The sequence below is a fragment of the Pseudopipra pipra genome, chromosome 4 (assembly GCF_036250125.1).
Source record: "Pseudopipra pipra isolate bDixPip1 chromosome 4, bDixPip1.hap1, whole genome shotgun sequence".
Taxonomy (NCBI): domain Eukaryota; kingdom Metazoa; phylum Chordata; class Aves; order Passeriformes; family Pipridae; genus Pseudopipra; species Pseudopipra pipra.
The window spans coordinates 8,855,080-8,916,027 of record NC_087552.1 but is presented as its reverse complement, the minus strand read 5'-3'; the positions used below and the strand labels follow the sequence as shown (position 1 = coordinate 8,916,027).

The 60,948-nt window shown below is 43.8% G+C and overlaps 2 protein-coding genes across 2 annotated transcripts; both read left to right on the top strand.

The window, feature by feature from the left end:
- The first annotated feature begins 4,590 nt into the window (after positions 1–4,590).
- Positions 4,591–20,701, top strand: LOC135412726 (coiled-coil domain-containing protein 81-like). The gene is made up of 11 exons (XM_064651532.1): positions 4,591–5,019; positions 6,204–6,265; positions 16,985–17,138; positions 17,512–17,768; positions 18,084–18,169; positions 18,512–18,606; positions 19,043–19,148; positions 19,405–19,513; positions 19,666–19,803; positions 20,157–20,314; positions 20,478–20,701. Exons 1-11 carry the CDS (start codon positions 4,947–4,949, stop codon positions 20,551–20,553), a joined length of 1,314 nt encoding a protein of 437 aa, XP_064507602.1. The 5' UTR covers positions 4,591–4,946; the 3' UTR covers positions 20,554–20,701.
- A 4,104-nt stretch (positions 20,702–24,805) lies between these two features.
- Positions 24,806–29,648, top strand: LOC135412727 (coiled-coil domain-containing protein 81-like). The gene is made up of 11 exons (XM_064651534.1): positions 24,806–25,261; positions 25,708–25,769; positions 25,924–26,077; positions 26,462–26,718; positions 27,034–27,119; positions 27,462–27,556; positions 27,993–28,098; positions 28,352–28,460; positions 28,613–28,750; positions 29,104–29,261; positions 29,425–29,648. Exons 1-11 carry the CDS (start codon positions 25,192–25,194, stop codon positions 29,498–29,500), a joined length of 1,311 nt encoding a protein of 436 aa, XP_064507604.1. The 5' UTR covers positions 24,806–25,191; the 3' UTR covers positions 29,501–29,648.
- The last annotated feature ends 31,300 nt before the right edge of the window (positions 29,649–60,948 follow it).

Here is a 60,948-nt window from a genome sequence, read left to right as displayed (position 1 = left end):
AAAATGCTGGGAATTTCCTTTTTAAAAAATATGGAAAGTAAAGTAAATAGAAAGCAAGCATTTGTTCCTTTTTACCGTGTTTTTATGGAGGTTATAACCAGAGTTGTTTTCCTCCAGCTTATGAACAGTTATGGAGTCAGTATGGACCAGATCCAAAGTTGTTCAAGCAAATAGCGAGATTTCCAGTGATTTCAGAAATCGTTGCTCTTTTGGTCAGAGCCTTAATCTTTTAGACAATCATGAGCTTAATAGGACTATTGTATACACAGTTCTTATGGAGTTCTCCTTTGTGATGAAAGGAGAAGAAGGTGGAGATTTACTAAGTGGTTGTCTGTAAGTATTGTTTTACTTCATTGTCATTCTGTTCCCTCTCCAGCTGTTTTTGAATATAAAACGTTTAAGTAAATCCCCTTTAAAAGGTCTGTTGTTGTGTTAAGGTACTTAAAGTTTAATGTCTTTGTGTCAAAGAGCTTTTATGAAAGAAGATTTGTCCAGGCATATCCTGTAATAAACATCTGGAAACTGCAGGGGCTGGCTAATAGTGGCTATGTAGCTAGAATACAGTTTGACTAGCTGGCTTTACTTCAGGATTCATTTTCCCCCTTGGTTTGTTTGTTTTGTTGCTTTTTTTTTTATTATTTTTTGTCAATTCACCTATTTATTTTGTAATCTGAATATTTATGTCCTGTTGTGGTTAAATGGTCTTAAATAGTCTTCTGGTTGGTAGGTAGCACAAAACACCTCATCCTGGATTGATGCAGGGAGGGCTTTGTGAAAGCAGATTACATCTCTGCATGATTAACACTGACTAAGTGTTTGAAGAGCAAAGTTTCTCATCTTTAAAGACAACTTCCTCTGGTACAAAATATATAGGAAAATGAGTATTTCTAGATTAGTCAAAAGAAAGAGCTGCCACAGAGGTAATAGGCATCATTTGTATGTGGGCCAGAAGTTTAATTAGGATTTAACGAAAGAGAAAACTAGAGCTTGAGCCTATCTGATATAAACCAGAAGTGAAAGCCCTTAAATAGTTTGGAGTGGGGAGAGAATTCAAGGTTTTTACAAAATTGAAAGGGAAAGACAGCGAATAGTTTCAGTAGAAATAATGGAGATGAGGAAGAATTGCAGAAAATACCATAAAAGAATAAAGAAATAGAAGTTTGCAAAAGCCTCAGAGGGAAAATTATGTAAGGAAAGTTCTAGCAAATAAGAAGTAGAATATGAAGTAGTAATTCCTTCATTGCATTTATAGTGCTGAGAATGAACAAGAAAAACCAAAATCCATATTTTGGATGTGATGATGCTGAAGGGTAATGAGCTATAATGGCAAGAGTCACCATCAAGGTTCTCATATGACAATACGAGGCTTTAGAAAATAATTTTAAGTGTATGACTTAATCAGTAATTCTTGGAGAATTATTATCAATGACAGTCCAGAAGCAGATTAATTGAGTGGACGTGCAGAAATAAAGTTATCATCTCCCAAATTTAGTTGCACTTACCTAAAGCACAGCTTGAGTCTTACAGACAAAATGGGGCTAGGTCAGTCAGAGTGGACGGGAGTGGAGTGAGTCAGCCCTTGGGCAGAGGCACAAACCTAGATTCAGTCTCTTGAGCAATGGAAACAGCATTTCCACATGCCACCAGAGCTTGCTGGAGTGACACCTAGAAAGGTTTACCAGGAGCACTGCACTGTCAGTGGTACCATGGAGATGGTGCTAACTGAGGACCCAGAGGAAGATGGTTCACCTCAGGACCTCATTGTCTCTCAGAACTCCCCTCTGGTTATTCCCTGCAGGCCTTCCAGCAAAAGGAAGATTTTAATTGCTTTGAGGAAGAAGGAGAAAAATAGAGATGGAAATGAGAACAACTAATTTTGTTCTCATTTGTGTGAGAAGATAAATTGTGATACTTATGAAATTATTTCATTGTAAATGTGTATGCTAAAATATGTTTAGTATACAGCACGGTCTAGATTTTAGTCCTTGAAAGTTTAAAGTTTTTTGCTCTGTGCATTTCATTTGTACTTCCAGTCTGGAAAAAAAAAAGCGGTTTATGAAACTGCAGGCAATGTCTCGTATTTCTCTGCTGTGTTACCTCTGTTTTTACTGAAGAGGCCTGCCTTAAGAGGCCACACTTCCTAAGCCCATAGACTGTCTTGTATCTCAAACTGCTAATAAATGCCAACTAATATTAGTTACGGTGTCGGTGTGTGGTTCACATTAAGAACTGCAGGATTCCTTTTAGAACTGGAGTGGGTGCAGTCTGTTGCAGCACTGTGAGCAGGTAGCACGTCTTCTCAAATAATGGTCAGCCATAAATAAACTTTCTCGGACCAGAACGGTGCAGACTTGTGCATTTTGAGGTTAATCAGTGCTCACAAGGTGCCTCTCCTTCCATCATCAAGCTTTTAACAGAAAAGAGCGCAGGGAAGAGCCATGCACAGGCATCATCTAAGTTTGGGTTTTGTTTACCCTGTGCAACCTGTGGACTCATACTTTTACCTGTGTCCTGAGTCCGTAGTGAGAGAAGACTGCAGGAGACATTAGCACTACCCTTCTCCCTTCCACCCAGCATAATTTGGTGGGATTATGGAAGTGCTCAGGTGAGTTCACTGCCCTGAGCATGTGGGGAGCTGGGATCCCTTGTCTGTTCTCTCCCCCTTCTGTTTTACTGATGTCCTCATAAGACATTTTCTCTTTTTACTCCTGCTTTCCAAATGTGATTGTACCATCATTTTATTATGTATGGAGGTGACTTCAGACCTACATGGTTTGTGTTTTTCTCTCTTTGCTGGCTTGACAAGTTGTATGGAGCCTACTTGTCCACAGAAACACTTAAATGCCCAAGGTTAGCCAGTGGGGAATGTGCCTTGAGCCCTCTACCGCAGATTTCCATGTGCTAGACCAGACATAATACATGCCTCAGATTTGATAACTCCAAGTATTTTAATTACATGGATGTATGCTGCTAATGAAGGAATGTAGTAAAATTTAATTTTACTATTGTAATATGCAGCATGATTTGGTTTTTAAGTTGAAATGGTTATACGTAGGATCAAATCGTTCAGAGAATTCCATACTTAAAATCAATCGATTCAGACAGTTTTTTTCATTCATGAAAAAAAATCTAAAATACTTTTTTAAAACTGGCAGAAATAAAGTTTAGTTCTGGTTTTCACGGTTCCTGCGATGATGTGAAATAGTGGAGTTCGGTTTAATTGACCGTGCACAATGTGTTTGCACGTTACTAATTTTCAAATCCAAGGCTTAATGTCAAAGTTAGAGTTTGAATAAGATAAGTAGACAAATACAAATTTTTTATATACACTCACTCGCTATGATGCTCATGCTTAGATACCTTATTTAATGATAGTTAATACAGTGATACTGATTTTGTCCCTGCTGTGTTCATTATTAACCTCAGAAGGTAATGGAAATTTTATTAGACTTGGTACTGGATATTAATACTGTTCCTGACTATGTTATGAAAAAAATGAAGAAAGAGCCTGCAAACATTTGTAAGTTAATTGCCTGACTTGGAAACCACTAATGTACATGAGCAACATTTACTCACAGAGATTGTCTTATTCAAAATCTCTCCGATGAGTGGTTGTACATAAAGGCCATAAATCACACCTTCATGGGAAGTCTAAGAAATGTTAATGGGAAGGCACCCATAAAGTATTATGGAAACTTAATAAGTTTTCATGAACAGTATTTTAAAGTCATATATAATTAAGTAAAGGAACTGGTCAATGTTTAAAAATAAAGAACTAGAAGTTGAGCTTAGTTTGCGTATATTAAAAAAATAAAAATAGAATCTGGAGCCGCTGTCACCTCATGGTAGCTACTTATATTCTACCTGACAATAGCAGCCACCACGTCCATGTTCCTTCACACGGGTTTTTCATTTCAGCTGTGCCTTGTGTACCTGAACAGTGTAGTGATACCTAATGGACACAATGACAAGCTCATGGCCAAACACAATTCTTGTCTCAGGGAAGGTGACTTCTTATACCACCTGCACATGGTTATCAGTCCCCATCTGGGCTGGTTTATTTGGGTGTCTGTAGCCAAGTGCAAAGAATCTCTGCAAGCTGGGTAGAGGATTTTGGAAGCTGACAATCATGTCAAGGGAGACTTCGAGGAAGGTGACTGTGCATGGGAGGATGCAACATGTGCAGTTGTAGTCCTTCTTTGTGGATCCTGGTGTAGGGAAAAAGGTCCATCCCTGTGGCCCTAGGGGATAGGAGGGGCTGAGGGTTGCCCTGGGAACCAAAATGTGGGGTTGCTTTCCCTCGTGACCTGGGGGAGACCTCTCCAGCTTTATTCTGAGTGCATGAAGCCCCTTCAGCACTAATGCCTATTCCTCCCCAGGTTCCAGGAGTTCCTGTGTGCCCAGCTGGGGAGGACGAGTTGAGCTGTGCAGGCAGGAGGGTCAGTGCAGCAGCCTGAGGTGAGCAGTGGAGCTGCCCTGCTCATGCTGGAGATAAATGTAGGTGAGATTGTGTGGTGGCAGGTTGTGCGCAGCCCTGTGACCCATGGCATGACATCACAGTGGGACACTTACATCCCAGGGACAGTGTCCTTGGACCACACTCTTTGGAGAGGCCTGGACACCACTGGAACTGCCCTCACCAGCACCCTGCTGTGCAGGAGCTGCCCTGCTGCTAGGAGGCAAAGGAAAGCTGTGGGAGAGCGTTGGAGATACCACTTGGAGAAGTGTTGAGAGGGAGAAGAGGAGCAGAGGGATTTTGAGCAGGGCAGACACCTTTTCTGCTCTATATTGCAGGATCTGCCCTGCTGCCAGGAGACAAGGAGATAATTTAGGAGAGCATTGGAGACGCTACCTGGGGAGAAGCGTCAAAGAAAGGAGAGGAGCAGAGGGGTTTTGTAGCAGGACAAGCACCTCTTCCTCAGCTGCTGCACTGCAGGGGGGTAGAGATGCAGAACTACCTGGTCTCTAGTTCTGTAGGGCCGGAGGAGCTCCCAACTCTCAAGGAGCTCAGCAACAGTGGTAAGGCCATAGGTGTCCCTTTGCAGCAGCACTGTCAGGGCCAAGATTACATGGAGATGAGCTGTGGAAAGCCCCCCTGAGACTGGGGCCATAGAGGGGGCTCTTTTAGTCAGCACAGGCTGCAGTAAGGAGAGCCCTGCCTTGTGGTGCCTTACGGCTCTGGGATGGCTTTGGTAGCTGTGACATCCCACCCTTAAGGGGAAGGGTGATGCTCATGGTAGAAAGGAACAACAAAAGTCCACAAGAACTCATGATGTTTTATTAGTAAATTACATGCTTGGCATGGAAATTGTGAGTTTCTGACCTACTATATAGGAACGTGGCAGTGGGTTTTGGATAAATGGGTAAGATGAAAAGGGAAAGAAAGGAAGAGATGAATTAAAGAGGAAGAGAGTGAGGGAAAGAAAAAGAAAGAAGGAAGGACAGAAGGATGGAAGGAAGGAAGGAATCAATCACTGCTTCTGGTTCCAGTATCAGCCCAGCCAATGGGATGTCCTGGGGGCACCACCTGGGCTTGGTGGGGGTACTTTTTTATAGACACATTTCTATACCCCAAAGAGGTTTCTCACTTTCTACGCAAATTAGTTATCATCTGCAGTTTGTTCTTTCACACCTTTCTGGAAATGGGTTGAAAGGCTTCAGGGGTCTTTGGTGTTCTTCATCCCCCCTACAGTCCATGGTCACTTCTCTATCTCATTCCTGCACTTGCACTGTACTGTGTTGTGCTTCTCTCTAGGATTAATAACAAGGATGTTTGTCCCAGAAAAGTGCTCCTCTACTTCCTCATCGCCCCCTTCTCCAGCCTTATTTTTTCCTTTCCCATGGTGTGTTCATACCAACAATCCTTGTATGTTATCAACAAGCTTTGGTTGGCTCCACAGCCATCTGGCTATGGGTGTTTGAGACACACACATGATAATCACCTTCTGGGAACTGGCAGTGTCTAGGAGTGGAAATTCTCTTCCCAAAACTACTGCCTGCCTTTCCTCCCCAGGCCTATCATGGATGCAGGGTGGGTTGCTTTGAGCCTTACCGCAGTCAGGAATGGAACTGGGCAGCCCCAGAGATGAGACTGGGCAAGGGGGGCTAAAGGGCACTCCACTGTCACCTGGGTGGGTAGGGGCACAGGGGATGGTGGCTGTCACTGAATCAGAGAATGGCAGGGCTTTTCCTTTGCTTTCCAGAAATCTGGAAAATCTGGTCTGGAGCATCTCGCTACATCCACAGACAGCTCTTGCAGAAGAGGGTGAGTCCTGCCTCCTGTACATGCCTCACTGCCGCGGTCCGGTGGGTGAGGGAATGGGACTGCAACACTGCACAAAGGGGTCTGGCTAGGTAGAAGGTCGGGGTGCAATGTCTACTTTATTGAGGTAGAGCAGGGACTTATATAGGGTCTGGTATAGGAGGGTTTGGTAACAGGGGAGGAGCATGGGATTGACATTCCAGGGCATAACAGGATAGGAGAACGCAGGAAGGGAGGAGGAACTTGGGAGGAGTTGGGCATTAGGGACCAATGGGGACTCACTCCACACTTGGCACTCCCCAGCCAGTCAGTGCAGGATGAGCGGGAAAATGAAGGAGTAAACAACTTATGGTGGGAAAACAGCTCTGGGCAAGCCTGGGCAAGCCCTGGCTATACAGGAAAATGGGGTTAATACAATCATATGAGGAAAACATTTTAAACTGTTTAAAACTGGGTATAAATGAGCAAGTGCATAAGATGGAGTCCCTTCACGCACCATAAATTTCTCTCCAGGCTTTAAAACATTCCCAGTCAGACTCTGGCTCCTCAGCATCTCCCCCTTTTTTGTTTTCTTGATAGAAGGACAAAAATATTTTACTCGGAATGAGGCTTTTGCAGGCAGCTATGACACAAGAAAACGTTAGTAACAACATAAAAAGGATCATCAAGACTCCGAAACACATTAAAAGTATTTGTTTAGACCAGTTGGGTAAACTAGGGGAACCCAATTTATCAAATAGATCATCTGTGGATATCTTAGGGGAAAATTTAATTTCATTGTTACGGTCACGCAAGATTTTAATGCTTTGGAAAATTGATTCAGAGTGATCGGAAAAATTTAGGCAACACATCTCCTCAAAATCCTGGCACCCGTGGCCGTGTACCAGTAACAGGAAGTCTATGGTGGCCCTGTTTTGAAGGGACACTTCTTTCAGTTTTTGAGTGGCTTTAACCAGGCCTTCTAGGGTGATGCTGGTTGCGTTGGCCTCTTTCGTGAGCCAGCACCCCATGTGCGTCAGGGTGTTGAGGGCATGCGAGGTTCTGATCCCTGCAATGATAAAAGAGCTGAAATAATTTCCCATGGTTGACCACAACTCAATATTAGGATCACAATCCTCCGGAATTTTGGAGATTGGAAGAACTCCCATTGGAGGATGCAAAGCATCAGGTGGAATAACAGCAACCTTGGATGAGGCTGGAGAATCTCCTTTCACCCACTTAAGGGGAGACTGGAGGGTAGGGTAACTGAGGGTGTCTTTTCCATATGACTCGATAACTTGTCTGCTACCTAGCCTCCAGTCTCTTTTTGGAGGAGAATGTGTTATCGTGGGCCTTTTAGTAGTGGTTAATCTTTTAGGGGTCGTGTAAAGACTTGGTGGCTGGGGGGTAAGAGGTCTTGCCTCCGGCCCCACTGCCGGGTACTTCACTCTCAGTGTATCATTAAGGATGGGGTTTTGCATACAAAGCATTCCGAAGTCTCTCTTGTGGTGAATCAATGAGGTGGGTTTTTCATTGATTAACCCAATTTGTGTAGGTGGAATAGGGTGACCTGGCCGATGGCACAGGGTCCTCCAATAGGATAGATGGGATACCAGCCCACACTCTCTCGCCACAGATTAGGAATCTTCCCTGGGGCAGGGCACTGGGTTTGAAGCCTACTGACTCTGTTGTGATTATTTCAAGCGCAGTGCCATTGCACCACAGGGAGGCATCCTGATATATTTTCTTAAAGGGAGTAACATTGTTCTTCTTTATGCAAGATGTAGACCGAGATACAAACTTAAAACACTGATCGGTAATAACAGAACCTAAGACCTCAAATTCAGCGGGGTCATCCTCAACATAAGAAGGTGATTCAAAATAATTTCTGAAATAGTCACTAAGGGGTAAACCAACTAAACACGTCTGAAATAAATTATTAATATTATTAACTGAAAGACAGATAGTGTCATTATTTGTTTCTTGCGCCAACTTCACCCAAACGTTTTCGGGCTGTTGGTACATCCAGATGGGAATGGCTGACGCGGTCTCCAATGTTGAAAGGATCACTCCGAAACTGAGGAAGGTGGTGAAGGCGTAGATGGTTCGCATGATGTTTCTCTGAAGACCTTCATGCACTTTGCAGGGACCCACCTCGGTCCTGTATCAGTGGAGATACAGGTGTGTCCCTTCCCCAAAGTGATGAGGGGAAAGGGACCCGTCCACTTGTCAGTTAGTAGGTCTTTGTAAAGTATTTTGGCTTTCCTTATGTTCTGTTGGTTTTCTGATCGGAAGTGCCTCTTTATAGGGCTTCTACTTGTGGGCATGTCAGGTCCCTGGAATTATTTTAGAAATTTAGTACATACATGACTTTCTCTAGTCTTTCTTGGGGAGCCAGACCCATACTCACCCTTTTTTGTTTTCTTAGTAGATTTTTTATGTTTTGATGGGCCCTTTCCACTATACCCTGCCCTGTGGGGTTATGAGGAATTCCAGTGGTATGGTGGATACCCCAGCTATTATAAAATGCTTTGGCTTCTTTCGATACATATGAGGGCCCATTATCCGTTTTGACCTGTTTTGGGACCCCCATTCTTGCAAACGCAGACAAAAAATGCTTCTTGACATCTCGATTTCTCTCACCAGAATGCGTGGTGGCTACTATCATTTTGGAGAATGTGTCAATCAACACATGTACATATCTTACTTTCCCAAATTTGGGCACGTGTGTCACATCCAATTGCCAAATTTCTAGTGGCTCCAACCCTCTGCGGTTAGTTCCTTCGGGTTTAAGTGGGGCCACTGCTTGGCAATCAGGGCAGGTCTTTAAAATCTCCTTTGCCTGATTTAATTTCAGATTAAATTGTTTTTGTAGTGATTGACCATTTTGGTGGAAAAACTCATGAGAAAATCTGGCTTGCTGGAATAAATTTGGTACTGGCACCATACCTGCCAGCTGATCTGCAATCTGGTTTCCCTCTGCCACAGGACCTGGTAGAGCAGTGTGGGACCGGGTATGTATAATGTAATATCCGAATTTCCTGTTTTGAATCAAAAGCAATAGCTTGTTTAGCAAATCAAACAGAAGTCGATTAGAAACATCTTTTAAATTCTCTTTACTATGCCCACCACATAGGCCGAATCAGATACAATATTTATCACTTCGTTTTGAAAGATCTCAAAAGCACGTACAACTGCTGAAAGTTCCACAATCTGAGGTGAACCTTGCACTTTATGGATATCTTGTCACCAACTGTCATCCTGTTTCCAGACGATGACTGCATCTCCAGTCCTACCGGAGCCATCCGTGAATATCTTCTTTGCTTCTGTAATTGGAATCTCGGATTGCATAATTTCTAATTTGAATGGAATTTGGGCCAATCTCTGAACAAACTGACATGCCAGGAGGTGAAACTTCACCTCTTCTGGGTATCCACCAATGGCAATTTGGAAATCAACAGAGGGTCTCAGCGGTTGCCCGATTTGTTCAGAGGTTAATGGGAGGTAAACATAATGTGGTTCCCTCATATGTCCTTTGAAGACTAATTTGCCAATCATTTTACCCAGGGTAACAATAGTCTTTTGGAACTGGTGGGGGAGGAACAACCATTCCCACAAGTAGAAGTCCTTATTATTGATTGAAAATTGGCCCAAGATGGCCAACGGCTGTTTTTCTTCCCTTATAATTACCAAGGAGGATGGCAGTCCCTCCATCCTCCGACTCACTTGTCTTTCCGATATTTTCTTTTCAACCATATGGAGGGCATCTTCTGCCTCCTTTGTAACAGACCTGGAGGAGGACGGATCTGCATCTCCTTTCAAAAGCTCAGATAGGGGATGTAAATCACTGGTTGTGATCCCCAGTACAGGGCGTATCCAACTGATAGCTCCTAGTAGCTTCTGGAGATCATTCAAATTTCGGACATTTTTGTCAATGGTAACTGTTTGCGGTCTGACACTTTCTTGGTTAATTTGGAGTCTGAGGTACCTCCATGGTGCTTTCTTTTGTACCTTTTCTGGGGAAATTTCTAGACCATGCAAATTTAGAGTAAAAACAACCAAATCTAAAGTCTTTTTGACAGCCAATTCTGTCTCCGCGCAGATCAAAACATTATCCATATAATGGAAGATGACTGACTTTGTGAATTTCTGCCTAATTGGGGATAAAATTTTTGCAACAAACATTTGACAAAGCGTTGGCGAATTCTTCATCCCCTGGGGAAGCACTTTCCACTGAACGTGCAGTGGGGTTCACAAGCATTCATTGCTGGGACGGAAAACGCAAATTTCACCAAATTGGCCAAATTGAGAAAAATATGAAAGAAGCAGTCCTTTATATCGACAACCATCATGGGCCATTCAGCAGGTAGCATAGATGGAGATGGCATACCTTGCTGAAGGGCTCCCATGGCTTCCAGGACTTCATTCACTTTGCGCAGGTCCTGGAGAAATCTCCAGGATCCGGAGGATTTTTGGAGGACAAACACTGGAGTGTTCCAGGGACTGGTGGAAGACTCCAGGTGTCCTTTGGCCAATTCCTGATCTACCAATTTGTTTAAAATTTGCAGGTTTTGGATTGGTAGGGGCCACTGATCCACTCAGACTGGAACTTCAGTCTTCCACGTCAGTCTGGGCAGCTGCACTTGCTCAGTGACCCCCCCTAAAAAATTGTCTCTATTCTGAGATGCCACTGCTCCATGGCATCCCGTCCCCATAAGGTTACTGGAATGTTAAGTACAAATGGTTTGAGAGATGCAGGTCTGCCCTCTGGCCTGTATATGCTGATGGTTTTGGTACTTCTCGCTGGCTGTTGTGATCCGCCCACCCCGCTGACCCTTATGTCGGTTGACTGTGCTGGCCAGCTGGGAGGCCAATCTCGGGAGGTGACAATCGTAACGTCGGCCCCCGTATCTAACAATCCTATCATGCTGCCTTTTTGTGGTTTCCTGGGTTCTGGAAAATAAACAGAGCATCAAGAACAGTCTGGAAGATTTGACAGTAGTCATCCAATTTGCCTGTATTGGGTCGCCACACCAGATCTCCTCATCCTCGGACATAATGCTGACCAAAGCATCTGTGGAGACCATTTTGGCGACCGGAAAATGATCCTCCAACTCTACAGGTGGTAAAACAACAGAAATACAAATACTGATGTTATTATTTGTGAGTCCGGTCAACAGGGTAGGTGTCATTACAATTCCCCTCTCGAGCGCTGTGAAATGTGAAACAATTAGGTATACTTGGTCTGGTTGAATGTCAGAGGAGGGGTAGACCTCTATGAGTTGTTGAGTGGATTTGAGCTGGAGTGCGGGAGGCACAATGGTTAATATAATCCAGTCTAAGGGTGGTGGTCGTTCCTTAACTACTGGGAAGGCTGGCTGCGTAGGATGGAGCACAGCTGAGGGGATTCTTGTATCTTCACACCCCCCTGAGCGCTCTGCCTCCCGTTTCCCTGATGTTCACAATGACATTCCCTAAGGTCAGGCAGCAAATTAAAGTTTACTTTCCATCTTAAATTGGGGGATTTTCTTGGAGGGAGGAACTTGCCATTGATGTTAGCAATAGATCGACAATAGCGAGCCCAATGGCGACCCTTCTCACACCTTTGGCATAATGTCTTTGGGGGGTCAGGTTTCATGGCCAGTTCAGGGCAGTGTTTTTTCATGTGGCCCTTCTGGCCACAATTAAAACGTGTTTGCAGTCAAGTTAGAGCAGCAGCGAGCAATCAGGCCTTATGAGATCCAGACCCCACATTCTTGCACGCCTCTATCATATCAAGTAATGTGGAGTGCTTTAACATTTTAAGTGCCTGTTGGCTGTCCTCATTTGCTTTTTCATACACCAATTTATTAAATAGAATATCTTGACTTTCTTTCTGCTGAACCTGGCGTGCAATCGCTTCTTTTAATCTTGTGATAAAATCTATAAATGGTTCCTTAGGCCCCTGATTTGTTAAAGAATGGTGTCTGAATATACACATCGACTGCCTTCTTTAATGCTTCAACTGCCAACTCCCTGGTTATGTCTAGGTATTTTATGTCTATGCGTGCCTGATCCTGCCTACTGGTATAATTGCCCTTGCCGTATAACATATCTATTGCACTCTGTATTGGGATCCCTCGCCTTTCCATCTTTTCGTTTACATATTTGGTAACAAGCTTCTACTTTGCTTCAAAAACTGATGACTGGACAGCGGATAATAGGCCATTGGCCACTGCTCGAGTATCATAAGGTATCAAATGATAAGCTAGGAAGAAGTACTCAAGGAGTCTCACTGTGAACGGGGCTCCGAGGTCGTATTCGATAATTGCTTTTTTGATATGCTTTAACATAGGGTAGGATATTGGCCTCCATTCTGGGGCACGGCCTTCTTCTAAATAAATGGGGAAAGCCTTCAGGAATTCAGCATCATTAGCCTGTGCCACTTTGGCCCTGAAGGCCTTCCAAATGTCCGGTTGTGGTGAGTGACTAATAAGTATGTGTTGTCCATCTAAGGCCTGTGTGTGGTGGGTGCTGGAGGCCTGGGTGGCATAGGCCTCATGAGTGCTGCCATGTTCCCAGATGTTGACACTGGAACTAGGCCTGACCCTGCCCCTCTTTTCCCTTTGGCCCTGGAAGGGCGATGACTCCGGGAAAGAGGCGGAGCTGGCGGGACAGGGTATGTGCAGGGGCGTGTCAGTGGGTGGATCGGAGATGTAAGTGGGTGGAGGCAGAGGCAGCCCAGGGGGTGGAACTGGAGGTGGAGCTGGTGGGACCTGCCTAAGCTTCTCCCATGCAGATTTTTCCTGCATGGTCCTTTCCCACCTTCGCCGCTTGTGCACTTCGGTTTCACGCATGTGCAATCGCCCTCCCCCATCACCGACGCCATTTTGTGGAAGCCGCCAAAATGTTGCGCCTTCTTCATCCCTTTCGCCATTTTGGGACTTTCGGGGCTTGTCCTTTTCTGGGGATTTTGTCTTGCAGACTAATGATTTGGGCTTGGATTTTTTATGTTTCGATGTGTTTTCTTGGAGACTCTCATTCGAGTTCATCTTTTGGTGCTGTAGCACCATCAGAACGAGTCTCCAGGCAATTAGTGCTTCTTTAGCATTTTGGTCACCCCTTTTGTTTGCTTTCCAAATGTGATATCCAATTTTTTCCCAGTCTTCAATTGATGTATTGTCGGAGATTATCTCCCCCTTGTGTTCAAGCCATTTGCCTAATGCTTTTCCTGACTTTTTATCCAAGGGGTGACCATGTTCGATAATAAAATCTTTAAGTTTTCTGTATACAAATTTCTGAGAGGTCGACAGCCAGAGTCCTATTATGGTGTTATGCTGACTTCTGGTAATCTGTTGTCGATGTTAAAGTTCCTCGCTCGTGGGGACTGGGAGATGGGAGAGGGAGTAGGGATGTCCCCGGCAGCTCACCTGTCCAGTGAGAAGACTCGCGCTGACCTGATGGCCCACAGTCTGCAGTTCAGCTGAGGAGGACCGGCAAGGTGATCACCTCTCCGGGTGCCACCTGAGCCCCGGTGAGCACAAGGGAGTTCCTTTAATATAAAGGACCTTCTACCTTGCCCCACGACCTGGGCACCATATGCCACGGTCCGGTGGGTGAGGGAGTGGGACTGCAACACTGCACAAAGGGGTCCGACTAGGTAGAAGGTCGGGGTGCAATGGCTACTTTATTGAGGTAGAGCAGGGACTTATATTGGGTCTGGTATAGGAGGGTTTGATAACAGGGGAGGAACATGGGATTGACATTCCAGGGCATAACAGGTGTCATGGTTTGAGATAGTCCCAAAATCCAATCCTCTAGCTCCATCCCCCCTCCCACATCTCAACCTAATGTGAGATGGTGTCGTGGTTTGGACCTTGTTTTCCCCTAGAGGCTGAGAAAAGTGGTAGACCCCAAGGGGTGGAAACCCTTAGAAGTTTTGAAATTCTGTCCAATGCAGAAATGTAAACATATCACAACCAGACCGGAAGAGATGAGTTGTAGTTTTGGGTTGTTGTAGAAGTGGTGGCCATGTTGTGAGCCACGAGGTAGTGGCTCTGTGCCCCTTGGGGCCTCTGCCCCCCTCCCAGCCCCTGGCTGGGGGGCTGCGGGGACCTGGAACAGCATAAAGCTGGGCTAGGTGCCTGTAGTTATGCTGGGAGATGTTTTTCTCCATGGGCACAGAACAGCAGCCGACACTGGCCGGAGAAGGTGGCAGAGAGCCAAGAGATAAGATCTGAACTGGAGGAGCAGCAGAAACAACATGCAGCACCGCAGAGAAGACTCCTGGAAGGAGAGCCGGGAAAGGAGAGCCAGCAGCTGAGACAGAGTTCTTGGGGGTAAGACTGATACCAGATCCCCAAAACTCCCTTGAGACCCCTCTTGGAGAAGAGGGACATGGACTCCTATTTAGGAGAAGAGTTTTAGACATGCAGCACCGGAGAGAGAGAGGAGCTGAGAAGCTCAGAGCGTCCTGGGTGCTGGACCGGGACGGCCAGATGGAATGCAGGGGGAGTTGACCTTGGCTCCCCCCCTCGCACTGCTGCCACGGTGGCAGCCTGAGAGACAGGGCACAGAGGCCCTGCAAGCAAGGAGCTGAGTCTCCTGGTGATACCAGACCGTCACGAAGACCCCCCTGTGTCTTCGTGATATGACGTGGTGATATGACCTTGTCTGGAGTTACGAAGCCCACGAAGACCCCTCGGTTGTGAGGCGATGGGGCCGGGAGAGAGTTTGGATACCTCTCTCGTGGATGCTGGCAGAAAGCTAGCCATCAGCTGCTGCATGTGGAGAAGACAGAAAGAAACCTGCTGCCTCAGAAGATGCTGCTGCATAAAGACTGGAAGGGATCTGTCCTTCTTTCCCTCCTGGACTTTTATTTGGAGGGGAGAGGAGACCTGATCCATTGTAAATACTATATGTCATGGTAGAGATAGTTTGTGATCGTGTGTATAATGTGATATGGTATTTATTTGTACAGTCATTGTAATATATTCCCTTTCCCCCACTTTGAGTCTGGTGTGTTTTGTCTGGAAAAACCCATCTCACATTAGGTTGAGATGTGGGAGGGGGAATGGAGCTAGGGAATTGGATTTTGGGACTATCTCAAACCATGACAGATGGGTTTTTCCAGACAAAACACACCAGACTCAAAGTGGGGGGAAAGGGAATATATTACAATGACTGTACAAATAAATATAACATCACATTATACACACGATCATAACTATCTCTACCATGACATATAGTATTTACAGTGGACCAGATCTCTTCTCCCCTCCAAATAAAAGTCCAGGAGGGAAAGAAGGACAGATCCCTTCCAGTCCTTAAGCAGCAGGATCTTCTAATGCAGCAGGTTCTGTCTCTCTTCTCCACATGCAGCAGCTGATAGCTGGCTTTCTGCCAGCACCCACAAGGGAGGTATCCAAGCCTCTCTCTTGGCCCCATCGCCTCCAACCGAGGGGTCTTCCGTGGACTTCGTAACCCCAGACAAGGTCGTATCACCACGTCATATCACGAAGACACAGGGGGTCTTCGTGACGGTCTGGTATCTCTTGCAGGGCCTCTGTGCCCTGTCTCTCAGGCTGCCACCGTGGCAGCAGTGCAAGGGGGGGGGAGCCAAGGTCAACTCCCCCCGCATTCCATCTGGCCGTCCCGGTCCAGCTCCAGGACGTCTTTTGAGCTTCTCAGCTCCTCTCTCTCTGGTGCTGCTGTACTCCAAGGCTCCTCTAAAATAGGAGTCCATCTATTCCTCCTTTCTCGGAGGTCTCAAAGGAGTTTGAGGGGCTGGTACAGTCTTACCCCAAACTCTGTCTCTCAGCTGCTGGCTCTCTTTCTCCCGGCTCTGTCTTCCAGGAGTCTTCTCTGCGGTGCTGCATGTTGGTTCTACTGCTCCTTCAGTTCAGGTCCTTATCTCCTGGCTCTCTGCCACCGTTTCTCTGGTCAGTCCTGGCTGCTGCTCTGCGCCCATGGAGAAAACATTCTCCCGGCATGACAACAGGCACCTAGCCCAGCTTTATGCTGTTCCAGGTCCCCGCAGCCCCCAGCCGGGGCTGGGAGGGGGGCCAGAGGCCCCAAGGGGCACAGAGCCCCTACCTCGTGGCTCACAACATGGCCACCTCTCCTACAACAACCAAACTACAACTCATCTCTTCCGGACTGGTTGTGGTATGTTTACATTTCTGCAGGAGCGCCCATTGGACAGAATTTCAAAACTTCTAAGGGTTTCCACCCCTTGGGGTCTACCACTTTTCTCAGCCTCAGGGGGAAAACAAGGTCCAAACCACAACAACAGGATAGGAGAAGGCAGGAAGGGAGGAGGAACTTGGGAGGAGTTGGGCATTAGGGACCAATGGGGACTCACTCCACACTTGGCACTCCCCAGCCAATCAGTGCAGGATGAGCGGGAAAATGAAGGAGTAAACAACTTATGGTGGGAAAACAGCTCTGGGCAAGCCTGGGCAAGCCCTGGCTATACAGGAAAATGGGGTTAATACAATCATATGAGGAAGACATTTTAAACTGTTTAAAACTGGGTATAAATGAGCAAGTGCATAAGATGGAGTCCCTTCACGCACCACGAATTTCTCTCCAGGCTTTAAAACATTCCCAGTTGGACTCTGGCTCCTCAGCACCTCATCCTGTCCCTCTGGGCCTCCAGAGCAGGAGCCAAAGTGCCATTCCCAGGACCATGCCAGTCATGTGGCAGCCACCCCGTCTCTGGGCAGCCCTGCCAATGCTCCTTCCTATTGCTTGTGTTTCCAGGCAGTGGAGATTGGAGTTGGGACATTTGCAATTGTCCCAGTGCATGCCAGTGTGGAAGAGGGCAAGGTTTTGACTGTTGAGAGACCTGTGTTCATTGTAGACAAACATCTGAGGACATTCTACAACCTTGAGTGTGAGGAAACCAAAATTCCTGGTAAGAAGATGGAATACTTTCCTCACACAGCCCTTGCATTTGGCTTGTTGCCAACGGCCAAGGAAAGGCACTTCCAACCTGGAGAGTGCTGAGTGTGGGCACACATAGGGCAGCCCAGCACCTTGCCCCTCTCTGGGGAGCCAGCCTTGTCTCCCCAGCTCCCCCTGTGCTTCAGCTGGTTGATTGCAGCAGGAGGCCAAGCTTTGCTTGGCCTCTCCTGACCACCAGCTCTGTTCTGGAGAGGTGACTGAAGCTGAAAGGGGAGCACTGTCTGGTAGAGTGTTGCCTGAGGGCTGGGCACTGATGACCCCTAATCTTGGAATTGGCTGAACTGGGGTGGCAGACACCCTGTTGTTTTGTTCTTGTTTCCTAGATGAGACACCTGTTGTTCAGCTGGACTTTGGGGAGATTGCTGCAGACACCCACTTCCGCCGAGAAATTGTGGAGCTGTGTGTACATGAGACCCTGCTTTGCTTTGCTGGGGCCCTCCGAGACAACAAAGAAGTGGAATTCTCCTTCAAGGGCATTGGTATCCTTGCTGTGCGAGGAAAAGTGGTCAGCATGACCTTCTTTGATCGCTGCCTGCTGAAGCTGGATACGACAGGAAACATGCTGAAAGCTCTTCTGGAGGTGAGCTTGTCATTTCTATGGGATTCCTCTTCATGGCTCTGTGGCAATGCTGTCAAAGCTCTCCTGCTGCCTTCTCTCAGTTGTCATGACCTGCCTCACCACCCAGCCTAGGCACGCTCCTGATGACCTTGTCCATGTCTGGGCAGTGCCTCGGCCCTTTGAGGGAGGGTCTAATGACATCAAGGGAGAAGCTGGTGTGAGGCTTTCTGGGAAGCAGCCGTTGTGTCTCTGAGCAGCAAGGTGCCAAATTTGCCACCTTTGTGGGCAACCAGCATGTTTCTGGGTGTCTGTTGAAATGTGGCTGTCCCCTTCCAGGACTCCAACATGATGAGGATCGTGGCCTTTCCAGGCCAAAATGATTTTAATCGGGTCAGTCGAGATGAGGTCGTCACACTACCAAGGTGAGCAGGATGGCTTCTGCAGCTTCTGCAGCTTCTAGTTCATTGAGGCTCCATTGCAGCCAAACTTGGGCAGGATGAGCCCCTTCCCAGGAGAGCTTCCTGCTCTGCCCACTGCTCACTCCTCCCTGGCTTGGAGATTGCAGACAAAGGGGCCAGTCAACTTTCAGTGTGCCCTGAGAGAGGTGGGACAGTCTGCATGGGCAGCAAGGAGGGTTGTTGTGCACCTTGTGCTTCAAGAACTTGGCAGTGGCTCCCAAAGACGGGTGCCAGCAGTTAAAAGTGTGAGCCCCCAGGGGAGCCTGGTGCCCCAGCTTTACCCAGTTGGTGCCTTCTTGTTTCCAGTCTTGTAGTGGAGACCCCACACCAGCCATGGGCTCCTCTGATTTCCCTGAAGCCCAGCAGAGAGTCGGCGCCCTGGGGCGGGGGTTCTCGCAGAGGTAATGTGCCATCTGAGGGCTGGCAGGGACTGAGGGTGCTCTTGCCCTCATGAGGGCAGGACGTCTGAGGTCACTGTGGGATGACCCATTCTGGAAGAGGATCTGAGCTGTGGGCAGCCCCTACAGCCCAATCCCTCCAGTGGGCCCTGGGGATTCCCAGTACCTCCCAGTTCTTCCTATTGGTGAGTCACTTCTGATGGCAGAGTTGTGAGTAGGAGAGGAGGAAAATCATGTCCCACAGAGATGGGTGGCTTGGTGGGAATTCAGCTCCGGATCAAGTGTGGGTAAGGGACAGGGGCCTGCCTGGAACTCTGGCTCCCAGGGGTGGCAAGGACTGAGGGTGAGCCTTGCGTGGCACGACCGCGCAGCTCTGCCCCTCCTGCTGGCCACGTGATCTCAAAGACACCGCGTGCTCTTCCCTTTTTCCCACTTGCAGTCAGCGTGCTGGATCCAGTGTTCCTGGCTCGGCGGAGGGTTTCCCAGGCCAGCCAGCAGTCAATGGAATCTGATCAGCCTAAAGACAAGGAGGCCGGCCGAGGAAGGTGAGCCCTGTAGAGGAGTGGTGTGGCTGAGGCTGTGTGGGGTACACTGTGCACTTGTGGTAGAGAGGGAGAGATGTTTCCTTTGGCTGGGGTGCCCGTGCTGATGTTGAATGGCCCTGGAGACCTTGTCCTGCTGGACTCGTGGTCCTTCTGCTGAACTGCCGCATGGTGCCATGGAGCAGGGTGTGAGCCCATCGCACAGATACAGGCTCAGACTGGGCTCCCACAGACTCAGACTGCTGGCCTTCCTCTTTAGATTCCTGCCTGTAATCCAGGAGAAGACCGATAAGACGCTAATGCACCCCACACCTCAATCTGAGTCACGGACAAAGCTCCTCGAATGTGCTCCGCGACCCTCAGCAATGGTACATCCTTGGGTTTTGCCAGCCCTGTGTCACATTTTGGGCTCTGGGCCGAGGCAGAGAGGCAGCAGGAACTGCCCATTGTCCCAGCCCTCCTGCCCTAGCCATGCTCAAGGTGACTAATGTTGCATGTGTGGTGTGTGCATGGCCTTCAGGGAATGCACTCCCTCTACAATGAGAGGGAAGAAAGAGAGCTCCAGCTGCTGATGGCATCCAGGCGCCATGAGGTGGAAGGTGAAGTGTGGCGCAAATACTTTGGCAACCGAACGAGACAGGACACAGAGCAAGGACAGGTATGGGACACACATCACATCCCCCAGGAAAGGGGCCTTTCCCCTCCTCGCTCTTTGACGTGACACTCTGGCCCTGGAGCTGCAACACCTAGGAGGGAGCAGGAAAGGTGTCTGGGCACAACAGCAGTGCCATGGCCTGCCCTCCCTGCAGGTGGAGCTGTTCCTGAGGCCCCAGGCTGGAGCGTGCAGCTGGCTGTGGCATGGGCTGGCAGCTTTGTGCTCTCTGTGAGGGGTCAGCACCACTGCTTTGAAGACCAAGCCAAGCCTGTGCAAGTCACACGCCTCAGCTGAAGCTCTGGGAGCAGCCCCAGCCATTGGTGGCAGTGCTTTAGAAGTCTCCTCTGCCTTTGCAGACCTCCTGCCCCTACGTATTTGAGGATCCCTATCGCCCTCCCTACCTCCTGAGAAAGGCCTATGCTGAGAAGCTGAAGGAGAAGGGGCGAAGCACGGCAAGGCAGAGCACATTAGAGCAGCAGGAAGAGCTGCAGCTCTCGAGGAAAGTCCTGGAAGAGTAAGTGTGGTTGTGGCACGAGGGCCCATGACAGGTCCCGTGGAGCAGTGCCTGGGCTCAGCAGCACTGCCAGGAACTACTGACCTGAGCCAGACTTTGGGGCATGGGGAGCCCTTTTCCCTGGCTGCAGAGCTGAGGAGGCCTTTTCTTCTGTCTCCTTTAGCAAGGGGGTGCAGACAGGTCTGTTGGAGCACCGTTGGGACGGCCCAGGGCCTACCAGCCTTGGCAAGAAGATGTGAGCAGCCCCAGAGAGACCCTTGTCACAGCATCCAGCCTTTTCAACGAGAGAGCTGCCAGGAATGGGTGGCAGGGGCAAGGAATGCCTTAGCAAAGGAGAACATGCCAAATAGAGGCTGCTGGTACCTGATCCCAGCTGCAGTGACCATGCTCCTGCCTTCACTGCCTTTCTCTGCAGGCCAAGGGGACAGGAGGGGCCCCTGCAGCCTCCTGGCCAAGGGGCAAATGGGCTGGAGGTACCTGGTCCTGTCAACCAGTGGTGACAGGCCGTGGGACTGAAAAGAGTGGTGTCCCTTCCAGGCTAAAGGGCATGGGGCTTCAAAGCACAGCTGTCCTGCATCCAAACACTGCTTTGTAGGGATAACAGAGGTCTGTGACTGGTCACAGCACTGTTGGTACAGATTCGCTCTGGGTAACCCTTCCTGCCTCCTCTCTCTCTGTGACTGGTATGGGGAAATTCAAAAGCAGAATCTAACCTACACCACTAAAGAAAACAGTTGGTTTGATGCTCCTTGAAGAGCTACACTGACATGGAGAAATGGGCTTCATTGATGGCATTCCTTTAGTTGAGCAAGGCTGGCTTACCCTCAGGAACTGTTCAATGGACTTCTTGGGAGAAAGTTTATTCATTTCAGAGAGATAGAAACTTTTGAAAGTGCCAAAGCCCTTTTTTTGCAAGGTAAATTACAGCATGAAGAAGAAAGGCATGACCTGGAAGGGTAAAAGAGTACTAGCAGCAACATATGCAACTATGCCAGACCCATGTCACTCCAGGGTGTCCCCTGGGACTGCCGCTACCAAATATCATATTCCTTAATGCCATGGCTAGTGGGATTGAGTGCAGCCTCAGCAAGTGTGCAGATCTCTTGGGAGTAGGAGTCAGGCTGATGGTTTTGGAGGTAGATCTTCAATCTGTGGACTTTATTACAGGATTTATCAAGGCACTGAGCAGGCAGAAAACCTCTTTGTTTGCCTCTCCAGATGCCCAGGGCTCCCAAACTGTAATTTCCTGACTTTTCAGCTGGCTGGAAGCATATCCATAGTGGCTGGTCTATGGCCAGCAGATTGGTGGAATCAGAAGGTGACTTGACGGGGGTAGTGGTAACACAGGGTTCTGGGGACAGGCTTAGGAGATCAAAGTCACACTGCATTTGTATTGCAAACTTAAGTGATTAATCAGTTATGTGTGTTGGTTTTTATTTGGTGGGGTTTTTTGTTTTGTTGTGGTTTTTTTTTTTTTTTAATTACATGAGGCACTATTTCTCTTGAGAGGCAAGGGGAGCAGGAGGTATTGGGTAGAGATGAACTGCTGCAGCAAAGACGCTCAGGAGCGAAGCAGGGGGACACAGGGAACCAGACAGGCGGGGGGTGCTCCTAAAATGCCGCTGCCCCACAGCGGGCACGGAGCAGGGCTCGGCCTCCCGACAGGACACGCTGGCAGCAGGAGCAGAGGCAGCTCTGAGCAGGCGCGGGCCGGGATCGCTGGCGCCTGGGCCCGGGAGCGCGAGCCCAGGGCGGGAGGCGGCGGGAATGGCGCGGCCCCCGGCAGCTCCAGCGACGAGCCGGGCGCTGTCTGTGCCCTCGCGGGAGGAGCTCCCCCCGTGCTGTCCGCTCGCCATAGGGCCGCGTCCTCTGTGCGCTCCAGACAAGATATGGCGACCTCAGGCAGAGCTCCCGGGAAAACGTGCAGCCGTCCAGGTGCCTGGGAGACGGGAAGAGCCAGAGCCTGACGCTGGTATCGGAGGGCAGCAGTCAACACCAGTGCGACCAGGTGGACGGTCTGGTCTGCTGTAAGCTGAGAGGCAGTGGGAAGGTTAAGAAGCATCAAGGAGGCTGAGGAGAAGATTGGTGCGGCCACACTCTGCAAACCCCGAGGCAAATGCACCAGCCAGGGGCATCACAAGGAGCGAAGGATCCCCGCTCTCTCGCCTGCGGGCAGAAGGAGAGGACCTAAGACAGGGGGAAATGGGAACAGAGTTCTCACAGATCACCTCCCCAGGTGCCCTTAAACAACAGGTAGGAGGCTCTGGAACTTGAGGGCCAGGCACATGACACTGTGGACAAAGGTTCATCCAGGGGGGAGGGGTTGTCTCAGTAGAGTCAGTTTACTCCCCTCATCATGACCATCTCTGATAAGAAAAAAAAAATGGTAATTGTCATTTGTGACTCCATTCTGAGAGGAACAGGGCTCCCAGAGGCCACAACCCATAGAGAAGTGCGCTGCCTCCCCGGGGCCCAGGGTAGTGATACTGCCAGGAAACGCTCCAGCCTCGTATAACCCTCTCATTATTATCCTGTGCTGGTTTTTCACGTGGGCAGTGATGATATACCAGCAAGAAGTCTTGAGGACAATCGAGAGATGTCAGGGTCTTGAGACAACTGGTTGAGGGATCTGGAGCACAAGTAGTGTTTTCATTATCCTGACAGTTGCAGGGAATGATGGGGACAGAAACAGGAAAATCCAACAGATCAACACCTGGATTGAAGCCTAGTGTTATCAGCAGAATTTGGCTTTTTTTGATCACTGGTTGGTTTATATAACACTGAACCTGCTGGCAACAGATGGGGTACACCTGTTTCAAAGTGGGGAAAAGGAATTTTGCTTAGGAGTTAGCAGTTGAGAGACCTTTAAGCTACAGCTGAAGGGGGAAAAGGATAAATCCAGGATCACTAGAGATAAGCCTGGGGGTGGCATGCCACTGTGTGAGGGCTGGGTTGCTACCAAAGTCCTTCAGTATGCTGTCTCAGTATAGGTAGGGAATGGAGATCCATGTGGCAGCAAGGATGCAAGAGTTATTGAGGTATGAGAAGCCACAGAAGTGCCTGTGAATGGTCATGCAGGAATTAGCGGTTCTTCCCCCCAGAAAGTCAGTGGGACCAATAGCCCAGCTGAAGTGCATCTACACCAATGCAGGGAGCATGAGCAACAGACAGGAGGAACTGGAAACCATTGTGTATCAGGAAAGCTATGACATACTTGCCGTCACAGAGACATGGTGGGATGACTCACACAACTTGAGTGCTGCAACAGGTGGCTATGAATTCTTCAAAAGGGACAGGAGATGAAGGAGAGGCAGTGGGGTAGCCTTGTAAGTCAGAGAGTGTTTTGATTTTCTGGAGCTTAATGGTGGTGTGACAGGGTTGAGTGTATTGGGGTAAGACCCAAGGGGAAGGCCAACAAGGCAGATATTGTGGTGGGAGTCTGTTACAGACTTCCCAAGCAGTATGAAGAGGCAGATGAAATATCTTATAAGCAAAGGGAGAAATCTTATGATCACTAGCCCTTGTTTTCATGTGGGATTTCAACTTACCAGATGTCTGCTTGAAATACAACACAGCAGAGACAACACAGCCTAAGAATTTAGGAAAGGCAAATCCTGCTTGACCAACATGGGTCTCCTTCTATGGTGGGACTCTTTTGGAAAATATGGAGTCCAGCTCCTGGGGGACCTGGGAGAGTGAGATTCCCATCTCTGTACATGCTGCTGGTGCTCTTCCCTTCCATAGTGTGTCTCTTACCCTGAGCAATGGTGGCACAGGCTGCTCTGTGATGCTGCCCAGTGCATTGGCACCTGCACCCCTCTTTTGGGGGAGCTTCAGCCCTTCAGGGCCACCTTGTTACTCTGGTGTTGGGGCTTGGGCTCATGGGGCCTTTGGTCAGTGCTTGGGTAACAGTCTTCTCATTCCTTATATCTTCAGGGCTTTATCCTAGTGCTGCTTCTAGCATATCTCCTGCTCCTGGAGCTGTGCTCAGGATCCCCATGGGATAATGGGGCCCTGGGAGCTTACTGGAGAGTTTGGGAGCCAATAGTCATGTCTAGGGAAGTTTTCCAGGAGGGCACATGTATAAGGGATAATGCAGTTGCAAGGCACATGGTGTCTTTGCAGCATCCCATGTGCAGTTGTGGTCCTTCTTTGTGGATCCTAGTGTAGGGAAAGAGGTCCATCCCAGTGACCCTAGGGGATAGGGGAGCCAAAATGTGGGGTTGCTTTCCCTTGTGACCTGGGGAAGACCTCTCCAGCTTTATTCTGAGTGCATGAAGCCCCTTCAGCACTAATTCCTATTCCTCCCCAGGTTCCAGGAGTTCCTGTGTGCCCAGCTGGGGAGGATGAGTTGAGCTGTGCAGGCAGGAGGGTCAGTGCAGCAGCCTGAGGTGAGCAGTGGAGCTGCCCTGCTCATGCTGGAGATAAATGTAGGTGAGGTTGTGTGGTGGCAGGTTGTGCGCAGCCCTGTGACCCATGGCATGACATCACAGTGGGACACCCACATCCCAGGGACAGGTCCCCCTTCACACTCTTTGGAGAGGTCTGGGTGATTACCAGGACTGCTTTCACCAGCGCTCTGCTGTGCAGGAGCTGCCCTGCTGCTAGGAGGCAAAGGGAAGCTGTGGGAGAGCGTTGGAGATACTACTTGGAGAAGTGTTGAGGAGAGATGAGAGGAGCAGAGGGATTTTGTAGCAGAGCAAGCAACTTTTCTGCACTGCTGTGCAGGAGCTGCCCTGCTGCCAGGAGACTTTAGAAGAACATTGTAGACACCACTTGGGAAGAAGTGCAGAGGAGGAGGAGGAGAAGAGCAGAGGGGTTTTGTAGCAGGACAAGCACCTCTTCCTCAGCTGCTGCACTGCAGGGGGGCAAAGATAATGAAGTACATGCGCTATAAGCCTGTGGGGCCGGGGGACCTCCCAACTCTCAAAGAGCTCAGCAACAGTGGTAAGGCCATAAATGTCCCTTGCAGCAGCACTGTCAGGGCCAAGATTACATGGAGATGAGCTGTGGAAAGCCCCCCTGAGGCTGGGGCCATAGAGGGGGCTCTTTTGGACAGCACAGACTGCAGTAAGGAGAGCCCTGTCTTGTGGTGCCTTGAGGCTCTGGGGGAGCTTTGGTAGCCCAGGCCTCTAGGAACTGGCAGTGTCTAGGAGTGGAAATCCCCCTCCCAGAACTACTGCCTGCGTTTCCTCCCCAGGCCTATCATGGACACAGGGTGGGTTGCTTTGAACCTGGAGTCAAACACGCAGTTGGGCAGCCCCTGATGAGAGTGCTTACTCAGGGCAAGGGGTGCTTGAGGGCACCCCACTGTAACCTGCGTGGCTAGGGGCACAGGGGATGGTGGCTGTCACTGAATCAGAGCATGGCAGAGCTTTTCCTTTGCTTTCCAGAAATCTGGAAAATCTGGTCTGGAGCATCTCGCTACATCCGCAGACAGCTCTTGCAGAAGAGGGTGAGTCCTGCCTCCTGTACATGCCTCACCCTGTCCCTCTGGGCCTCCAGAGCAGGGGCCAAAGTGCCATTCCCAGGACCATGCCAGTCATGTGGCAGCCACCCTGTATCTGGGCAGCCCTGCCAATGCTCCTTCCTATTGCTTGTGTTTCCAGGCAGTGGAGATTGGAGTTGGGACATTTGCAATTGTCCCAGTGCATGCCAGTGTGGAAGAGGGCAAGGTTTTGACTGTTGAGAGACCTGTGTTCGTTGTAAACAAACAGCTGAGGACATTCTACAACCTTGAGTGTGAGGAAACCAAAATTCCTGGTAAGAAGATGGAATACTTTCCCCACACAACCCTTGCATTTGGCTTGTTGCCAACAGCTCCGACACGCCCAAGGAAAGGCACTTCCAACCTGGAGAGTGCTGAGTGTGGGCACACATAGGGCAGCCCAGCACCTTGCCCCTCTCTGGGGAGCCAGCCTTGTCTCCCCAGCTCCCCCTGTGCTTCAGCTGGTTGATTGCAGCAGGAGGCCAAGCTTTGCTTGGCCTCTCCTGACCACCAGCTCTGTTCTGGAGAGGTGACTGAAGCTGAAAGGGGAGCACTGTCTGGCAGAGTGTTGCCTGAGGGTTGGGCACTGATGACCCCTAATCTTGGAATTGGCTGAACTGTGGTGGCAGACACCCTGTTGTTTTGTTCTTGTTTCCTAGATGAGACACCTGTTGTTCAGCTGGACTTTGGGGAGATTGCTGCAGACACCCACTTCCGCCGAGAAATTGTGGAGCTGTGTGTACATGAGACCCTGCTTTGCTTTGCTGGGGCTCTTGCAGACGAGAAGGAGGTGGAATTCTTCTTCAAGGGCATTGGTATCCTTGCTGTGCGAGGAAAAGTGGTCAGCATGACCTTCTTTGATCACTACTTGTTGGAGCCAGATATGACAGGAAACATGCTGAAAGCTCTTCTCAGGGTGAGCTTGTCATTTCTATGGGATTCCTCTTCATGGCTCTGTGGCAATGCTGTCAAAGCTCTCCTGCTGCCTTCTCTCAGTTGTCATGACCTGCCTCACCACCCAGCCTAGGCACGCTCCTGATGACCTTGTCCATGTCTGGGCAGTGCCTCGGCCCTTTGAGGGAGGGTCTAATGACATCAAGGGAGAAGCTGGTGTGAGGCTTTCTGGGAAGCAGCCGTTGTGTCTCTGAGCAGCAAGGCGCCAAATTTGCCCCCCTTGTGGGCAACCAGCATGTTTCTGGGTGTCTGTTGAAATGTGGCTGTCCCCTTCCAGGACTCCAACATGATGAGGATCGTGGCCTTTCCAGGCCAAAATGATTTTAATCGGGTCAGTCGAGATGAGGTCATCACACTACCAAGGTGAGCAGGATGGCTTCTGCAGCTTCTGCAGCTTCTAGTTCATTGAGGCTCCATTGCAGCCAAACTTGGGCAGGATGAGCCCCTTCCCAGGAGAGCTTCCTGCTCTGCCCACCGCTCACTCCTCCCTGGCTTGGAGATTGCAGACAAAGGGGCCAGTCAACTTTCAGTGTGCCCTGAGAGAGGTGGGACAGTCTGCATGGGCAGCAAGGAGGGTTGTTGTGCACCTTGTGCTCCAAGAACTTGGCAGTGGCTCCCAAAGACGGGTGCCAGCAGTTAAAAGTGTGAGCCCCCAGGGGAGCCTGGTGCCCCAGCTTTACCCAGTTGGTGCCTTCTTGTTTCCAGTCTTGTAGTGGAGACCCCACACCAGCCATGGGCTCCTCTGATTTCCCTGAAGCCCAGCAGAGAGTCGGCGCCCTGGGGCGGGGGTTCTCGCAGAGGTAATGTGCCATCTGAGGGCTGGCAGGGACTGAGGGTGCTCTTGCCCTCATGAGGGCAGGACGTCTGAGGTCACTGTGGGATGACCCATTCTGGAAGAGGCTCTGAGCTGTGGGCAGCCCCTACAACCCAATCCCTCCAGCGGGCCCTGGGGATTCCCAGTACCTCCCAGTTCTTCCTATTGGTGAGTCCCTTCTGATGGCAGAGTTGTGAGTAGGAGAGGAGGAAAATCATGTCCCACAGAGATGGGTGGCTTGGTGGGAATTCAGCTCTGGATCAAGTGTGGGTATGGGACAGGGGCCTGCCTGGAACTCTGGCTCCCAAGGGTGGCAAGGACTGAGGGTGAGCCTTGCGTGGCACGACCGCGCAGCTCTGCCCCTCCTGCTGGCCACGTGATCTCAAAGACACCGCGTGCTCTTCCCTTTCTCCCACTTGCAGTCAGCGTGCTGGATCCAGTGTTCCTGGCTCGGCGGAGGGTTTCCCAGGCCAGCCAGCAGTCAATGGAATCTGATCAGCCTAAAGACAAGGAGGCCGGCCGAGGAGGGTGAGCCCTGTAGAGGAGTGGTGTGGCTGAGGCTGTGTGGGGTACACTGTGCACTTGTGGTAGAGAGGGAGAGATGTTTCCTTTGGCTGGGGTGCATGTGCTGATGTTGAATGGCCCTGGAGACCTTGTCCTGCTGGACTTGTGGTCTTGCTGAACTGCCGCATGGTGCCATGGAGCAGGGTGTGAGCCCATCGCACAGATACAGGCTCAGACTGGGCTCCCACAGACTCAGACTGCTGGCCTTCCTCTTTAGATTCCTGCCTGTAATCCAGGAGAAGACCGATAAGACGCTAATGCACCCCACACCTCAATCTGAGTCACGGTCAAAGCTCCCCAAATGTGCTCCACGACCCTCAGCAATGGTACATCCTTGGGTTTTGCCAGCCCTGTGTCACATTTTGGGCTCTGGGCCGAGGCAGAGAGGCAGCAGGAACTGCCCATTGTCCCAGCCCTCCTGCCCTAGCCATGCTCAAGGTGACTAATGTTGCATGTGTGGTGTGTGCATGGCCTTCAGGGAATGCACTCCCTCTACAATGAGAGGGAAGAAAGAGAGCTCCAGCTGCTGATGGCATCCAGGCGCCATGAGGTGGAAGGTGAAGTGTGGCGCAAATACTTTGGCAACCGAACGAGACAGATCACAGAGCTAGGAAAGGTATGGCATGCACATCACATCCCCCAGGAAAGGGGCCTTTCCCCTCCTCGCTCTTTGACGTGACACTCTGGCCCTGGAGCTGCAACACCTAGGAGGGAGCAGGAAAGGTGTCTGGGCACAACAGCAGTGCCATGGCCTGCCCTCCCTGCAGGTGGAGCTGTTCCTGAGGCCCCAGGCTGGAGCGTGCAGCTGGCTGTGGCATGGGCTGGCAGCTTTGTGCTCTCTGTGAGGGGTCAGCACCACTGCTTTGAAGACCAAGCCAAGCCTGTGCAAGTCACACGCCTCAGCTGAAGCTCTGGGAGCAGCCCCAGCCATTGGTGGCAGTGCTTTAGAAGTCTCCTCTGCCTTTGCAGACCTCCTGCCCCTACGTGTTTGAGGATCCCTATCGCCCTCCCTACCTCCTGAGAAAGGCCTATGCTGAGAAGCTGAAGGAGAAGGGGCGAAGCACGGCAAGGCAGAGCACATTAGAGCAGCAGGAAGAGCTGCAGCTCTCGAGGAAAGTCCTGGAAGAGTAAGTGTGGTTGTGGCACGAGGGCCCATGACAGGTCCCGTGGAGCAGTGCCTGGGCTCAGCAGCACTGCCAGGAACTACTGACCTGAGCCAGACTTTGGGGCATGGGGAGCCCTTTTCCCTGGCTGCAGAGCTGAGGAGGCCTTTTCTTCTGTCTCCTTTAGCAAGGGGGTGCAGACAGGTCTGTTGGAGCACCGTTGGGACGGCCCAGGGCCTACCAGCCTTGGCAAGAAGATGTGAGCAGCCCCAGAGAGACCCTTGTCACAGCATCCAGCCTTTTCAACGAGAGAGCTGCCAGGAATGGGTGGCAGGGGCAAGGAATGCCTTAGCAAAGGAGAACATGCCAAATAGAGGCTGCTGGTACCTGATCCCAGCTGCAGTGACCATGCTCCTACCTTCACTGCCTTTCTCTGCAGGCCAAGGGGACAGGAGGGGCCCCTGCAGCCTTCTGGCCAAGGGGCAAATGGGCTGGAGGTACCTGGTCCTGTCAACCAGTGGTGACAGGCCATGGGACTGAAAAGAGTGGTGTCCCTTCCAGGCTAAAGGGCATGGGGCTTCAAAGCACAGCTGTCCTGCATCCAAACACTGCTTTGTAGGGATAACCAGAGGTCTGTGGCTGGTCACAGCACTGTTGGTACAAAGTGCTCTGGCCAAAGACAACAGTTGGCTTGATGCTCCTTGAAGAGCTACCTTGACATGGAGAAATGTGCTTTATTGATGACAGTCTTTTAGTTGAGCCCTTAGCTGACCCTCAGGAACTGTTCAGTGGCCTTCTTGGGAGAAAGTTTATTCATTTTGGAAAGAGAGAAACTTTTAAAAGTGCCAAAGCCCTTTTTTTGCAAGGAATACTACAGTATGAAGAAAGGCCTGACCTGGAATGTTAAAAGCAGTAGCAGCAGCAGCAGCAGCAGTTTCTGAGGCTCACCTTTCCTAGCTGAGGAAACCTCAGTCTGGCCTGATCACATTCATCTCTGCAATGAGGAACCTCCATCAGCTCTGTGTTCCTGTGTGCCACTCGGCACTGCTTTACAATGGTGGGGTGAACGTCTGACAGGTTCGCATGTAGCTAAAATGATGAAGAGGGTATAAAGGCTGGCCATTTGCCTGCTGCTGCCAATGGGTGGCCTTTGTACAGTTTTGAAGTGTAAAGCTGGCCTGATTTGTCGGTCTTCTAAGCATTTCTAGTGTAGTGTAGTGGAATTGCCCAAGCAGTGTTGAAACAACATGTATTAATTTGCAGCCAGAAGGAGCAGAAGAAAGCTGGGGTGTTTCGAGGAGATATGTCGCTCTTACCCTGAGGAAGACATTTGCAGAACCATAGGACTGTCATAGCTGGCTTTTTGAAGATAGCTGTAGATGGTTAAAAGTAAGATAAAGGTCTGATGATTGACTGTCTTATTAATTCTTCAGCATTGTTATTTAAAACTCATACCTTCTGCTCTCACAAAACTGAGGCAGGGCTTTAAAATGAATTGTGTGTTTAGCCACAAGTCAAGGAAGAACTAATTGCCAGCAGAGAAGCTGGACTGCCTTGGGAAGGGTGCTGTTTACCATGCATCGTTCATGTTGGTGGAAGTTAGTGGTGCAATCTGCACTGGTCAAACTGGTTTTGCTTTGATTAGCATTTTGCTTCTGATGATCACTTCCTTTCTAGGGAGCACAAAGCCTCAGACCTTGGTCTATAAAATGTTGGGTTAGCCTTTCAGAAAGGTGGTTGTTAACAGATTCTTCTACTTTCAAACAGTTAATGTATAATTGAGGTACTTACATTAATGGCTTTTATCTTATCATGTCAAGTGACTGAATTACTGGCTGAAAATGTTATGTGGTCACAAAGAGGGAAGCCTGGTGCAATGAAAATGCAAGTGATGGCATTAAAAAATATAGTCTGTTACCAATAGAATATGGAGAGGTAACCCTTGCTCCTAAATGTAGACAGTTATCTAACTGGAGCTGTAAAAACTGACTTCTTGAACATTTGGTGAAACTTCTAATCCTTCTGGGGAAATAAGTGTATGTTAATTAAGGGCCGGAATTCCACGAAGCTTATTAGTTGTCTAGCTGGATCTGAGAAGCAGAAGGTTGAAAAGAGTTTAACTAAAATTTAGAACTGTTAATTAGTCTGCTTTCTTCCCAATCTCCTTTCTGTTTTCTTGGGTTTGGTTTGTGTAGCGCACTTTGAGTGACCCGTGAGAAACTACTGTGCTTCTGACATGATAGCTCCCAGTTGTAAATGCTGTACTTTACTAGCTGTGAAAGAATAAAACTTTAAAAGTGCTTGGCTTCCCTTAGCTACAAGCTAGCTTGTTATGGATGAAGAAATGAGAGAAAGTGGAAAAAACAGGCTGGCTAATCTTATTAAATTGGCTGAATAATGTTGCATTCGGAATTTGTGAACTCCATGCTGGAAGGCACAGATGTTTTAATAAACTTTAGATGACCTGTCTTACTTTAGTGCCTTTTACAGCGCACAAAATATTTGATGGGCATAAGGAAACCTAAATATGAAACCACCTTCCTTATAGGCCTCTGTTTTGGGAGTTAGAATATAAGAATGTGTGGAAGTTGCGCTTCACTAAAGTGTGCCTGCGAGGGAAGGTAGACCCTGAAGATCAGCGAGGGAAGGTAGACCGTGAAACCTGTTTTAGTAGCTTTAGAAGTTTGTTAAACAGCAACGTGAACTGTTTCCCGAGTTTTTCACTTGGATACTATGATTAAGTTTACCTTTTGCTGGGGAGGGACGAGGGGGATGCTAGCATGTAGTACAAAACTTCCAGGGATTCTGATATGGTATGAGGTGAGCTGAACAAAACAGCTGCTATTGGGGGTCAGTAGCCCCTGTGCTCCCCAGTGAAACAATTTTGAATCTGCTGAGAAGGAACTGTTTAAAGATCTATTGTAAAAGACCCAAGACTTCTATTTGTTAATTGTCAGAGTCTGCTTTGTATTTCCAACAATGAATAGCACTTCATTCCAGGGGTGTAGTTAAGCCCTTCAGCTAATTTGACTTCTGGCTCCTGTCCCCTTATATTTAATGCCTCATTTTTATATGTTTTGTTGTTCTAATCATTGAAATGTTTCTATTTTCCTTTCAGTCTGTAGTATGTCTCAGCTAAGACATTTGCATTAATATAAATGCATTTGCCTAGTAAGATGGACTTCAAAACAGAATATGCATCAGAATGACTAATCCTGGTAACCTGACTGGTTTCACACCAGTATGGTGTGCCTGTATTTTAGTTCAAAACTTTGGTGGGTGGGGGCTAAGTGGGAAAGGGCATTAAGTGTAGTGTAGATAGACCTTGAGTTATAAATGGAAAGACTACTTGGATCTGTAAATATGTTCTAATCATGGAGATTAGAATAGCTGTGTTGTATGACTGTCACACTTCTACAGTCCTATTTTTCCAAGCATTCGGGGGTGATGGATTTCTTTCCCATACCTTTAGTTATTTCTCCACTCCTTTAAAATACGTATTTGCTTTTTATTAAGACAGGCCTAAGTATATATCTCTTAAATCTAAATTTGAGGAGCCCCTGAAACAAAAGAGTGGCTGTTCGTAAATCTGAGAATCTAGATATGCAAATAAGAATCCCAAAATTTCTGTTACAGGGAGCACTTACTGTGTGATTCTTTTGGCAGTGTTTGAGTTCTTCCAGTACTAAATCTTGGGTTGGTTTATTGTAACTACACTAGCTTTTCTGTCAAGTATACTGCCCAGCACTCTGATCTGCCAGCCACTTGGCAGGAGTTGCTTGCTTGGAACTATACTAAATACCTCTAGTTTAATTTTAAAGGTAAAGGTTTGTTTTATAAAGGATTGTTCTTGGTCGTACACAGGTAAGTCTCTTAAACTGTGTTGTTGGGGACAACTAAATCCTCTTGACTTTGATAGAGGAAGGAAGCTACCTTTTAAAGATATTAGTGGATTTATAAATGTAAGCATCTTTTATTGACTGTGATTTGGAGAACATATCTGTATGGGAAGAGCTCAGGTCTTAAGGTAGCTCACCTGACCCTGTTTGCTTGAGAAACATCTCTGCATGCATGCCCTATTGCTTACTGCAGGATCTTTTTTTTACTAACTTTCTGTTCTGTTTTACCCTCTGAGAAACTGACACTGAACTTTCTGACATTTATGATCTCTAAATTCTCTCTGCATTGTTGGAATTGCCTGGATATAATTTATTCCCATTTCCCAGTTGCAGACTCTTTTATACAAAATGTAACTGCAAGCAAAGGTACTGCATTGTCTTGAACTGCTGCAGTAAGGACGACACATTGGTAGGGCCAATGCAGACTAACAAAGGTAGTTTTAAGGTTACAGCATCAACAAATAAAGCTGCAATAAATTTTAATGTTTTGAAGAAATACCTTTATAGTGCTACCAATTGAGCTGTAGATCCTGGCAGGAAGCAGCTGGTTACTTTAAAAGATCACAGAATTACAGAATCACAAAATATGCTAAGCTGGAAGGGACCCACAAGGATCATCAAGTCCAGTGACAACAAAAGATTATTTTAACATTGAAGAGGAAGAAAAAATCCTCTCTTTCAGAAAAATACTAATAACATGAATGCATGGTAATGTAAAGCACCATTTAGAATGTGTACAGTTACTTCCCAGAACATAACAGAAAATATATGCTTGACTACTAGGAGATATACAAATACAGACCTGAACATGGAACAAAATTTTAAAATCTGTGGGATAATCCTGAGAAAGACAAAATAGGTGTGTTCTGTTGTTCTGTTATTTTATAGTTCCCTGTGTTGCAGAATAAACTTGGCAGCGCTCCTTGGTGACAGCTGATGGACTTAGTGGAGAGCTATAGAAAACCATGGACATCCACATAGATGGAGATACTGCTTCTATAATCATAGAATCATATCATGGAATGGTTTGGTTGGAAGGGACCTTACAGATCATCTCATTCCAACCCCCCTGCTGTGGACAGGTGCACCTTACACTGGACCAGGCTGCTCAGAGCCCCATCCAACCTGGCCTTGGACACTTCCAGCAATGGGGCATCTGCAGCTTCTCTGGGAAATATATGCCAATGCCTCAGCACCTTCACAGTGAAGCATTTCTTCCTAATAGCGGATCTAAACCTGCCCTCTTCCAGTTCAAAGCCATTCCCCTCTGTCCTATCACTAAATGCCCTTGTAAAAAGTCCCTCCAGCTCTCTCCTAGCCCCTTTAGATACTGGAAGGTGCTGTAAGGTCTCCCCAGAACCTTCTCTTGTCCAGGCTGGAAAAACACAACTCTCTCAGTCTAATTTAATTGGGGAGGTGCTCTAGCCCCCTGAACATCTTGCTGTTGCAAGCTTCTGTTCTGCACTGTTGCCTCCTGTCCCCTTTTGTGTGTTGGGTGGGAGCGGGAGTTTGTGGCTGTCTGTCTGTAGGTCCGCTGCAGACTGTGCTTTGAACCAGCTATCTAATTCTTTCTCAGCCTCCCCAGTGTTCCACTGCCTTCTCACCACCTCATGCAGCTCAGCCACCTGCAGGTTCTCCACCTGGGCCAACCTTGCAGGCAGGTTTGCAGCCTGTCCCTGCCCCAGAGAAGGATCTCAGTGAGGTCTGCACTGCACCCTCTCTCCTCAGCAGCTCCTCCTGGGTGGAGACATCGACCATGGGTGGGGCAGCTGGTGCAGAGTCCCCCAGTGCCTCTGCTGCTCAGGGTGTGCTGCTGGGTCAGCCCTGGGGGTGTTCCCCCAGGGCTTCCCCAGGTGAGGGAACCTGGTGTGTGTCACCATCCCCTGCCCAACTGCAGGACAGGCCTGCCTAGAGCAGGGCATCTCAGCAAGGGATTCAGCTCTGACTCAACTGAAGGTTGAGCTTTCTTCAATGGTCTGGAAGGAACTGAATCAAAAGGATACTATAAAACCAAACTTCTCTAGCTTAGAGTGTATAGAGGAACATAAGGCTTGCTTTCCACACCTCTCTTACCCACTTTTCCTACTGCAGTTAATTAAAAGTGTGCCTTCAAAGAGGGTATTAGCACAAGAATCTAGACCAACTATGAGTGTCCTATTCAAAAACTTGCCAAAGACACTGTGACCTTATTTTCCTAGCGCTGGTGTGTTACTAATTTGCTTGGGATTGTACCCTGTAATTCTCTCTGCTGAAGCAAGCTGAATTTCTGACTCTTTCCTGGTAAATTGAAAGTGCCCTTTTAGGATGTAAGGTAAGGACTGACCCTGTCTGCTTTTCAGGCAGAAAAGAGAAAGACATGAAGTTTCATGAGGTAGCTTTTAAGTTTGGATTGCAGTAGTGCCCAAATAGGAAACCCATACTCATCTGAAATGATGGCTTCAGCCTTCTCAGTGTGGGACAAAACAATGGTGGGCTCCTCTCTGTCACCCAGGGAGTATCTTAGATGTGATATCTCTGTGCCAAAAGAGGGAGATTAGCACATGGAAGGACACCTTTGTGTATAGTTCTGTGGGGTGTAATCCAACCTATAAATCCTCCTCCTAAAAAGAAGCAGAAATCATTACAGGTTGGGTATCTGGAATAAATGAATCTGTATGACCTAACCCTTTTTTAACACCTGCAAGCTGAAGTCAAATGAATTACAAAACTGGGACTCCTTTAAAGCTCTTTGCTTTCTAATGGCTAAATGGCTGAAAGGTTCTGGAAAAATCAGGAATTTATGAAGTGCAAGTCACCAGTGTTTTATACTGTAGTTAAAAAATACTATATCTCTATCCCAGTTCAGATCAGATCTGACAGATATGTTTAGCCTTTGTGCCTTAATGCTACTGCATATGTATGTGTATATAATATTCAAAATATGTATTCAATAGAAATTGAATTTCAGTTAATATCTGCATTAAAATCAAGGATTCATGAGTGATAAATTGCTCACCTTTCTTTCCTGACCTAGGAGATGTACAGAAGAGAGCCAGTGATGATATGTTGTCAAGGTAAAATGACTTTGCTTAGAAAGGGGGAATATTTGGAGTTCCTATTTCAATGAATAACAGCACTGGAATGTTCACCCCATCAGGCAGCTCTGGAAAACAAGCTTTCAGAAGGTCATCAGCTTCAGCTTGTAACCTTGCTGCCATTTGTCTGGTAGGATCTCTCTTTATCGTAAACCTGAATGTGTTTATTAGGATTGCAGTGAAGAGAAAGTCTGAAGAGAATATTAAAATAGTTGCTATTGTGCCAGGAAGAAAATGTTTATTTCTGCGAGTAGTGGAGCCCACAGAGCTGTTGAAATGAAAGGTCATTTTCAGACTGCGGAACTAAATAGGATATTCTTGGGAAAGAAGAGAGAAGAGATGTGAAGGGGGCAAAGTGAACATTGTTGCTGTTACCCTTACAAGGAAACAAAACAAAACATTTAGATGTTCACTTTTAAAAATATTTATTTTATTTTTTTAACCGATAATAACCAAATACTGTGTCTAAGGGATCCTTCAGACAGTCACAAGTCTGATCCTTCAGACAGGCAGAAGTGTTTTTTTTTTAGCTGCAGTGAGTTTGGAGAAAGAGGCAGGATGAATGTAAATACTCTTGTTTTGTCTATCAAGCTGATACGGAGTTCACTGAGGCTATTTTTGACTGTGAGGGACTTTCTGAATTGGAGAAGATAAGACACCCCACTTGCACTCTGTTTTAGAATTGGAACTTAAAATTGCAGTGGAGCAAACAGGCATAACTGTTGTGCCCAATTTACTTTAATAGGCCTGTGAGGTTGCAGAAGTCTGGTCTTACGTTGTCAGGTACAGGAAAAGTCAGGGATGTTCTTTTGAAAGTGTTAAGTTGCCAAGGAGGAAGTAAAGGTTGGTTCTCCTTTTTATTTACTTATCTGTTTATATCTATTTATGCATTATTTTTAAGAGGACAGGAAAAGTTCTTTAGATAAGAATTGTGAATTATAATTTGATGCCTTTAAAGGAGACAAAATGAATAAGTTCCCTCCTTCATCCCCATATAGGGGTATGAGCTATGGCTTCCCATGGCAGGGGGTTTGGAACTACATGATCTTTAAGATCCCTTCCAACCCTAGCCATTCAGTGATACCTGAACATCTCACACGTTTATTCTCCTAAAAAAACTTGTCAGACCTAATTTCTTGTAATCTGCTTTTGATCAGTGAGCAAGGGAGAATTCTGTCAGGAAACTAAACCAAAGTGAATTTCTTTCTCAACTGTGCAATGATCTGGATCCCAATTTAAAGTTCAACAAGAGAATGGCCAAATGCTGTTCCTGTATATATTGCTTCTTTTTCTTTACACAACAACAATCTGAGCCCATTAGACAATTTTTCTGTTCTTAAGCATAGTTGTGGGTTTTTTTTCCCCAAAAGGGGTCAAGATAGTGAAATTTAGCAGTCAGGCACCAAAATCCTCCTCTAAGAAATTTAGTACTGTACAGTGTTAGGGGATATGTTGACATCTGCTGCTATAGATGTGTTTCAAATTTAAAAGAATGTGGACAAAGACCAGCAATGAGACCGTTGGTTTCATTGCATTAGTAATAATGTAATAAAAATCAGTGAAATCAAGATGTGTGCTAGTTGAAGCACTTCTTCATTTTTTCTTCTGCAAGTGAACAACATGCCATTGTTCATATTTATTTCCTAGACATAGTTTCCCTATTTATTGATATTCTCATAAAGGGGTATACCAAGAACCTTGCAATCTTGTAACAGTTTACCTTTATGCTTGAGTGGAGGTTTATGGTGGCAAATGTGGGTGTTCGGGGTGAGAGAGACAAGTCTGGAGTTTCATGAACAGTGCTGGGAAGGGTGAGCTCCAAAGGTGCTTCCGCTGCTTCCATGGATACGGGTCATGAAGAATTAGGCAGTCTCACCCACGCTCTGTGGAACATCATCAGCAAGCTTCATTTTTTTCTTTGAAATGTAAATCATCAGTGTCTCAACCACTTGAATACTAAACCCAGCAGATCAGAGTGAGTGTAATGCTAGATTCTCTTTAACTAGCCTGTCTTCTGTTTTGTTTTATTTTCCTCACCATATACTACTCTTTCTGCTGAATCTTGATTTATCCTTTCTAACCTTGTGTTGGTGAAACCTGACAGCCCTGAAAAAGCTTTATTTTGTTAGTAGGCTTTTGTGGGCACATTATACATAAAGGTCACTCAAACACAGATTTGCTGTACTGCATTTGAGCTTGACACTGTGTTGGTTCCAGGTTTTTATGTAAATGGTGTTAGGATAGTATATTTATTACCAGCGAAAAGACAGCACAATCAATTTCAAAAAGCAAATGGTACTGCACTATATCACACACTTTTCCAGCTAAAAATAGCAAGTCAAATGCTGGGAGTTGCTGAATTCTTTCAATCCTCACTCTAAGGTAGAATTTCAAATTAGCAGTATTTCCTAATATTAGGTCCCTGATTTAACAAACTACTACTTTCTGGGCCTAAATCTTTTATTATATGGTAAAACAGTTAAAGCACCACCCAACATGGAAATATTGGCTGGGTATTTCTGAAATTGGCAGTGTATTTTAGAAAAGCATTGTAAGGTAAGATCACAGGAGTTCTTGTCCTTCCCCCCCCTCCCACCCCAGAACTGTGTGTTTGTAGCACCTGCTGAGAGAAATGGTATCTGTAGGTCCCTAATAGCCTTTAGACTCTGATATTTTGGTATGTAAGAGAACCAGCCGGCTAATCCAAAGACATTCTAGAATAAATAATGCTTTTTTTCCTGTGTATTAGCAGCAGCCTTTAGAGAGTTTGCATGCATACTTTCTCTGGAAGGTTATTGTGCTAATTACATTTTTCAATTATTTTTCTCATACTAGAAACATACCTAATAATCCCATTTATTTTGTTTATTCTAAAAATATTGAAATACTAACCATAGTGTAAGAAGTGGAAAGTACATTACTTCCATCTGCTTCATTCTGTGTGCTAATGACGATGAATTTTAAGTTACCCATACCAGCTTTTCTTGGCTGTATATTACTAGTAGAAAAAGACAGTGGAAGCAGGACTGGTATTGTCTTGGAAGTAAAAGAACTGTAGGTGCGAGGGAGAAAGAGACATTGCATAGACTGATTTTTTTTTTTTCCTTAAGATTATTTTCCTTTTATTAGGCCTTCCTTTTAAAAATGGGCTGTGTTATCAGTAATGTGAATCTTAATTGAGTATTCTTTTGTGTGCCTGGATAATTTTTAGCATGCCTTAATATTGGCTATACTGTTCTGGAGGTTGTTCTGACCTAAAGTCTTAAGTAAAATAATTTCTTACATAGGGCAGGATACCCTTCATATGTACCATAATTGTCCTTGGATTTCTATACATCTTGCAACTCTCACTAGTGTAATATTTTCTTTCCCTCCATCATTTTCATGGGCTTCTGTGAAGTTACAGCCTAAAAACGGTTTGATTTTTTAAAATTATTATTATTATTATTATTATTATTATTATTATTTACTAGTTTTATAAAATCAAGCTCATGAAATGACTGCACACTTCCATGCACACAGGCCTTTCTTTTTGGCCCCCAGAGCCTTCATCCTGGGCCACTTTCCTGCCTCTTTTTCTGGTAGAGATTTTTTTGGAGATGGCCCTTAACTATTCCTCTGTATTGTGAAGGAATTGGAAACTCCCTTGTGCAAGGTTATGGGTCTACACCTGTGCAGTTCCCAAACAGCTACTGAAGATGGAATTTGGGCCCTGATGCTACTCACTGTGTCCCCTTCTGCCCCGGGGCCTTCTGAGACTTAAACAAGATACTGAATCTTCGGAATTGACTTTTTATTCTTAATACACTCTTAATATACTTGTAATATACTCTTAATATACTCTAATATTGCCATTTCAGGAAGCTCATGCAGTCTCTTGCTCACCTTGTGTTCATGTATTAGCCCGAAACTTGCTTAACAATTCTAAGAGGAAACAATGAAGGGAAGCAAAGCATAACATGGTGTTTGAACTGTGATAGCAAACACAGATCTCCATGAATATTCACATGAAGCAGACAGTCCTTTTTCTATTTGATGTTAATGTTTTGCTTTTTTCTAAATCTGACAGCATATTGCTTATGAGAAGAACAGCATGAGTACAAAGACTGGGTATTTATATGTATTTCAAATAAGTTTGGGATGAGAATCTTATTTAAAATATTGGCAGGTATTACAATAGCAAAATTGAGATGTGGAATTCTGATCATGCCAGTTAGAGAAAAGATTGTTCTCCTTAATTTTTTTTTTTAACCAACAGCACAGTAGTGGCTCCTATTGATTTGTACTCTGGTGCCAGACATTATTACCACTAAAATATAGTCCATGTAAAAATCAATGCATGCATACTATAGTACATTAATTACTCTATGTTTTTTGCTTCCCAACTAGATGCTTACTGATTCCGTATTAGCTCTTCAAATTGTAAAAATCTAATGAGACTTTCTTCTGTAATGTGTTATACAATATTACTGCAGATGTAGAACTAATTTGCTCACAAACTTCAAACTTTATGGCAAGTTATGTATTTCATTGCCTCCCAGGTTTTGAAATTGTTCAGCTTGTTCAGAGACAGTAAAATGCATCCTAGAAAATAATCACTACAGGATTAGATGAATAAGTGGAATGTGCATGTGGCTGAAATGAGGAGCTACTAAAATTTATCATTAAGAAAAATATATTTCTTTTTATATTAAACTGTAGACGTACTTTCTCTCTATGCATACTCTATTATTAAGACCATCAGAAAGGAGTAGACAGTTTACCATTTTGCCTTGTAAAGGAATGGCTTTCTTTTGCAAAATTCTCTTTGGAGAAATCATCTTGCATTAAAGCTTGGTTTTATACAGAAATCTGTAATACTTTTGAAGCACTTAGTAGTGTTTCAAATGGGCATGAAAAGCAGTTCATGAATGTACACAAACTGAAAAGATGTATTACAGAAGCAAAATCCCTTGCCATCTTCTAAATAGCTGCCCTCTTAAGAACTAAGAAAATGTGTTACTTAGGATTACAGCTGGATTAAAACAACTAATCAAAACACATTTCCCTTTTTCTAAAATAGATGTAGATGAAGGTGATTTTGAATTGGAAATAATTGCAACTTAAAAGCACTCTTCTGCACAGACCCTAAATCTGATGTGTTTAAACCTTGTTGAACACATTTTTTTCCTGAGTGCTTTGAAGCTCAACTTCTACAATTTAAACTTATTTGGCTTAACTATTTGAGCATCTAGCTCACTCACACATTTTACTGTGATATGAAAATACTTTGAATGATGCAGTAAGCAGTTTATAATGTTTTTTGCGTGCAGTGATGTAACTATTCATGAACTAGATAAAGAAAATGTTTTGTGAAGCCTTACTAAAGGAAGAAGATACTTGGTTAAATTCTATGTAAAACTTCTAAGAAGTAGAAAACATGTATTTTTAGCTTATGGAGTTTCATAGCTGTTTTTTTTCCATTATCCAAATATGCGACCTGTCTGATGTGCTCAGGTTAATGTGGTGAAGTCAACTCAGTACCAGCACTTCTCACTGAGTATTTCTATTGCTGAGCTACTGCTATACCCATTATGTTTTATTGTTCTGGTCCAGCTACTCTTGCTGGCGATATATTTGTAGTGGATTTTGCTTGTTTTCCACTAATTAATAGCTTAATGTTAATGGACATATTTTGGGTTTGGGGGTTTTGGGGTTTGTTTGTTTTTTTTTCCTTAATCCTGTCATAGTTTTTATAGTTTTCTGGTTTTTTGCCACTGTCTATAACTAAAATTTTCTACAGGTAAAAGATCAGCAAGTTATTAATCAAGCCTTTAGCAGGTTATATTGTTTGGGGTTTTTTTTACCGAGTTCAGAAGAATAGAGATGCAGTTTCCGATGAGGAAGACTGACCTAGAATGACACTGACTAAGACCTGGGTACTGCGCGTGTGATTCAACACATTATATTTTACTTCTGTGGGTCCCTGCACTTCTGCATTCATTCTCTCAAAGGCAGTGGTGTGCTTAGCAATGCCTTGGTGCAAACAACTTACTAGTATCTTCCAACAAAAAAAGTTGTCCTTTGAAACAGATCTTAATTCTCAGAACTCATTTCATGGCTGGGTTATGACGAATTATTTCCCTAAATTGGATGTGTAACTAATGTGTTGCCTTATAATATAGAAGTAGCAAATATTTTTCCAGGAGTAAAATTCAAATGACTTTCCTTGTATTTCAGTCCTTTCAAGCTATAAGGTAATAAGAATTAATTAGCAAAGAGCATAATCTTTGGAAGGGTCTCTGGGCCTAAAATTTCAGTCCCTACTTGCTCACCAGGAAGCATCCTATGAACAGGTTCCTTGACACAAGGCCTTGAGTTTGGTTTTGGCAAAAAGGACAGGATCTTCATTCCCACTTCATAAATCTAGTCTGTCATTAAGTCACATAAGGAAGGAATTTTTTCTCTTAAAAATAAAAAAATGAGCAGGAATTACTTAAAGGTGTCACATTAGTTGTTCCCTATTAGGCATGTAATGAGATGAAACTGCTGTATGAAAAGTGGTAAAGAGAGAAAGAAGCTTTCAAGTACAGGATTTAAAAGATTTATTAATTTCTGGATTATTTTATAATCTACAGGTGATATCAAGTATATTCCCATACGGAGAAGACTAGAAACTCACTTGAATGTTTTTCAGATAACATGCCTTGAAAGGCAGAGTTTTTAAAACTAACAAAAAAAAAAAAACAGTTTAAGAAAGGTTTACAGGTGAAATAATTTTTTATTCTTCACATAATGGGAGAGATGTGGGAAGAGGTGAGGAGTTGTGATCATCTGAATCGTGATTTCTCTGCAGCGCAGTTGCATGTCCTCATGACAAGCTCACAGATTTGGAATATAAAATTATAGATTAGTTATGCATATTTGAAAGCTGTTTAAGAGACTTGCTAAGCTCTAAATTGTGGTGGAATTGTTCCAGTGATAATTCAGAATTAATTTGCAGAGTTTATGCAAGCTAAGGTTGACACACAGGCCATGATGACAGAGTGCAGATGTCTGCAAATACCATGATATAGGACATGTTCGTTTGGAAGTCTTCTAATTTTGACAGTGAGTTTAGAGTTTGAATCTGCATTTTCCAGTCGTTTTCCATGGATGCGTTTGTTCATCTCTATTTCAAATAAATATAGCCACTAAGTAGAGGTGGATTTATCCTAGCAGTAAAACTGAAATTCAGTTCTGTTCTTATCAATGGCAAATAGCAATTTTTTTTTTTTTTAGAGGAGAATGAATTTGAAGACATTTCTATTATCTGATAAGAATATACTTTTGTGAATGGTATTAATCCCCCCAAAGGGAACTGTTCAATATTTATCTTTTGAATCCATTTTATGTCTTTGTGAGTTTTGAATGATGGCTCACATTGATTGCATTAAACTGAATAAAATGACATCCTCAATATTGTGTCTATCTCCTCCCTCTACCTTTCACTGACTGTACAAGTTTCAATTAAGTTTGAGGCTGCCAGAATATTTTGTAAGCTCCCTTTTAAGAAACAGTAGATATTGCTGTAGACAACTGGGCTATTCCTTGTTGGTGAGAAAAGAAAATGTTACCCTGTGAAGAGTTTTTTAAATGTATATGATTTAAGTAAAGTAGTTGTTGCCGAGCCATACCATGAACATTCACAACTGTTTAATTCTTATTATCTTTGATTTCTAATTCACCTTTCTCTCTTTTTAATTGCAGTTCAATTGTTTGGAGGTTTGAACGTATAATTAGATTTCATTCACAGAAGAAAAAGTGTATTATTTTCTTGATGGTACGTTCTCTGTGGGACTATATTGCAAATGCCACAATAGACTACAAAAGAGACCATTACGTAATTGTACATATAATTTACTGTAAAATCTATAGACTGTCAACTAATGCCAACATGCTAGCCTCTACTAGCTTGGTCAGGCTGAGCTCTGGAATGACTGCCTAGACCATGCAGTCACACCTGAGGTAGCACTGAAGGTATGTAAAAAATTACTATAAGGGGAAAAAAATAGAAAAAGGGGTTTGATAAAGGCTTTTGCGGTACCTTCCTTGTTAAACTTTTCCAAAATTAAAAAGAATCCACTTATTTTTTATCCCCAGTCTTTTCCTTCTGTGTGATCTTTTATCTTTCCCCCTGACAAACCTGCTTCTTTGATATCACTTGGTCAATAGACTTTTGGAAGTGTTTGTTTTGTCTTTGTGGTCCATTTTGTCTACTGCATCAGTGAGTTCACTGTTAATGAAATGGCCGGGCTGGGGGGCAGTTCTTGCAGGAATGCTGGTTATTCTCACAGGCATCTACACATATTGAAATAATAAAACATGGGAAGTTTCAGTTTTAACTGGCGTTTCAGAATTTATTAATGCTTATACTCTGTTACTTGCTTGGAAGATGAAAGAGAAGTCTTTATTTCTAAGGGGTTAGATCTTTCTGTGGTTAATTAAAATAGAATAATTGAGTTCAGTTGATATGAAATGGTTCGGTTTAGTTGGTGATCTGAACAGCTCATTCAGGGTTTTATCGCCTGATACTTGATCTTGTAAGAAAGCAACAAACAAACAGAAATTTCCAGGTCAAGAAACATGTGGAAATAGAGGTATAAACTCTGAAAGTACTAGACGTGAGCAAGTACCTCTGAACCCCCAGAGGAGTCCCTACGAGGAGCATGTTACAGAACCTCTCTTGTTTTTTGAGTGCTGAGGTGAGGATTATTTCTACTTCTTGTTTCTAATATTTACAAGTTTTATACTATTTCCCTACATTTTTGTGTTTGTTTTATTGGTTTTTCCCCCTCCTTCTGTTCTTCCCATGGCTAACATGTTTATATCTCGCTGTGTTCACAAATAACTGCTCAGCAGGCAAATGCCTAATGCAAGAATGTGGCAGAAGTTCAGGCTGATGACTCAGGACTCCATAGGAAAGCATTTTCTCCGCTCTCACTGCTCAGTGACAATTGATAGGCTGCTTCAGAGAAGAATTACGCTTTCCTGTGTCGTTGCCGAACGATGGAGGGTTTGGTTTTAATGGGATTTTGTTGCTATATGAGAATGATGGTCTGTAACTCTTGACATAATAAGAAAATGAGGATTTACTCCGTAATTCTCTTGCTACATAGAGTGGATGCTGCATAGGTTTAATTTCACATTTCGAAAGATAAACCCTCAGGGTTTGTGGAAATCTTAAATAACAACTTGCAGAGTAAGATTATGTGGGAGATGTGTAGATTTTTTGACCTTCCTATTGCACTGGTTTTGATTGAGGACAGATAAGATTTACTTGGGAGGGACAGAGCAGTAAACATCATTTACACCCTCTGCTGAGGCTGAAAGATACCTCTTTGATCCCTTCAGAAGAGGAGAGTGATTGAGAGAGACTTTCCCAGGTTGGGTTGGAGTCATTCACTGTCTTACATCCACATTTCACTATAGCAATTCCACTGGAACACAAAGGGAGGTAATGGAGAAGTAAATTAGCCTGTATTTATATTGGATTAATTAATTTGACATGGTAATATATACCTCAGAAGATCACTGTCCTTTTATGGAGTATGTCTTGCTATGAATAATTAGTATTATCAATGTCAGGATTTTGTTATTAATACAATCTTGTTGTGTTGGGTCATTGAGACATAAAATATTTCCAAAGTCATGCTATCTTTGGATTTATCCCTGTTCTCAAATTGCAGGCTTTTTCCAGTGGTGCCTGAGGCTTGCTGGGTTAAACGATGTCTGAGGAAGGCTTTAGCATTCACTGACTGCTTTATGTGGAATTAAACATGCTTAATGATACAGTGTTATGGGTAGTGATGAACAAAACAGAACTGCAGTGTACAACACTGATTAAATTACTGTGTTTTTCTAAAACTAAACTTATGCATCAAGATTTGTAAGTTGATTAATGTTAGTCATGCATGAAAGCTTGTCTGAATTATATTCTCAAAGCTGCTATAGGTTATGCTTAGAGAATTCTGATATGTTTATAATATTTGAGGTCATCTTCAGTAAGATGTGATGCATGAATATGGAAGAGGTTTGAATTCCAGTTTTTTTCCCACTCTAAAACGTTTAGGAAGGGTGCAAATATTGCCACTGTCAAAGTTATACATGTGTTATAAAATATGTACTATTGATGCTCTTAAAATGACAAGTGTGGCTGGTTTATATGGTTCAGGAGTTGTACCAAGGATATTAAGATCATTCAGGTGTTGTATGTTCATGACCTTAATAAACACATAACAGCTTTTATTATCTGAGGTTTCAAACCCCAGTGTGTGGAAGGGAGGGATGGTGCTAAGTGAGGCAGAAAGGGGAGGGGGGTGAGCTGTTGCTTGTTTGGTTTGCTTATTTGTTACAACACTACTCAAGCATAACTTTCTTCATGACCTTTTAAATTATTTGGTACTTGATGATGTACTTCATTTGACAGTGTGTCTTTAGCCTTGAGACTTAAAGCGGTTGTTGCAAAGGAATATTGATGTGCAGGCAGTTAATAGATTTTGATTCTATTGAAACGCTGTGAGTAAGCTCAGTCATTTGTTTTTTGACACTGATTGTGGTGTGATACTCAAGTTTCACTGGATTAAAGCAGCTGAAACTTGTTATGTGTTGACTTCAACTTCCTTTTTTGTGTTACTCCTACTGAACAACAGGTTTTAATTCCATTAATGCATGGCACTACTGCATTTTTGATTTGTAAATCACTTTCTTGGAATCTATAGAAAAACCTATTTAATGTGTGAGGGTTTTTTTTTTTGTTCATGAATCTTTTATGGATTGATTCTAACTTTTAGATCTCACTTCAAATTTTCTTTGAATATACCTACATAATTCTTGATTACATCTTACTTGCATGCAACTTATTTCAGATATTTCCAGTATTAGCATAACTAAAGATAGCTATGACCTGGCTAACTGAAGGAAAGGAATGGATATGTGATAATTTACTTTTCAAAAAAGTCTTCCATTCTTCTCTTAAAACTTACACTAATAATTTCATTTTTTCAGGAAGGATGAAGTATTTTTTCTGTATAGCTTTTATTTCTTCTTAAGAAAAGCTTTCCAATTCTATAGCTTATGGAGTTCCCATTGGTGTATGAACTGATACAATAAGTGTAGTTGCTTTTCAGTTGTAATATCATTTCTGTAACAAGCTCTGTGTATGTGTTCCCATCTAATGGCTTTTTTATTTTTGAGGCTCACTGGAGAAAGATTTGTTGAGTGGAGAATCAGTTTGCCAAGTTCCAGTTGAGATTGAAATTTCAGTAGAGTTATAAACTTCTAAATACAGAGATCTATTAGGAAAATGCTGACAAACATATTGGAGATATAATTCCTAAGTAAAATGCTGAGAATATCCTACATGCTGCTGTGCATTCTTGTTGTCATTTGTACAAATAGAGTATACAAGTGGGGAAAGAAACCTCTCACTGTAAGATATTACTTCCAAGAAGCTGCAATAACTAACCCTTTTCAACACTTGTTTCTGGGAAGAAATGAAAGTTGCAGTTAATTCAGCTCCGCCGTGTTCACAATTGAAACAGGCATTAAAAATAAATCTCATTCAACTATGAGGTGCCTAATTTTGACGTTACAGTTTCAGAACATCACACAGAGGACAGCACAGGGCTCAGTTTAATTGGATTGTGTTGGGAAAGGCTGTCACTGGACCAGATTGCCCAACAGCCTTAAACACAGCATAATTCTTTTCACAGAGTGGGCGGGAAATACTATCACTCCTGACATGATTGTGTTTTACACTTGGTTTGCACATGTGCATGTGTTGACACAAGGTTCAGAGCAAAATAAAGGGTGGCTCCTTGAAAAGTAGTATAAGGAGGAGTAAGATGCTCAGCATGAATCAGGTAAATGCACAGAGCTAGGAGTGTAGGACAGATAACCTCCGATGAATATGAAGTTTAATGATTTCTTTATAACAAAGCACATCACTCTTTCAGTATTAGCTTGGTGTGCATGAGGAAAAAATGTAATCCACACAACGACTGATTTTTCTTACTATTTTCTTCAAGGCAGAACATAAGAGATCTGGATTCATACTGATTCTCCAGTATAAATCAGATTAATCTTGCTCTAATTGTTTTCTCTTTAACATGCCATTCTTGAAGTCATCTGACTTCTGCTGTTTTAAAATCACTAAGAAGGTAATCTGCCTTCTATCTTGGTCTCTCAGTTTCTCTTCATGATAGAAATGTAAAAAAAAAAAGTCTTAGTGCTGGTCTTATTTTTGTCTCCAGGGTAGTGACAGCAAGTATTGTGAACATACCTGTCATGAAAGATGAACTGGATAATTATGTGTTCAACTGCACTATCAAACTGATAAGCCAACATCACCTGTGCTGTACCATGCATTAAAGAACATGCCTGACTGCCGTTTCTGAGAGTGCAGCCGAAATTATTAGTTCTGGTGAATGTCCTTTGTTCTTTAGGATGGCTTTTCTAGTATCTGTGGATAACTCTGGAATGTGGTCTTTAATACTGCATAAACTTCAATGAGATTATTTCATGAGCCCGACATTTGCAGGCTTTTGTGGGACCCACTTTTGGACAAGCTGTCCCCTACAGCACTTTCTCATGTTTTTTCCATGCATCCTCATAAACTTAAATAGTAATTCCATGATAACATTCTGTCAGTCTTTCAGAAGGGGATGGGCTCCACCAATCCCACAAATCACATTTGTGCCTTTGTAGTTCTTTTTATAATTACAAATCCAACTGATACCAGTAACTAATGTGTCTTTCATTCCTGAGTTTTTTAAATCTCCAAACTGTGCTGAGAATGGCTACAGGCTCATTAGTTCATTCTTTTTCTGTTACCACTTTAAGAGCTTCTTGGCAACTTAAGACGACAATCATGTCATAGCTGTCTCTTTGCTATTAAAATTTTGTTAATTTTGGAAATATAGCATCTAAGTATCAGAAATGTGAGTGAAACTTTGAACTGAGTTGATGTGTTTTAACATTTTAATTAAAAGTGTATTTTCAACAAGTTTATTAACCAGAATGTCTGAGTTATTTTTTGAGCAGTAAGGACAACATAAAACTGGGTTACCAAAACTGCTGGGGGGGGGGGGGGGGAAGTGTAACAAAAAGATTATTTTTTTCTTTTTGGGCTTCAGATGACTTGCCAGTAAATGTCCTGCTTGATAAAGTCAGCCACAGCAGATTGCTGAGACTCTAAGCAAGCCATCCCAAGTGAGCTTCTTGGCATAGAAGAGACCCAAGTCTGATGAGAACTTTAAACTGACTACCATCCCCTCAACCAAAAAATCCCACCTTGCACAAACCCGCATTTTATGAATTCCTTTTTTCCTCGGTGGTGGGAGGAAGATGGAGATGGTGCCATAATAAAGGCCTGGGACAAAAGGAGAAGTGGCAATCAAACCCAAGTCTGAGTTTAGTATTCTGTTCACTGGAGTGCAATGCCTTTCAAGCAGACCAAGAGAAAGAACAATCAAACAGTGAAAGAGACTTCAGATCACAAGTTCATTAATTATGATAGCTAAAGAATAGATAACATACACTTTAGTGAAGCTGCAATGAAGAGTATACACCATTACGTGTGTACAATGCAAATCGCCTTGAACCCTCTGTGAAAAGTAGTGAGCTTTTTGGGAAGAGAAAAATAATGAATACACTTTAGAAAGGTAATGACATGCCTATATATCACTGAAACAGGAGGCAGAACACAAAACAAATTAATGATTATTTGTAAACCTAATAAGGGAATGTCAAGGACAGCTAGTGCACCAGACAGTGCATGAATGGGAATGATAAAAGGGAAAGCAAACAGCCACTAAGAAAACTACAGAATCACTGTAGTAATCATTAAAACCATATATAAAGAGGACTTATGATTAGTTAGAAAGACTAAATAACTAAGACTAATTAATATTCAGGAATGTTTGTCCAAAATTTTAATGATGTAATTCTCTATTGTGAAAAAAGGACCTTTTAGGGGGTGAAAGTAGTGAAAGAGAAAAATTCTTTTGTGAACCTTTGGTTGCTTGTGTGGCTATGGGTATGAAACCACCCAATCTGTGCACAAAATTTATTTAACATGAAAAAAATACTCAAATGCTAACCTTTTAAGGTAAATCTAGTTTATGGAGATTTTTTTTTTCTTCTGAGCAGTGGCTGAAACATTGTTTTAGAACTTAAAAAAAAAAAGAATTGGAATGGCATTTTTCCTTTGGAGGAAACACTGTATATTCTCTTACTGCACATGGTAGAGTGTCTCTAATCTCAGGCTTCTTCAGAGAAGAAAAGAACAAGGAGTATTCACCTAGGCTGGATATCCCATATACTCTTCATCCCGTGTTTTTCTTGAAAACCTTTACATTACTGTGGATTCTTGCTGTTAGAAAGACAACCAAAGGAATGCTTTTGCATTGGGAAAATTACATTTCTTTGCAACTGCAACCTTCTCAAGGAATGGACCAGTTTTTGCAAGGTCTTTTAAAATACAATTAAGAAGAAAATAGTATTTGTGCAGTGCTGCATTTTGTCCTCACAAGAGAACATTTTGGTTTTTTCCCCCCATTTAAAACTATAAATTTGTAAACCTAATCTTTTATGCTGTAATATAAATCTTTAATAATGAGGTAAGAGAATTGTTGCAATTTGTCTGTTTTCAGCCCCAAGTTTCAACTGACTCTAGTTATAGCCTAATGAAATTCAAATAGCTGGACTGAAGGTTAGAAGGGGGATGACACATGAGGCTGATATTAATAATGTATGTGAGCAAATAGACTTGCAGTAGCAGTTCCAACAGTGTGGAACAAGTTACAAAGAGAGGTCTGTCTCAAAATGACCTGCACTAGAAAACAGGATTGAAACTCAAGGTCTGCAGTTTCAAAACACAGCTTTCCTGTCTGCTGAGCTCCTGTCCAGTTAAGACATCCCCTGCTGTGCAGCAAATGCCCACATCATTTCATGACAATCTGGCCAAATAAGCAGTTACAGATTTTTTCCCTTCTGAAGCTGTCAACCTTATCAAGTGTGATGTGGAACTGAATTAGTATCTATGCTTGATTGTTTGTCACAGTGGAAATAACCAGTTTTGGTATACTGGTTTGGTGTCAAAGCAATAGCAAAGTGTGTGAACTGAATTACCCCATGCTCCAGAAAACATGAAACTGCCTCATGTTTTGTGCTTCCTAGCAAGTACAGAATCTTTGTAGTTTCATTAATTGAGTGTAGATTTCTACCTGGCTAAATGGTCATGAAATACAGTATAAAGTCCTTCATGGTGCTTTAGATTCTTCTGTTTAATAATACCGGTTTCTTTTCAGATAAGGGTTTATAGCTTCCTGTATTGTTCATCCTAAAATGTGTCAACTACCTGAAAGGAAGATAATCTTGGATGTCATCTTCTCTAAAAGTCCAATAAAAATGAATGCATCAGATAATGCTCATGTCTTACATGATTGTTTTTGTGTCAGGTTCTGGATACACCCATGCCATTTTCTGGAAATAGTCATCTGAGGATTCGTCGGTGAGATAGTCTTCAAGTCTTCTTGAACTCCTCTCATGCCCACCCCTCCATCCCTTCAGAATTTGTGTCAATTTTTTTTCCCAAACACCTGGCAAGTATCTTATATAGTGAATTAAGATAAGCTGGTAATTTGGGAAGTCCTGAATTAATTAGCACTCTTTACATTTTGATAAACTGCTTCAGTGATTTAGAAAAAGTTGGCATTTGCTGAGGCAAGCCTCGATCTTTATTGATGAGCAACCGTTTATCAAAAACTTCAATAGGTTCCAAACTTTAGAAAGTGTCAAAGCAAGCCAGCGCTTGCACAGATAACACTTGAACAGTGTATTTATTCACTGTTGTCAACTTTGATCCATCAGACCTAGAGGAAAGTAGTTGATCTGATGGTAAGCACAGCTTGTCTTTTGTTTATAGGAAAAAAATCTAATAGTCTTCTATCACAGCATTCTCCCAAAAGCTGTATTGGTTGCCTTTGTTGCTCAGTGAATTTATGAAGTCTCTCTTCATACATCATTCTTCTGAGTCAACAGTATCTACTGTAGAGATGAATGCTGTTGCACCAGAATGGACTCCTCTTCCGCTCTGGTCTGAGAAGAGTCTCACATTATGTGCCATCAAAAGAGCAAGGAGTGTAGTCTCTTAACACTTTCAGCTATGTAACTTCTTTGAAAGTACTCCAGTTACTCGGTGCCCCTGGAAAGGACTGGAAGAAGATTAGCTGCTTTTCACAGAAAAAAGCATCACAAGTGTCAAATGTGTGCTGTTCTCTTGGGGATTTTATTTGACTGTTCAACACTGACTGCAAGATGCATGCTTCTCTGAATGTAAGTACCTTTTTCAAACAGTAAAAGTTAGATTGGCAATTTCCCTGCACTCTTCAAGTCCTTTATCACCATGTAAGATTTTCTGGAGTGTTAACAGTATCTTACAACAAGTAGCTTGGTCTTGTATATGTACTGCTCCTCTCATGTTAGGCAATTTTTTGGTAGCTAAGGCACCATTGAAGGAGAGAGACTAGTCATTCTGTATCTCATCCCTGTATTTGTAGTTAATTTAATCCAGGAAAGTTGCTGGCTGATTTTCTTAAGGGCAAAAGGCAAGCAGGGACTAGCATCCAGAGTTGCTCAGTCCACTAACAAGCAGTCCTCATTTAAAAAAGGTGTACATGTCCTGATGGTCTCTCTTTATGGTCTTGTGCTACCAGACTTCAGCACATTTCTTGCCCTCTGGGGAACTGTGAATAGGCAGCTCTGTCATTGGAGTTAGCATGGTGGTGTGCTGAGATCATATATCCTGCTGAGAGGAGGCGTTTAAAGCTCAAGTGAAGCAATTCACTAGCTATCACTATCCAGACTTTGGGAGTCCTGCTGGCTTGCATTCAAGCCTGGTGCATGGACAGAGGGAGTGCATTAGAGGCAGGGTGTCAGCTTTGCTTGCCTAAGAGAGCTGTTGTAGGGATTGTTTGGCAGCAGCTCTGATTCAGCAGTAGCTCCTCAGAATCAGGTGCCATTTGCAGGCATGAGGAGCAACACTCACTTGGGATGTGGGAAACATAGGAAACTTAAGCTTTCAGTGGTTTCTGAACCATTCTGCCCTGCACTAGTCACTCTTGATATTGTATTCTTATTTATCTTTGTTAACTTGCTTTATTACTCTTTTATTTTTCACTGACAGCTGTTTAAGTTGCTTTCATTCATGGAGAACAAAAATAAATTCTGAATTCTTAATGTAAACTTTCCTAAACCGAGAAGCCAGCCCTGGGATATAGCTCTTAAAGTATGTCTTTAAAGGTTTCTCTTCACTGCCCTGCTGCTGTCCTTGCTCTGCATGTTTGTTCTGTTGCTGAGGTCGAAGCCTCATTATCCCTAAGGAGTGAGTTTCGGAGTTTATGATAAATAGTTCTGTGGAAACCTCAGCCTAGTAGTAATCAAAAAAGAAAGCAGAGTGTTAGGGGTTGTTGGGAAAAGAAAAGACAAGAAGAGTACATCATGTATTAATCCCTAGTTTACCTGCATCTTGTTGGATACTGTGTGTAGCGCTGGTTCCTGCTGGTTCAAAAAGGATATGATACATCTGGAATAGGTTCAGAGAGAGACAGCAATAAACTGTAAAGCTGCAGTGTAGTTTCTGTTTAAGGAACAACCAAATGTGGAAAAGCAGAATTTCACAGTTGGAGAGAGATGATAGACAGGGGTGGGGGTGTAATAAATGAGCAAAATAAAGGGATTTTAACAGGGAGAAATGAAAGGAGTTGAATTAGAGAGAAAAAAAAGCACCTGCTTAACCTGCTTAACCTTGAAGGGCAGTGAGCAGGGAGAGGGAAGGCTGTGCCTGTCCCCTCAAGTGGGAAATGCCAAGCAGTAGGAGAGGACCCCCATGTTATTCCTCCCTTTATACAGCTTTTGGGGCCAGTGTCCAACTGTGGAGTCCAGGGTGAGAGCAGCAGAACAGCAGCCTCCTGTGCTGGAGCAGAGCTGGTGCTCTGTGCCTGGCCTCGGAGATCATCTCTGCTTTCTCCTCCTCTGGGGAAACCTGGGGTGGTCAGGAAGCCATCATGGGGCAGGAACTCCTGTTACTGCTGCAGTCTGACTGCAGATTTTGGTAGGCCCTGACGGTTCTCCCCTGGCTACATGGATTCAGAGTATATTTTTGAATGCTTTTTTCTTTAATTGAACTCCATTTAAGAATTTTTTTTTTTCACATGGAATGAAGAAGTTCCTTACTGTGAGGGTGGTGAGGCACTGGCACAGGTCGCCCAGAAAAACTGTGGATGTCCCATCCCTGGAAATGCTCAAGGCCAGGTTGGACAGGCCTTGGAGCAACCTGGTCTAGCGGAAGGTGTCCCTGCCCGTGGCAGGGGGGCTGGAACCAGATGATCTGTATGGTCCTTCCAACGCAAACTGTTCTCTGATTCTGTGACTATTTTTTTTTAAAGAGAAGAAAATCTGGAACTCTCAATGATTATTTTTCCTTTCTCTGATGATATTTTGTTACATAAAGGGAATTTTGATAGAACACTTGCCGGCTGATAGTTTAAAAAAAACCCGGGCAGTTTAATAATTAAATTACATACCAATTACATACTGGCAAAACCACCAAAATTTAAATTGGGTATAACTAGTTACTATAGCCTCAGGCTGCTGCATCAAGTAGTTTGATAATTATTTTCCTGCTTGTCAGAAGTGGAGAACTGCTAAAGGCAAGCTCTGTACCGTGTAACACACATGCAGGAGCTCTGCGTTTGTCCTGGCTCACACGCTGACACTGCGCTCTGGAACAATTAATGATGCTGAACTCTAATAGCAGTTGTCTTCCAGAGAGGGCTATTAAATAAGGCGAGTCAGCCTTGAGAGTGTTTTGGTTGGTTGGTTGAGGGAGGAGGGGGGCTAGGGCAGGAGGAATCAACTCTGATTTGTGTCGTATTTTAAAATTTTCCTCTCGACTTCTGAGGAACAGTGCTAAGAAAGTAGTTTTACCACTCTCAGCTTCTCAGCACTAAGTGAAACTTTTTCTTTAGTTTCAGACTCTGTACAGTAACCATGTCATATGTTTACATTTGCAACCAGCTAAGCTAGTTTCAACAAGCTAGTTTTGTTCATCTCCACAGCAAATACAACCCACGCCATCCTCAAATCTACCTGGTAACTCTGATTTCCACAGACATTTGTAAACAAATTAAAACTTCAAAGTCTATTTTTTTCTCTGTTCTAACTATTTTCGAAGGGGTTGCTTTGCTTGAAAATAAGTAATTCCCATTGACATGGAACTGTTGGAATTGCAAAGATGTTCGAGCTTTTTGGGACAAGAATGTACCTTCAGCCTTGGGTTCCTCTTAAAAATCTGTACAAAGAAATCCTGTTGCACTACTGAGACTTAGTGCATCAGGTGAGGTTTGTTAACAAGACTTAATGCTTTTAATAAAACCAAAATTACATTGAAATCGCTTGCAGAAAGAAAAATTGTAATATTCATGGTGTGTAAGACTGCAGATCGTGCAATGTTGTGCAGTTATGACAGTTTTCTGCAGTTATCTGTCAAAAGATAAGAGTCTTCCCCTGAAGGCTTGAGCTGCAGAGGCAAGACAGAACAGACCTGGGGCTGGGTGTGACTTGCAGCATGCTTCCTGGGAAAGGCTGGGAGCTCCGGAACCAGTGATTCATTTATACTACTTATGAATTATTATTTTTTTTAAAAAAAGTTGCTTAATTCATTAATAACTATAATCACTTACTTAATGACCGGGTAGTGAAACTTGATCTGTTTATGCCTATGAAATTAAAAATTGCATGCTATGACATACCTGTCTGCAGCTAGGAAATGTGTTTTACACTGTTTGTTTTACTGGATTTGAAAGATTATTTTATTGAGATGATGATAATTTAGGTTGTGGCACTAGTTATTAATTAGGCACTAAAATAATATTGCTAATTACAGACTAAGAAAATTGCATTAGGATCCAGAATAGGGATCAGAGTTTAGAATAGGCTGTAACTTGGATCTGGTATATCCTGAAAATTGATATGCTCTCCCTGCAAGATTTTCAGCTCAAATAGTGGAAGATTCAAATTGTATCTTGGTCAGACATTTACAAATACTGTGTGTTGAGGAGCAGGAGAAAGGGAAAGAAAGTTGTATGTGGCAGGTCTGAAATCAAGTTTTTGTAGATAAATTCACAAGAGGTTAGTTTGGCTGTTCACACATGAGTGTGTATGTGTGCTCTCTGTAATTTATGTGAGGGAATCAAAGTTGGATTGCATTTTATCCATTTGTATTGTATTTAAGAGCCGATATTTAGTACACAGACAGTTCAAAGATTCTCTTGGACAGCCGAGGTGAAGTTTGGTAAGATGATCCCCACCATTTACTTTTTCAAAGAGGCAAAGGCTGTGAAGAGAGGGGCCCAAAAAGATTTGGTACAGGTTGAGTGAAAAAAAATGAGAAAAAGAATGGAGGGAGATTCCTGAGAAGAACTTTTTGTTGGTTTTTTTTTTCAAGCAGGATGTGGCATATTAACGTGCAGAAGTGTGTTCACTTAAAATGTGTTGTTGGAACTTAGAGGAAGTTGGAACATCTGAATGTTTTTTTAAATGATGCTAATACCAAAACTTCTAATTATCTGGATGTGAATAAAATACAGCTTTTGCTCAGTCACTCTTATTAAGGAAGGAAGTTAAAAAAATGTCCTCAAAGGATGTGTAATTTGGTTAAATTAATTCAGAGCTGGGAAACACAACCACTGAATTCCTGCCTCTGCCATGGCTGGCCCTACTATTTTTTACTAATATGTTTTTGTGAAACCATATAGGCTTATTTATCCTTTCAAACGTGTAGCTTGTCTAAGAAGTTGTGTCATACAGTGAATGTACTGAAACAAAGAAAAGTGCATTTGTTCATTGTATGCAGAAATAGGATCCCTCAAACAAGCCAATTAACACCAAATCAGGTTCAGAAGGTTTGCTGAATGATTTCAAGAGACGGTAGTAGTTGTAGAAAGGTTATCTCTGATACACGTTGAATAGCTCCCAGGTTAGGCAGTCAGCTTCCAGCAGGAGACCTGGAACTGTCTTAAGCATCTAAACTTCCAGTATGGTATAGATGGAGGATTGATATGGTATAGATGGACATCTCTGGTTGCAGTACTGGGTCAGTGCATGTCATGTAGACAAGGTATTGCTGAATTTACCAGAGGGAAGTGCTAAGAGTGGGAATGGATCTTTAAACTCCTGTAAAGCTAAAATTTAGACCCCTTTCTTAGTTCTTCTGGGTGATGTGCTTCCGCCTTGTGACTAACAAAACAGAGTTATTTTCTGGATATTGGTGCCTTATCTGTTTTTATCCCCACTTTTTTTTGTTTCTTTAATGGATTGAGAGATTTAGGAATGCAAGCTTATGTTCCCCTTCGCCTTTTCCACCCCTTCCCTTGCTTAGTTCATCAAATGTAACTCACTGGTTAGCACACTTATGTAGAATGTGAAATCAAGATGCTAATTTCTTCATGATGAGAGTTTGCTATTGTTTGTTTGGTTGGTTTGTTTTTTTGCATTCTAAACTATTTTGCTGAGCTAGTCTGTGGTATTTTCTAGCTCTTGAATTTAATTTTGTTATGAACAGCAGAACAACATCAAAGATTAATTGGTTCAAACGCACATTACTCTCCCTTCCCAGGGAAGTGTCCTGATTATTAAGCACAGGTCTGGTTCCTGCATTTCATTCTTAAAATATTACTTATTAATATTATTGAAATTATTTATTCAATATGAAATGGAATGCATGCTTTAGGATGCAGACCTACATAGCTACCAAATGACAAAGTGGTGAGAGCTTCCTCCCTCTGGCCTATTGCTTCTTTAATATTATTAAACATTATAATACCTTTAATAAGAGGGTTAGAGAATAATTCTGCCTTAGAGATGTCCATTGTTCAGTTTTTAGGATGACTTCTCAGGCTGAGGGTCATCTTTATTTTGGTCTCCTCTCTCAGAGAATAATCCTGACTCTACAATATCAAGATGAAAGTGTTCCTTGCTTTTGTTCAGATTGTCCGTCATGAAAAGTAATCATGGGCAAAATATCTATTGAATCATGTTTCTCAAGAGCAAGATGGAGAAATGAGTACTGGCTCTTGCCTGTGAGGTCAGATCAAATCATGAACTTGCTGCTGGAAGAGAAAGCAGTTCATGCATTTTTTGGGATGGTCCATCTGATCTGTCCAGGCTTCTGACCTATCAAATAAGTGCTTAACTCTTTACCTCCTTAAGGAGATGACAGTATGTACTTGAACACCATTATATCACAATGTAGCATTATAGAAGATTATTTATAATGTAGATGGAAGATTTAGAGTTTTTTGTATGACCTTGCTGATGCATATCTTTCTCTTCAAATGTCACCAAGGAGGCAAAAAACGCCTAATACATTAGATATGCAAAATTTGCATGAAATCTCAATTTCACCGAAGAGATCCGTTGCCCTGAACAGTCACTGTGATTACAAAAGTTAACAGTCTGTCCAAATATAGCAATAATGGAAGTTATGAATTTTGTCTGTCTCCTAAATATCTTACCTTCAAAAGAAATGAATTAACACATTTCTGATCCAGAAGACATGCTGTTTTATTAATTAGTGTACAAGGAATTGTTAGGTCAGATGATTATGTCCAATTAAGCATAATGAAAGTAATTAATATAGATACTGGGTTTAGGTGGTTGAGTTAATAGTGCCATTAAATGCTTCTATTATGATATTAGTTGTTCTAGCAGAGAAAAAGTTTAAAAGGAAAGAGGCAAAAGTATTTTTTTCATTCCTCTCTCAGTGAGCAAAATAACTTCTCCCTGACTGTAACATATGCAGAATAGTTTACAATTCTTTTGTAATTGCTAAGGCTTATAAATACACTGTATTAAAATACATTTTAAAATTTTGCAACATATTCTTTAAAATTTTTAATTACAATGTACTAGTCACAATAAAGGGAGTGTACTTCAAAGTATGCAGGATTTATATAACGAACACCTCGTGCTCTGTTACATAGGTCTAGAAAATGGCCAATAGCCCACAACAAATACTATTTGAAAAGGAAGTGGTTCCAAGTAAAAATTTCCTCAGGGGTGTTATTGTGTCTTTCTGGCTTCTGCTGTTTTGTTGTGAGGAGGTGGCAGTGGAAAGTTGTTTCTCATGGATTCACAGAGGGTGCTTTTATGCCTCAGAGTTCCTGAGCCACCAAATAAAGAAGAAACTTGTGATGAACCAGCTTTGGAAGTATTTAATTTCTTTAGTCGTATTTAAATGAGATGAAATTAAATTTTGCAGCATGACCAATTGCTGTCATAACTATTTCTTCAGGTTTTGTTTGCTTCACACACAGTGGAATATAGGAGTTGTGGAGGTAATGTGTTCGCTTGCCTTGAATGTCATACTTTTTAGCTCAGAAGACTGTGCTGATCCAACAGCAGAGAACACTCTTAGTAGTTCAGTCTCTCCAGAAAATGCGCTGATGATAATCTTAGAAAAGATTTGGCAGAACACATGGCCCTGTCCTGTATTAAAAAGCAATATATTCCTACTTTGAAAAAATCTGAGCAGCAAAAACTTGATTTAAGGAACATATAAATTTGAATTTCAGGCGGTGACTACATAGGTATGTAAAAATGAGATAGAGACATATACCAGCCAACCATAAAAGAACATTTTTTGTCTCATGGTGATTATTGCTGGAAGTAACGTGTAGTTTCATCGTGCTAGTAAAATGCAGACCAAATGTAATTTGAACAGTTTCTATTTGTTTGACATTTTTACAAGAAATATTTCAGCCTTTTCTGCTCTACAGCTAGTGGTACTGCATCTCTCATCAGTATTACATTAAATCAAACTCTAGATGCTTTAAAATTGAAGACAAAATTGACCCGTTACCCATGCTGATATATGAGCTTTGGCTTTAACATCTGTTCTGAATATGCATTTTGTAAGTACAGTTGCTTCTATATTCACTTAGAAGTGACAATTGACTGGAGGTTTTTTGCCTTCCTTTGCTGTGCAAGAATGAAATTTCAGCCTCTGCTAGATGGATTTTCCCAGAGTTGTTACCCACTTGCATCACATCCTTCTGTTGTTGCTGCAGCTGTGGGTGTCCTGTCCCTGGTTTATGTAGACCTCAGTGCAACCTGTTGGTTCAGTTTTTCTGAGAAAGGACTAGAATTGCTTGCATGTACTTTCTTTTTTTGTTTTTTGTACTTGTGGAGGACTTTGATGCATGAAGAGTGAGTGTCTCCAAAAGCAGCCTTTCTTCAAGTGAGCTGTTGCTGGAGAAGTTCTGGGTTTTTTTATGAATGATCTATAACATGAGCTAATCACTGTATTTGTATGAGGTCTTTTCATAGTAAAGCCAGAAAGATAAAGCCCTAAAGCAATTATTGTACATTTTGCTGCTGCATCTCTTCCTTCTATATCCTTGCTCTCCCAGCAGAGACCATATTAGGAGTTTTTTTCTTCTTACTACTGAGGAGCTCAAAACGATGATAATGTTCTAACTTTATAAGCTTAAAAAAGTGGCCAAAAGACATGCAAATGAGAGACAGAAAAGCTTTTCAGTATTGCACAAAGCATACAAAATTATTCTGCTATAACTTGGATAGTTGAACTGAAGGAAGGCAACTGTGATTCAGAGATAAAAGTGGCAGAGGCACATTCTTGTACATGCTGATACTTCC

What these genes read in the sequence shown, in the direction of transcription:
- LOC135412726 (XM_064651532.1), top strand. Translation starts at nt 4,947, where the DNA reads ATGCAGAACTACCTGGTCTCTAGTTCTGTAGGGCCGGAGGAGCTCCCA. An exon ending in AAGGAGGCCGGCCGAGGAAG is followed by an intron (nt 19,149 to 19,404) that starts GTGAGCCCTGTA and finishes CTTCCTCTTTAG; the next exon opens with ATTCCTGCCTGTAATCCAGG. An exon ending in CTCCGCGACCCTCAGCAATG is followed by an intron (nt 19,514 to 19,665) that starts GTACATCCTTGG and finishes CATGGCCTTCAG; the next exon opens with GGAATGCACTCCCTCTACAA.
- LOC135412727 (XM_064651534.1), top strand. Translation starts at nt 25,192, where the DNA reads ATGAAGTACATGCGCTATAAGCCTGTGGGGCCGGGGGACCTCCCAACT. An exon ending in CAAAGAGCTCAGCAACAGTG is followed by an intron (nt 25,262 to 25,707) that starts GTAAGGCCATAA and finishes TTTGCTTTCCAG; the next exon opens with AAATCTGGAAAATCTGGTCT. An exon ending in GAGGTCATCACACTACCAAG is followed by an intron (nt 27,120 to 27,461) that starts GTGAGCAGGATG and finishes TCTTGTTTCCAG; the next exon opens with TCTTGTAGTGGAGACCCCAC.